The 70,545-nt window shown below is 49.9% G+C and overlaps 1 protein-coding gene across 1 annotated transcript; it reads left to right on the plus strand.

Moving 5' to 3' along the window:
- The first annotated feature begins 862 nt into the window (after positions 1–862).
- On the plus strand, positions 863–58,475 carry HTRA1 (HtrA serine peptidase 1). Its single transcript, XM_060126118.1, has 9 exons — positions 863–1,421; positions 32,944–33,043; positions 33,457–33,661; positions 51,076–51,270; positions 52,307–52,339; positions 54,111–54,225; positions 54,789–54,846; positions 56,357–56,452; positions 57,763–58,475. Exons 1-9 carry the CDS (start codon positions 863–865, stop codon positions 57,929–57,931), a joined length of 1,530 nt encoding a protein of 509 aa, XP_059982101.1. The 3' UTR covers positions 57,932–58,475.
- Positions 58,476–70,545: the final 12,070 nt, after the last annotated feature.

A 70,545-nucleotide genomic window follows, 5' to 3' on the forward strand; every position in this document is an offset into this window, starting at 1 on the left:
CTGGCGTCTGTCCCAAATGGCTCACCGAAGACTCTCAAGTGGAAGATCAAAGGCGAGCTCTTTTATTTAATAACAACGTTTTGAGAGAATCACGCTTGTGGTGAAAAATTCAAACAGTACAAAGCCTCTCTCCCACCCAAGACTCCCCCCACCCCACGCGTTCGCAGCTTCTCGCTTCTCCTTCAGGAGCTCTTCTGTGCATGTACAAGCACGCATCCTGCCCATAACAACTTTTGAAAAGAATCTGACTCGAACGATTATATTCTAATTACTTATGCTCTTTGCTTTTTTCACTTAACCGTGGATCTGGGCGCTGGCTTTCTGCCAGCCCCGCGGGCCCCGCCTTCTTCGTAGGGCTGCACAGGGTCCACGGTTCCGGTCGCGCGTGCCGAGTACAGGGGTCAGTTCCAGAGTGGTGCTCGTCCTCCTCCTCTAGAGCGCGTGACCGGGGCAGGCGGTGCCACCGCCCGGGGTCTGGGCAACGGCCCCTCCCGAGGCCGGGCGGGTCCCCAACTCTGCAATTTGCGGGAACTTTCCCGGGCGCTCGCGCGCCGGCCAACCGCAGGTTCCCCCGTGCAGAGCCTCTTTTTAGTTTTAAGGTCGCGAATCGCGGCGAGGGAAGCCGCAAGAGGCGGATACATGGGAAGCGGAGACCGGGAAACGAGGCCCCGCGAGCCGGCGGGCCCACCCGCGAGCCGCCCCGCCCGCGCCCACGAGCCCCGCCGAGCCCCGGCGCGCCCGCCCTGCCCCCGCCGCGGGCGGTCCCCGGTCCAGCAGCCCGCCCGCCCTCCCGCCATCCGGCCGGCCCCCCTCCCGGGCGCAGTGCCCGTCCCCAAGGCAGCTCGTCACCGCCGCGAGGCCAATGGGCTGGGCCGCGCGGCCGCGCGCGCTCGCGCCCGCTGGCCCCGAGTCCCTCCCGCTCTCTCCCCGGCGCCGCACTCCTGCCCTCGCTCAACCGGCCGCCGCCGTCGGAGCCGCCATGCAGCCCCCGCGCGCCCCGTTCTTCCCGCCGCTGCTGCTGCTGCTGCTGCTGCTCGCGGCGCCAGGCGCAGCCGGGTGTCCCGAGCGCTGCGAGCCCGCGCGCTGCGCTCCGCCGCCGGCACACTGCGAGGGCGGCCGCGTCCGCGACGCGTGCGGCTGCTGCGAGGTGTGCGGCGCGCCCGAGGGGGCCGAGTGCGGCCTGCAGGAGGGCCCGTGCGGCGAAGGGCTGCAGTGCGTGGTGCCCTTCGGCGTGCCCGCCTCGGCCACGGTGCGGCGGCGCGCGCAGGCCGGCCTCTGCGTGTGCACCAGCAGCGAGCCGGTGTGCGGCAGCGACGCCACTACCTACGCCAACCTGTGCCGGCTGCGCGCCGCCAGCCGCCGCTCTGAGAGGCTGCACCGGCCGCCGGTCATCGTCCTGCAGCGCGGCGCCTGCGGCCAAGGTACCTGCGCTCCGGGGAGCTCCTCGCTCTCCGCCTCCCGGCCCCGACCTGCCCCCGCGGGACGGACGGGCCGGCAGAGGGGCAGCGAAGCTTGGCGGGGTATTCCGGGCGCCCACTGGCCGGGAGAGGCGGGCACCCGCCCCGGCGGGGGCAGCGTTGCGCGGGCTCTGTCGGAACCGAGCTTTGCGCCTAGCCCAGGGTCTGTTCCGCGCGCGGCGGGTCCTGGACGTGCTCTGTCCAGAAGCCCGGAGCCAGGGTGACGGGGCATCCCGCCCGCTGGCCGGCTGCTGGGTGCCCCGCGGGGAGCCGCACCGCGCCAGGGCCTGGGGGACAAACAAGACAGGAATGTGGGCATAAAGAGAGTTGAGAAGTTCGGGGCTGAAAAAAGTGCCGTGTGCTGCGTGAGTCTGAGGCTTTGGGACCGGGTCTAATTTCCGTAGCTTTCCCTTCTTTCTCTGCATCTGCCCCCCCGCCCTTTAAAATTAACCATGCATTCATTTTTATTTCGGATACTGTCGTTGAAAACATTGCCTTTTTATTTGAAAGGGACGGTGTTGCCCGTCAGGCTCCCCAGTTTCCCCAGGTGACCTCCCCGCCCCCTCCCCCCCCACTCGCCGCCCTGGCCAGGCACCAGTTTAGGCGGTGCAGCGGCGTTGCTGCCGCCTTGCTTCCCGTGTTTTGAGCCAACCCTACAAAAATGAAAGTGATTCTTTTTGAACAAGCTGAATGTAGTTTTGGATCACAAAATATGCAGACGCAGGGGTGAGGGGAGAGGGTTAGGGATGAGGGAGAAGGATATCCTCTCCCTCCTTAAGCATCTTTTCTCTATCAGCGAGACCCATCCTGGCAGGGGAGGTGATGGTGATGGGGCAAAGGGTGGAGCAATCGTCTAACTCTCTCGCGGGACCTTCCAGAGGGATGCTTCTCGTCTCCAGTCAGAGAGACCATGTGGAAAAACAATACGGAGTTCAGCTACGACCAATCCAGCGGTGTGGGGACGGGCCAGCTCTGCCTGGCAGTGCACTTGGTTGCAGCCACGCGGTGCCTCTTCGCCGCGGGCAGTGCGTGGAAAGGGAAAGAGGGGAGCCCAGCGCAAGGGGCTGCTCTAGGTTTTCTTTGTAGGAAAACCGTCCAGCACTAGGGCCTGGCACAGGTTGGCCGACACAGAGAGGAAGGTGCTAGAGCAGTGTAGGTGAAACGGAGATTGTGTGTTCTGCCAGCACGGGAGCAGGGAGCCAGCCCCCGCGCTCAGGACACAGCCTAATTAGAGGGTGGAGGAGCGATATTCCCGAGAGAAGTGAACCTGCTGAGTCTGAGGTATGGGCATGACAACGCGTGCGTATTGAGTGCCCACTCTGTGCCCCAGTCCGTGTGCCTGGTGTGTTACACGTGTGACTGCACTCGGCCTTCACAGCCTCGAGAGGAGGGAGCCTTTGCTGTCATTCCCATTTTACAGGTGGGGGAACTGAGGTGGAACTACTTGCCCAAGGCCACTCAGCTGGAATTTGAACCGGGACAGCCTTACTCAGAAGCAGCCCAGTGTTTAACCCCAAGCCTGGGGAAGGGAGGTCAGGCTGGGTAAAGGAAGTTTGCGGAGGGCCCGAAGTGCATCCCACGTGGAGTGCGGGGGTCAGGCTGAGCCAGGTATTGCTTGGTGAATAGATTGGTGTGGCTGGGGCTGCTTGGGGTGGGGGGCATCAGGGGTGACCCAGGCTGGTGGTGCAGAGCCCCAGGGCCAAAGTGTTCTCAGATGTTCTTGAGCCAGGGCAGCGCAAAACAAAAAAACCAAACAATAACCAAAAATACCTGGGTAGGACAAAGCTAGCAGTAGAATGCCAAACACGCCAGGGCACGGAGTTCGGGCTAGTGCAATCAGTAGTTTGGGTGTGAGGTGATGACTATAAAAAAAGCACGTTGTGTGTTTTTGTCAAAAACAAGCTAGCTGTTACTGTTTGTAGTCGAGCTGCACGGGGTCCTGAGTAACTGGCAGTATTCAAGCACCGAATTTATTGCCAGTGAGGTGGAGTCACTGAGTAAGTTTCAGGTCATTAATAGTCACCGTGTGTGTGGAGGGAAACAGGTCCTCTCCCACTGGCTGTCAGGCCCACAGCGGGCTCCCAGGAGAACCAGCGAGGGGACAGCCACGGAAGGATGAGCGTGGTGGCCCAGAAAGGAGGGAGAGACAGAGGGTGCAGAGCTGTTCTCCTCTGTCCTTCTTTCTTTCTGCAAATATTTACTGAGCTCTACGGTGCATCCGGCACTGTGTGTGTGTGTGTGTGTGTGTGTGTGTGTGTGTGTGTGTGTATCTGCCTGGCACATAGGAGGCACCTGGCAGATGCGTGGGGGGACGTTGAATGAATAAATGAACGAAGGAAGAAACCAGAGGTGCTGGAGATACACGGCCACCCAGTCTTTCCTCAACGGAAGGTTTCACTTTTGCCGCCCTTCTCCCCCCATCTAGCATTCCGCCCTTGACTTCCTGGAGGTACCTCTGAGGACAGGAGCCTGGGAGCCAAGACTTCATTCAGTCGAAGCCCTACCCACAAGCAGGTCACCTGACGTCATTGTTAAATGCTGTGCATTGGCCGCCTGCTCCAGCTGTGAGCCTTGGCAGGAGCACTGTTAGCTGGAGTGCCCCTGCGAGACCTTTTGGAGGAGGCGGGAGTACGGGAGGCCTGGAGTTGGAGCGAGCGTGCGAGGACGAGGGGAAGGATCGGCTCCCCGATTCACGAGATCGCGAAGAGGGTTTGTCCGGAGCGGAGAGCGAGGGCCAGGGAGGTAGGACAGGCTGGCGAGCAGCGTTTGGGAGCCACAGTGGATCTTTGGATGGCGGAATGAGCCACCATTCGAAAGAAAGCACTTTTATTTGTAAGCTGTTTCACAAAGACTTCAGAGGGGGTGTCTAATCATCGTTCTGGAAATGAAGGCAAATCATCTATTTCAGAAATCAATGTTGCACTCAGGGTTTGGATGGGAAAGTGTCCAGTTATACCAGAGATCAAAAGAACTGTCGTCTTCCACCAGGGGCAGTTTGGATTAGCTTCAAGCAAAAACTCTATACTGGTCAGGGGATTACGAAAAAAGAAAGGAATTGCAATTACTAATAGTCTGATAATAAGGACTAACATATACTTCGTGCTTATTCTGTGCCAGGCCTGCGTTAACCCATTTGATCCTCCTAGCAACCCTATAAGGGGCGTGCTGTAATCTCCCCAGGTTACAGCTGGGAGACAGAGGCACAGAACAGTGCCTTGCCCAGGACTTGAACCCGTGCATCTGGTCCACAGCCCATTCATAAGCACTCTGTGCTGTTGACAGAGAAACCGAAATTATAAGCCAACCCCAGCTAAGCCGAAGCTAGTAGCTGGAATAAACAGAGCTCCAGATGGCCATGGCCTTGAGCTGAAACGGAAGCAAAGGACGCGTCACAGTGCTCGCTCCGCAGGCACAGGAGTCTGAGGACATGGTTGCCCCCAGTTGCCATCAAGGCAGCCCTTGCTGGAAAAAAAGCCAAAAAGCAGAAGCAGCTGTAGCAGAGATGCATCCAAACCAGAGCCCCAGGCCCCAGACTGCTCTTGGGCAGAGAAAGGCTCCTCCGGATTCCCAGACGCTGCAAAAAACTAGCCAGGATGTGTAGCAGATTTCTGCCAAAAAAAGGACAGGAAGCCAGAAAAGAGGCCTGAAAAAGACTCCTCAAGCATCCGAAGTCTAGTCCTTTTCTCCTCCTAGTACACTCTCCAGGAAAGCGACCCGCCCCACCCAAAAAAACCCCAGCAGCCCCGAGCCCAGAGGTCTCCAAGCCCAGGAACTCCTCGTCCTGGTCTCACCCCAGGCCTGACAAGGGAGGGCTTCTGAAGGTGCAGGCCGGCCCTGCATTCCTGGTGAAGAACCACCACTGGCTTAGATGCCTTTTGAATAGTTTATAAGGCTTTGCTCACTCTGGTTGGTTATCTTCTTTTGTTCTCAGTTGGTTTTGCTAAAGAGTTAAAATATTAAGGTTTCATAAAATTAGTAAGCCAAGTGTATAGAAGCCAAGCGTCTGAGTAACTCCGTTCCATCCGGAGAGCTGTAAATAGATTGCATTAGCACTTAAAATAACTGCATTCAGTAAGTGATTATGGCGGGGACCATGAGCTAACTGTGGTCAGACGGCCGACGGCCTCGGGACTGCAGGGCTGGATCCTGAGTCCATTTGGAGTTGTGTGATCCTGGACGCCGTTCCGTGCCTTGGATTGAGAAATCAGACTTTCCATGAGCTTATATTTCAAGTGAATAAATAGTGATGGTAAGGCTTAATTTGAAGAAGAAATCAAGCTTGGCAGTGGGTGAGGCCAGCTGGGGTGGAGGGACTGACAGGCTGAGACTGCCTCTGACCCTGCCTAGGCTGTTACCTGACCAGGTGACCGGCCCCCGAACCTTCAGAGCCTCAACAGTGAGGGGATTGGACCAGGTGATCTCTGAGGGCTCTTCCAGCTGGAATGGTGTGTGATTCTTGTAAGAAAGCTAGTCTCTGAAGAATTGTGGTAACCTCATCCTTGTTTTAAAGCCTGGGCTGGCTTCTTTAAGAGTTATTTCTTTTTCTTAAGTTATCGATGGTTAAAGCCAGGGTTCGGGTTGAATGCCTGTGGCCCACTTGGGTCTGGTTGCCTCGTACTGCAGCTTTGTGCTGTCTGCTGCAGGTCCCCAGGTGACCACTGCGGTGGCATGTCCAGCCCCAGGAGGTGAGCTCCACTGAACCCGGTGACCCTTGCTGTTTCTCAGGGGCTCTGAGGCCGGGCTGCATGTGTCCTCTGGAGTGAGATCCCTCCTGAGCCCTTTCTCCTTCCTTCCCCATCTTCTCTGCTGTTAACAAAAAGAGAGAAAATTAATGTCAGCAGAGAAAATGAGAAGAGTGTAGCCATCCCAAATGGTTCCCGTTGAAGAGGCATGTCTGTTGCCGCTGGAAGGGCAGAGTTCAGCTTTTGGAATTAGTGCCATGAGTTCTATTTCTAAGTTCATTCAGAGCATTTATTGAACACCTTCTGTGTACTTAGAAGGTCCAGATAGAAGGAATCAGAGGTGAGAAAGGCTGGGTAGCCCGTGATCTCAAGAAGTTTGTAGTAGGTCATATCACACCCGGCTTAAGGAGTCAGATCACCACTTTGTAAAGGGATGACTTCTCGTATGTGACTTAAACTCTCTAAGTTTCAGTTTCCTCATCAGTAAAATCATTATAAAAATAATGGTGCATGCATACCTATGTCATAGGATTGTTGAAAGATGGAAACACCTCATTATATGAACTTAGTGCTTAGAACTGTGCCCAGTGCATTACTAGAACTGGATCAGTGTTAGCTGTAATAATAATTATCATCATCATCATCATCATCATCGTCAAGGAGTCCGCTCAGTAGAGGAAGCACTATAATGATGTCTCCCTGGGGATAAGGTGCGTGAGTGGCTTAAAGAAGGCGTCACAGAGAAGGAGGGTGATGCGGGACCTGTGTCCTGGAGGCTGACTTGGGGTTTGCCAACAAATATGTTAGAAAAGCTTCTCTGGGCAGAGAGACTCAGACACCACGTTGCCTGTCGTCACCCTCTGAAACCCCCAGGCGTTGTCCGTACCATCTGAGAAGTGTGGGACTTCTCTTGAATGAAGAGCTGCATGCCTGGAATGCCTGGGATTTCACAAATGTCATCTCATTAACCTTCCTTAGAGTATGTGACGCCCAGGAGAGAGCAGTGTATAGCAGCCCCAAGACCTTCCTGATTGACGCTTAGTTTGTTTTCCATGTTTTGGGAATTCCTCACAAGGAAAGACTTGTCACATCTTAAGGAAAAAAAAAAAGTTTGGGAGCCCACAGATAGCCTATTATTTTCGATTCCTAGGACGAATTGTCAAGTCGGTGTGTTCTGTAATAGCAGTCCTCCACAGCGTCATGTGGCAGCATCCGGTCCCTCACCAGGAGATCATCGTGCCTCCTCGGGCACATGGTGGTTTCAGAGGGCGTATTGTTGTGGCTGGAATTTTCAATAATTTTCAAATTTGAATAAGCTCGGTCTTAATGAGTCAGAGCCTTGTGCAATATTTTCAAACCTCAGGAAACATCTTTTTCATTAGTTGTGCAATCAGATCTCAAGGAGAAGACGGCAGGCCTGTCCGCCTGATAAACTGTTTTATTTTTTCATTTTTTTCTGAGAGTTTGGTGCGGTTCGTGGTAGACTTCCCTTCCACATAGGCTCGGGCGAGATTTTACTAGATCGTCCAACAGTTGAGCCATCTCACACCCCAGGGCTAGGAGCGCTGTCTCTTCGGTACCAGTATTCCAAGCGGCATCCCTGCTCGGTGGGGATGGACGGACACAGAGGGTTCTGCCAGTTGGGGTTGTCCCGGCCGATGGCTGCCAACTGGATACAGAGGAGGGAAGGCTCAACGTTCAGCAGTCACGTCTGCTTTTCTCTGGCAGAGGGTGAGCTAGCCTGGGGGACGGGGGGACAGGGACAGTGTTCTCCAGGACAGCCAGGTGGTAGGAAACATCAGTGGGCAGAACAGTGACCAGAAGAGCTACCACCACTGGGTGCTTTCTGGGAGCTGGGCACTGTGCTCTTTGTGTTATGGGCCAAACTCGTGCTTCCCTCACCGTCACCCAGGGAGGGAGGGGCATCGTTCCATTCTCCAGCTGGGAAGAGATGAGGCTCCAGGAAGTGACTGATAATTGTCCAAGGCTGCCCAGTAGAGGGGATAGAGCCAGGATTTGAACCCAAGTCTGCCTCACTCCAAGATTATTCTTGAGATGTCTTTGACCCAGGTGTTACTTAGAAACGTGTTCCTTAATCTCCAAATACTTGTGGGTTTTCCAGCTCGCCTTCTGTTATTGATTTCTAGTTCAGTTTCACTGTGGTCTAGGATCATGCTTTGTATTTCTCTTCTTCTTTCTTTTTTTTTTTTTTTTGTCTTTTAAATTTGTTAGGATGTGTTTTCTGGTCAAGGATGCGGTCTCTCTTGGTGAATGTTCCATGTGAACAGCAGAATCTTCTGCTGTTGTTGGGTGGCGTGTTTCATAAACATCAATTAGGTCTAGTGGATTGATAAGGTCAACTATATCCTACTGATTTTCCGCCTGCTTGGTCCATCAGTTCCCGGAAGATGGATGTTGATGTCTCTGGAGTCTACTCTGGAGCCCTGAACTGCTGTCTCCTTTACGGCCTCCCAGTTTGTGGAAACCTGGGTTCTGACCACACAACCATCTCTGTGTCTCCACCACAGAGAGCGTGTGCTCTTTACCAGGGAGCCTGTGGTCTGCATGCTGAGTTTTCAGGCTAAGTTTCTATTGAACATTTACTGGTCAAGAAATGGCCTGAGTTGGGGTTTCTTAGGTCCTAGTTTGACATTTCTCCACCAATTTGACCTTTTTGGCTCTGGAAAATGTAGCCCAATGAGGTTCAGCCCTCATTGGAAAAAACCCAGGAGGAGAAGTCTGATAATAGCACAGAAGGTATAGGAGGAAGGGCAAGAGTTTGAGACCATCTAGAAAGGCCCCATGTGCACTGATCCCTTTCTGTCTGTGGGGTCCTAGAACACTCTCATCCAAGGCTCTTCTCTTGGAACGCTCACCGTTGGTCAGCCATATAGTTCTTCATCCTCGGAAAAATACAGCTGTGCCCTCACCTTCCACAACCCATCTCTAACCACATCAACTCTCCATTTTCATGTTTTCTGGGATTTTGTGGACAAGGACACTTCTGCCCTCGCAGAGACGCTGTTGACTGGCCAAAGACACCAGTTGGCTGTGGACAGAATCCCAGTGCACAAAATCTGAGTGTGGAAGGTTCTCGCAGGTCCCATAACCCAACCCTTCACTTCAGAGAGAGCCACCCAAAGGGAACACGACTCTCACAAGCTGCTTAGCTCATCGGGGCAGGAGGATGATGGGTCAGCATGGGCTCCATCCTGAGGCCCAAGGCAGAGCCCTTGAGCCCTTCCCTCCTCAGCTGTACTTTCCTGCTAAAGCAGGGGGTTATTTGGGAGAGGCTGGGGTCCATGCACACGATTCCCATGAGGCAGAAACAGTGGGTGCTTTCACTTAGTCTCCCATTACAAAATGATGCTAAAGAAAACTCCTCCCCCACCCCCGCCAAAAATAAGCTCCTTGGGTTGGAAGATGACAAAAAGCTATCCGTATAATGACTGACTTCTCCTCTCAAGAGTTCTAAGCACCTATTAATGCCCTTGAACCATAATTACAGTGCTCTTGCTAAAAAGAAAAAAATTAGTATAAATATAGTGGTGGGCACACCAGATAAACCAGGGCTGAGATGCTTCAATGTCTTTTAAGCTGTGGTCTGATTTTCCTCTCTCAGCATAAAGACTCTTGAATCTCTTTTCACCGTACTGTTTAGACGTCATGGGAAATGCATTTATACATTTGATGGCATACTGCACTATGCCAGTGTTTGAAAGTTATAAATACACTTCAATCACATCAAAAATAAAAGAAGAAAAAAGATTCAGAATTCCACCATTATTCCAGCAGCTTCATCATTTCTGTCCCCAGCATTACCACCATTTGGTTAACTAGTCCTTCTTGGTGTCCATTTGGGCCACGTTTGCCCCAAAACAAACATTTTTGTGTTCATGGTTATTTCTGAATCTAGGGTTATTCTTTTGGGATAGATACTAAGAAGTGCAATGACTGGATGGAAGGTTAAATTTCTTTTATGGCCCTTGGTGTATGCCAAGGGCCATACATTTTTTTCCAGGGGGTTGCCAAATTATTTTCCAGGGGGTTGTACCCATATCCGTTGCCGTCAGCTATAGAATTACCCACCTCCTAAGTCACTGACAGCTGGGGCAGAAGAAGCCAAGAAGAAATTCTCCTGAAAGAAATCCTTCAGGATACATGGAATAGGATGGTACCAAAACGGTCATTCTGCTCAGTCAGTAAATGACCTGGTCTGTCTTGAAGTGATTTTTATTCCCAGATTGACTGCTTTTAGGAGATATGCAATGTTTGGGGTAGAATGACAACTTTTAAAGTTTGATTTTACTTGCGGATGGAGTTGTGATTACAGACTGGAAGGGGGATTGTGTGGTCGTCAGATCATCTGGTCCAACACTTGTGTTTTCATTGAGGGGCCAGGACCATTGAGGGGCTGTGAAAGCCCGAGGTCACAAGCCAGGCTGTGACAGAGACTCTGAGTTTCTGGACGCCCAGCCCACGGCTCTCTGCACTGAGCCTCCCGGATGCCAGCTCTGTCCAGGATGCAGGAGGAGGCCAGACTGTTTGTGCTTGTTTGGAAAAGTGAGCAATATGTTTATTCGATTGTTTGGTTACACATGGACCGAAATACAACTGGAGCGTCATACATAAAATGCAATTCTCTAGTAGCCACATTAAAGAAGTAAAAAGAAACAGTGACTTTTTTCTTTTTTTTTTAATGCCGTTCTATTGAGATATTATTCACATACCATAAAATTCACCCTTTTAAAGCGAATAGATCAGAGTTTTTATATACTTACAGAGTAGTGCAACTATCATCACTGTGCAATTCTAGAATACTTTCCTCCAGAAAGCAGCCCGGCACCGGTTAGCAGTCACCGCATACTTCCTTTCTGCCCTAGGCAACCACTAATCTCTTTCTGTCTCTATGAAGTTCCCTATTCATGGTCATGTTTCATAGAAATGGAATCATACATTTGTGGTCCTTTGTAACTGGCTTCTTTCACTGACCGTAATGTTTTCAAGGTTCATCCACGTTGCGTGTGTCCATGCTTCATTCCGTTTTATGATCGAATAATATTCTGTTGTGTGAATGTAGTAAGGCCAGGCTTTTATTTTATCTCCTCTTCCTGTTGGGGAAATCCTAATCCCAGCCCCAGAAGTCACCTTGACAGTGACTAGACGGCTCAGATGGCTCAGAAGAAACTGGAGCACAGGATGCAGGAAGCCAGCCTGGAAAATAAGAATATTCCATAAGGATGGGAATTACATACTGAAAGGAAAAGATCAGGAAGTGCACTTTTCAGATTTATTAGATCATATGATATTTTTTTGGAGCTGGAAATGATGTTGGAAATGGTCTAGTCTGCCCCTCGTCTTACTGATGAGGTAACTGAGACCCAGAGAGGGGAAGTGGCTTGTCTTGGGTCTTAAGACCCGCTATTCACTTCTCGCTTGAGCCAAAGATTCCTTCTGACTTTTGTCTCAGTTTTACAAGTTACCCTCCTCACACCTCGAAGACAACGCTCATCAGCAAACGGGCAGGGGGTACCTCTCAGGAAGAACTGTGCCCTTCCTGGACGGAGGGTCTTGCTTCACCATCACATCCCCGCTTCTACTTTCCCAGCCCCAGGCCCACCCTCCCGGACCAGGGGCTACAGGAGGGTGGCTGCTGACAGCTCAGGAGTGTGTCCCAGACCCTTAATAAATGGACCCGTCACCGCCCAGCCCGCTGCTCGCAGCTGGAGGCTTCGGGAGCCTGCGCTGGCTTGGCCACTTCAGACACAACAACCAGGAGGAAGGAGCTGGAGCGGGGAGGGAACCCAGCTGAGAAATCTGGGGCGGTCAGGACGGGAGCCAGGTGCTTATCAGGAGGAAAGTTAATGGTGTTTTTGTGAGCGGAGCAGTCAGCTGTTTCCCCAAAGATGATAACAGACGCATCATTCGGGTGTTCAGACTTCCGAAAAAGGAAATCGTGCGGTGGAGCTGATGGGAAACTTCTTTTTCTGACTATTTTCCTAACATCCGACAGGTCAGAAAAAAACGATTAAAGGGGGCTTCCCTGGTGGCGCGGTGGTTGAGAGTCCGCCTGCTGATGCGGGGGACGCGGGTTCGTGCCCCGGTCCGGGAGGATCCCACATGCCGCGGGGCGGCTGGGCCCGTGGGCCATGGCCGCTGAGCCTGCGCGTCCTGAGCCTGCGCGTCCGGAGCCTGTGCTCCGCAACGGGAGAGGCAGCAGCGGTGAGAGCCCCACGTACCTCAAAAAAAAAAAAAAACGATTAAAGGCAACAATACCCAGCAAACCCAAGCATTCACCATGAGGATGCAAGCCAGGACTTTTTTTTTTTTTGCCAGCGAGACTGAAAAGTGGTTATCGATGACAGGCACCTTTAGACATAGACGCATTGTTCTGGAAAAGGCATCTTTTACCAGTAGAGCCGAAGCTGCAGAGAACTGGGCCGTGCACATGACTGACGGCCAGCTGGCCGGGTGCCCCCCGAAAGCTGTTCCTCCTCCAGAGAGGCTGCTTAGACGTGTTCGGGTCGCCTTTCCCCCCCTTCACTTCACCTGCCGAGTCTTTTCCAGCATCACCGGCAGCAGCCTGGTCCCAGCCCCTGCAAACAGTCACTCGCTCAGGGCCCATGGATATGGGGGACGGGTTTGCAGTCTGAGGTCTGGCGTCAGGCGAGCTTTTCCCGCTCTGAGCCGTCTGAGAGACCGCGCCGGAAAGCCAGGGGCTGCAGGGCCTTGGAAGTGCCGGTGTGGGCTGGAAATTGAGGCCAGGCTCCCGGGCTCCTCCCCCCTCTGCCTCCTTTATTCATTAGGAGCAGAGAAATGGGTCACACGTAACTCTCCTGAATTTTACTTCTTCATTTGTCTGCAAAAGACAGAGTGTAGTGGTCCATCATCCAATTATGCATCTTAAAAACAAATAACAGTTGCTACCTGCGAATTCAGTTTCTTTTGACAAAAATGGGGCTGAGGGCCCTTGGCCATGGGAAGCTTGATTCCAAAGCTGTGTCTTTTCTGTTTCGATCTGTCTCACTTAGATTTGCGGACGGTGGCCCTGAGAAGTGCAGGACTTTAAGGTGATTGTAGACATCAGCCGGCTGCCTTGGCCACAGCCAAGTGATGCCTCTCTCTTCTGAGCGTTTTCCCTGCAGGGTTCAGAGAAACCTAGCTGCACGGGCCCCTCTGCCCTGGAATCTGCAGCCGCAGCACCGATTAGAATGGGGGTCTGGTTTCCTGGAATGTGCAAGGTCTCGCTTCTGTTTCTGCTGTCTCCACGCTCCAGACCAGCGTTGGGCCAGACTCTGGGTTGGAGCCGTGGCTGACAGGTTTTCCTTGGAATTTAATGGAGGGGGACGGACAGAATCCAGTCACTCAAACTGAAAGCATGGAGAAGATGAGTCTTGCAGGGCATCTCTGCTGCGGTCACTGAGTTACGCTTTTTTTTTTTTCTCCCCCAGGCAACCACTCTTGCAAAAAGGAGGCCCCGTCCCCTTTGCACTTCATGCATCCTTAGCCATTAGGGACCTGTTTAAATTGATTTGTCTCCTGACCCTCAGGGAGAAAGCAGTCAAAGTTCGGCAGAAGAGGAAGCATTCTGGGTTTCTCTGCTGTCCCGGCTCCTTTAACTGCAGCCCGCCTGATCTCTGTCTCCCCCTCAGCTGGTCTGGCCTCCTCCTCCTGTGCCCCTCAAGGTGATTCTCGAATTCATCATGCAACCTCACAAAGGAGCCTTTCTTAGTGAAAAGGCATCCTGCTGCCTTCCCTGGATGTGGACCAGCCCCCCTTCTAGCTGCGAGGTGTCGGGTTACTGAAACGCCCGCTTCCTGGCCCTGTCTCCATGCGCCTACACACCTGGCACAGGTGTCTTACTCGGGCCTCGGGTGCCCGCGCTTGGCCAGAGTTGTGGAGGCCACCTTCCAATCCTGCCATCAAAAGTCGTGGCAGGGCCCGCTGTTCAGGGTGAAGCTCAGTCTTCCAGCATCTCTCTTTCCGTGGTGCCCGCGGCTGGCCTCCCCATCCGCTGGCCTTGGCCTGCAGCCCTCATTCTCTCTGCTGTTTCATCCCCAGCAGAAGGAGAGGGACCTTTGGCTCAGGGCAGTGTGGTGCCCAGCGTTCCCATCCCCCTACTCCCACACCCCAGCCTCACCAGGCTCCACTTGGCCTCTAGGTAAAGGTGCCGAACAGTGAGTGGAATGGGCCCGGTGAGAACAGACCCCTGGGCCCACGCGGATGATGTGCCGGACGTGTAATCATTTCCTCCTGGGGGGGGGGAGTCCCCTCCGGATTTGGGCCTGGATTTATTTACCAGGCAAGTAGCCTCTTTGTAGTTACTTTTAATCTCGCCATACTAGGGACAGAGAAATACTCAGATGTGACCCTGGGACCCTCTCAAGGTGAAGAAGAGGACAGCCTCCGGCATACACCCCCATGGCAGTGCATTCTGAGGCATCACTGGTTTCTAGGCCTGAATCTAGGCTGGTCCTTGGAGGATGGGGTTCCAGAGACTGGACCTCACATGGGGAGCCCCTGCTCGGGGTGCTTTGGCTGTGGGAGGGTGGCTGATGACAGGTGAGGAGTGCGTCCCAGACCCCTTACTCAACTGAGCCATTCCCGAAGGCTATTTTAAGTTTCCATGACACCCCACTGGAAGCCTGCTGTGTTTGCTCCTTTATTTACAGTTTCTGAGCCTGTGGGAGACTGGCTGGCTGTGTCTGCCGGAGGCCAAGAGAAATTTCCCAAGGCTTTTGGGTAGGACTTTGAGTTCAGAGCAGTTGCGGGTCCAAGCTGGCATCTCAGGGGTCATTACTTCTTCTGGTCCTTCAAATGAAAATGCGAATATGTTTTCCATTGGCTTTCACTTCCAACCTCTGTACAATGCATATGTGCCCTTGCCTTCAAAAGAACGTTATTTCTTTTGTCACTTATGCCCAGGTCCACACACGGAAGGAAGAGAGGGCTGGACCGGAAGTGTCGGGGGGCTGGGGCCGAGCAGGAGGGAGGCTGCCCTGACCAGCCTGCCACAGTCCTTTGGCAAGTAGACCCTGGATGAATCCAGCCATCATTCTGGCTGAGGTGCTTTCTTCCCGTTTTGTCCTCTCCCCTGCATCTTGTCGACTTGCTACGATTAGTAGTCTTTAAAGTATGACTGACTTTGCTGGCGTTTAAAGTTGAAGAAATTAGGTGAAAAATCACAAGTGAGTTCTTCCCTTTCTCTGTGGAGCCGAGAGGGACCTTGGAAGCCACCCGATTAAGCCTCCTTATTTTAAAGAGAGGAACCTTCGGCACGAGGGGCTTGCCGCGGTCGCACGGGTTGCCTCACGGAGTGTGAGCTGTACCAGGCATCTTAGATCACAGGAGGGGGGTGTCTGCCCGCTAGCGTATGGGACGTTTCCTCGGCTCCTATAGACTGACTGCCTGTGGGCTCCTGGGCTCAGCCAGATTAGGGCAGCATCTCCATCAGGTCCTGAGCACGTGTGGTGCTTCTCAGTACTTCATGTGCACTCTGGGTTTTAAAACAGATGAGTTTGGAAAGTAGGCAGGGCCAGCCTCATGGGTGTGCCACCCCCTCAGGAGGAGCCCACCCCTGGCTTAATGCCCTGCTGTGACCAGCTTGGAATTCTTAATAATTTTGGAACAAGGGCCCTCCACGTTTTCCTTTTGCGCTGGGCTCTGCAAATTATCTAGCTGGTCCTAAATGTGGGACGGTTTTTGAGAACATGCTGTTCCCGTTGAATAAAGGAGGATTTATTTCTTTTCCCTCGAATATACTGTGTTTTGTTTTCCCAATTAGCCCTGCTCACCAACTCTGTTGAGAATTTGGAGAGCGCGATTGTTCTTGCTGGAAGGGGAGGTTGCGTTGTTCATCTTGAATCCTGGCTCTGAGCTCTCGGGCCTGGAAGTGGGAAGTGTGTCCTCACAACTGCAAGAGCTGCGGGGGACTGGAGGCTCGGTGAAAGGGCTGGGACCTGGAAGGGAGGCCACAGAGGCAGAGCAAAGAGTCCAGCTGGGGAGCCAGACAGATGGCCGCTCGCCAGCTCTGAAGCTTTGAGCATCGTGCTTGACTTCTCTGATCCTCCGTTTGTTTCCCCATCTCTGTAGACTGGAGGTAAGATCCTCCCTGCAGGTTTGCAGGAGTGGAGAGTGTGCATTAAGGAATCTTGGGAGATAGAGCTGGGGACTCAAAGCCACGTGATGGAGGGAGTTGTGGATGAGACAGGAGATGGGGATGTCCTTGGGGGTCCTGCAGTAAGTTCATGCACCCCAAGTGGCAATTACTCAGGGAAGACACCGAAAATGGGCCAGACCTGCCCGAATTAGAATGTAGAAGTGGGATTCTTAGAAGTTTCAGAAGTGTGGGAGGAGCCTTTTGGAGGTGTTGAGATGCACCGGGGAGTGCAGGGCTGAGAACTGGGAGGTGAGAACCCAGCTCGTGGCCTCGAGACGGGCACGGGGTTTAGTGCTTTTTGTGCTTTTCTCGTTCAGGACTCCCAGCTCCCAGAAGTAGTGGTATTATCTCCATGTTGTAGGAGGGGAGAATGAGGCTTGGACAGGCAGAGCCGCTGCCTGAAGCGACACAGCTGTGAGGGGCAGAGAATCGGGACTGGAGGCCAGGTCTGCTCTGGGGTCACTCTGGCATTAACAAGGAGCCTTGCGACCTTACCCAGCCTTGCTGACCCTGCTAAGAATGTGCTGAGGTTGGAGTCCAGCTTGGCCTTCCTGTCTCCCTCGGACACTCTGGGTTTGTGAACCTGAGCTGCTAAGCTGGGGTGGGAGAGGGTGGGCAGCTCCGCATGGAGAAGGGACAAGGGACCAAGGGACGGGGCCGAGGGACAGAGCGTCCAGATCCAATTCTAGGACAACTGTAGCCAGATGTGGAGCGGGGGCCACCCTGGAGGGCCGCCTTGGTCCTCCTACAGTGGAAACAAACTTATGGTTACCAAAGGGGAAAGGTTGGCGGGAGGGATACATGAGGAATTTGGGAGTAACATATACACACTACTATGTATAAAATAGATAAACAACAAGAACCTACTGTAGAGCCCAGGGAACTACACTCAATATTCAGTAATACCCTATAAGGGAAAAGAATCTGAAAAAGAACAGATATATATAGATTTAGATGTAGGTTGATATGTATAGATATGTATAACTGAATCACTTTGCTGTACACCTGAAACTAACACGACGTTGTAAATCAACTCTACTCCAATATAAAAACAATTAAAAATAAAGTGTATCCATGGCACACTGGCCATGGTGACTTGTCGGTCACTGAGAGTCCTGGCTGGCAGAGGCGGTGTGTCCTGTAGGTGTAGCTCAGGTGTCCTGCTGGCCTGGCTCGGGCATCCCCCTCTTAACACTGTGAGCCAGCCACGTGCTCTGGGGGGTCAGGGAGCCACGAGGGTGGGACCCAGGCCTGGCCCCTGGCAAGATTTGGTACTCCCACCTACACCTGGCAGGTCCAGTGTTATGGGATCTGAAAGGGGCACCCTCTTAAGAAAAAGAATTCACAATATGAATACAGCAGTAGGCATGGAAAGGATTCCTTATTTAGACAGAAAACAAACTGCCACAAATTAAAATTTTTTAAAGTGGACAAATTCTACAAACTCCACAAAACCCAGAAAACTGTCATGATGTTAGTAACTACCGGATCCACTTTCACCTTTAAAATACTCCTCCCCGCCGCCCCCCCGTATTTTTTGGCTGTAGATTCTTTGATCGCCTTTTCATGTGACATATTTTGTAATGTTTCCTCTGAAGAGAATAGAATTATTTCTTATTATTATTACTACTATTATTGTTAGTTTAGTCTTTCCTCTGGCATATTTCTCCACTACCCACATACTTCCAGGCCAGATCACCGTACTCTATATAACCTGTGGCCTGCAGTAGGGGCGCTGGCAGCGTGGCATTAGCAGTGCCCCTGGAAACCATTTCTGTCCCAGGATAGATAACTAGAACCAGAAGTGACTTCAAAGCACATAAATTAAACGCAAAGCAAAATGATCCCTCTAGTTTTACTTTCCTCTTAGCCACATCCCCAAATGCCCACAGCACTCCGACAGGACAGGAGATGTGTGACAGAGGGAAGGAGACAATGGTTTCAACCAGCTGCAGTTTAAATATTTCATTTCTACAGATTTTCCAAAAGCGTTTGCTTTGGAAAGCTGAATGCTTTGCTAGAGCCCTCGCAGGGCAAATGCGGGCCGGCTCTAGGGCAAAGCCTTGTTTACCTTCACTCTAAATCCACTTATGCTTTGGATTATTGTAGCTGTGCTGGGATTCAGGATTATCCACTGGAGAGAGCCCAGGAGACCTGGCCAAGGTTCCCAAAGCTTCATGGTTTGTGGGCACCCTTGATGTCTCAGTAATTTTTCATGGCACCTAGGCCAAAAGAAGGATCTGACAGTTCCATTTATCAAGTATTATAATTAGGTCCCAACACCTTAATAAGTTTTTGTGTCCTTGTAACCTATTAGTCATTTGACAAAAAAAGAAAAAAGAAAAGAAAAATGATATTTTAATTTCATTATTCAATAACCACAATTACTTACAAAATTAATACAAATGATCTTTGCACACCTGTTGGGAGCCACACAGCCTCTCAGATCTTGGAATCAGATTGGACACTGCCAACCCATTTCCAGTTCAACATTGATTTTTGTACAGTACTTTCTTTTAATCACAGAGACCACCAGAAATCCAAATTCGCAAAATATGGAATCATCAAAAGAATGTAGTGCAATCTGATTTTGAAACCGTGAATGGCCTAGAGCTCGTTCTCAAGGTGTCCAACAGATATCAAGTATCGCTGTGTTTCCCCAGAAGACGTGAAATATCCTGTGAGTTTGCTATGGCACTCAGGGGTGGTTCAGGGCAGAGTGAGAACAAATGCATTAGGACCGGCAAGACTTCTTTCTTCTTGCTTCACCTCTCATCTTTACCTGATACTTTTGCCTTAAAGATGAATGAAACACACATTTTGATGTATTTAAAGCACATGTGCAATTGTGTGCTAAATCTTTTGAGAGAAACACAGGTAAAAGTCTGTCCTTTGATTCGTAGTCCCCTTGTGATTTTCATTTTCACTGCAACAAATTTTCTTCAGTGTGATCATGTATGTCCAGTACTTAACTTACTGTCTGGCTTTTTTTCAGTAAACACTTAATAATGGAAGTGTCTGTTAATTCTGATTCTGATAATAATCACTGAAACTTTTCAACACTGTGTCTCTCTTTCCTCATGTAAGTAAGTTGTTGAAAGTAGTTAAGAAGTATCATCTGTAAAACTCCAGAGATGATGGTTCCAAGGAAGCAGCATTTGTGGAGTTTTGCGCATGACTAGTAGTTTATAAAGGGGAAAGATGAATCATTATTATCTTTGGATGGGAATCTGGCAATTGTAAAACTCATAAAATTATAGTAAATGGCTACTCTTAATGGGTCATTTGTTGTGTTTAAAATTATGAATAAATATTTATTAGGGAAGTGGAAAGACCTGTCTTTGTAAAATGTTGTGACATCATTCTACTAATCCTAGTTATTCACAATTTTTCTGTTTAAAATCACGTAGTACGTCATTCAATTTTCTCTTTTTGAGAATTATTTTGATATCCTAGGTTCTTTGCTTTCCACATAAATTTTAGAAATAGCTTATCAATTTCTACAAAAACTCCTGCTGGGGTTTTCACTGGGAGTATGTTGAATCTGTAGATCAATTTTGGGAAAATTGATAGCTTAATAATAGGGAGTCTTCTGACCCACATGTATGATGTCTCTCTCCATTTATTTAGGTTTTCTTTAATTTATTTCAGCAGTCTTGTAGCTTCCAGTGAACAGGTCTTGCACATATTTTATTCAACATTTTCCTAAGTATTTAATATTTTTGATGGTGTGTTATAATTGGTATTTTTAAAAATTTCAGTTTCCAATTGTTTACTGCTAATACATAGAAATACAATTGATTGTGCATATTGACCTGTTACCATGTGATGTTGATAAACTCACTTATTCTACGTAATATATTTATAGATTCTTTTTCTGTGTGGACCCTTATGTCATCTGCAAATAAAGACAGCTTTATGTCTCCTTTCCAATCTCTATGCCTTTAAACTTCTTTTTCTAATTAATTATTCTGTCTAGGACTTCAATAAAATATTGAATAGAAGTGGTAAGAATAGATGTCCTTGCCTTGTTCTCATTTTTAGAGGGAAAGCATGTAATCTTTCACTGTTAAGTATGATGTTAGTTTTAGGTTTTTTGTTGATTCCTTTTATCAAACTGAGGAAATTCTCTTCTATTTCTAGTGTGCTGAGTATTTTTTTATAATGAATTTTGTCAGATCTTTTTTTGCGTCTATTGAGATGATCGCTTGGGTTTTCTTTTTTAGTATGTTAATTTGGTGAATTACGCTATTTAGTTTTCAGATGTTACACCAACCTTATTTATCCTTTCCTGGGATAAACCCCACCTGGTCATGATATAGTATCCTTTTTCTTATATTGCTGAATTCTATTTGTTAAAAAATTTAAGCACATTTAGTCTGTGTTCATGCTGGATATTAGTCTATAATTTTCTTTTATTTATTTATTTATTTGAATTTTATTTTATTTATTTTTTTATTAGTCATCGGTTTTATACACATCAGTGTATACATGTCAATCCCAATCTCCCAATTCATCCCACACCACCCCCTCCCCCCCGCCACTTTCCCCCCTTGGTGTCCATACATTTATTCTCTACATCTGTGTCTCTATTTCTGCCCTGCAAACCAGTTCATCTGTACCATTTTTCTAGCTCCCACATATATGCATTAATATATGATATTTGTTTTTCTCTTTCTGACTTACTTCACTCTGTATGACAGTCTCTAGATCCATCCAGGTCTCTACAAATGACCCAATTTCGTTCCTTTTTATGGCTGAGTAATATTCCATTGTATATATGTACCACAACTTCTTTATCCATTCTCCTGTCGATGGGCATTTAGGTTGCTTCCATGACCTGGCTATTGCAAATAGTGCTGCAATGAACTTTGGGGTGCATGTGTCTTTTTGAATTATGATTTTCTCTGGGTATATAGTGGGATTGCTGGGTCATGTGGTAATTCTATTTTTAGTTTTTTAAGGAACCTCCATATTGTTCTCCATAGTGGCTGTATCAATTTACATTCCCACCAACAGTGCAAGAGGGTTCCCTTTTCTCCACACCCTCTCCAGCATTTGTTGTTTGTAGATTTTCTGATGATGGCCATTCTGACTGGTGTGAGGTGATACCTCATTGTACTTTTGATTCGTATTTCTCTAATAATTAGTGATGTTGAGCAGCTTTTCATGTGCCTCTTGGCCATCTGTATGTCTTCTTTGGAGAAATGTCTATTTAGGTCTTCTGCCCATTTTTGGATTGGGTTGTTTCTTTTTTTAATATTGAGCTGCATGAGCTGTTTATATATTTTGGAGATTAATCCTTTGTTGATTGATTCGTTTGCAAATACTTTCTCCCATTCTGAGGGTTGTCCTTTCGTCCTGTTTGTAGTTTCCTTTGCTGTGCAAAAACTTTTAAGTTTCATTAGGTCCCATTTGTTTATTTTTGTTTTTATTTCCATTACTCTAGGAGGTGGGTCAAAAAATATCTTGCTGTGATTTATGTCAAAGAGTGTTCTGTGTTTTCCTCTAAGAGTTTTATAGTGTCTGGTCTTACATTTAGGTCTCTAATCCATTTTGAGTTTATTTTTGTGTATGGTGCTAGGGAGTGTTCTAATTTCATTCTTTTACATGTAGCTGTCCAGTTTTCCCAGCACCATTTATTGAAGAGACTGTCTTTTCTCCATTGTATATCCTTGCCTCCTTTGTCATAGATTAGTTGACCATAAGTGCGTGGGTTTATCTCTGGGCTTTCTATCCTGTTCCATTGATCTATATTTCTGTTTTTGTGCCAGTACCATACTGTCTTGATTACTGTAGCTTTGTAGTATAGTCTGAAGTCAGGGAGTCTGATTCCTCCAGCTCTGTTTTTTTCCCTCAAGACTGCTTTGGCTATTCAGGGTCTTTTGTGTCTCCATACAAATTTTAAGATTTTTTGTTCTAGTTCTGTAAAAAACGCCATTGGTAATTTGACACGGATTGCATTGAATCTGTAGATTACTTTGGGTAGTATAGTCATTTTCACAATATTGATTCTTCCAAATCAAGAACATGGTGTACCTCTCCATCTGTTTGTATCATCTTTAATTTCTTTCATCAGTGTCTTATAGTTTTCTGGATACAGGTCTTTTGTCTCCCTAGGTAGGTTTATTCCTAGGTATTTTCTTCTTTTTGTTGCAGTGGTAAATGGGAGTGTTTCCTTAATTTCTCTTTCAGATTTTTCATCATTTGTGTATAAGAATGTAAGAGATTTCTGTGCATTAATTTTGTATCCTGCAACTTTCCCAAATTCATTGATTAGCTCTAGTAGTTTTCTGGTGGCATCTTTAGGATTCTCTATGTATAGTATCATGTCATCTGCAAACAGTGACACTTTTACTTCTTCTTTTCCAATTTGTATTCCTTTTACTTCTTTTTCTTCTCTGATTGCCATGACTAGGACTTCCAAAACTATGTTGAATAACAGTGGCGAGAGTGGCCATCCTTGTCTTGTTCCTGATCTTAGAGGAAATGCTTTCAGTTTTTCACCATTGAGAATGATGTTTGCTGTGGATTTGTCATATATGGCCTTTATTATGTTGAGGTAGGTTCCCTCTATGCCCACTTTCTGGAGAGTTTTTATCATAAATTAGTGTTGAATTTTGTCAAAAGCTTTTTCTGCATCTATTGAGACGGTCATATGGTTTTTCTTCTTCAGTTTGTTAATATGGTGTATCACATTGATTGATTTGCATATATTGAAGAATCCTTGCATCCCTGGGATAAATCCCACTTAATCATGGTGTATGATCCTTTTAATGTGTTGTTGGATTCTGTTTGCTAGTATTTTGTTGAGGATTTTTGCATCTATATTCATCAGTGATATTGGTCTTTAATTTTTGTTTTTTTAATTTTCTCTGTCTGGTTTTGGTATCAGGGTGACGGTGGCCTCATAAAATGAGTTCGGGAGTGTCCCTCCTTCTGCAATTTTTTGGAAGAGTGTGAGAAGGATGGGCGTTAGCTATTCTCTAAATGTTTGATAGAATTCACCTGTGAAGCCATCTGGTGCTGGACTTCAGTTTGTTGGAAGATTTTAAATCACAGTTTCAATTTCATTACTTGTGATTGGTCTGTTCATATTTTCTATTTCTTCCTGGTTCAGTCTTGGAAGGTTATACTTTTCTAAGAATCTGGCCATTTCTTCCAGGTTTCCATTTTATCAGCATAGAGTTGCTTGTAGTAGTCTCTTAGGATGCTATGTATTTCTCAGGTGTGTGTTGTAACTTTTCTCTTTTCATTTCTAAAGTTATTGATTTGAGTCCTCTCCCTCTTTTTCTTGATGAGTCTGGCTAATGGTTTATCAGTTTTGTTTATCTTCTCAAAGAACCATCTTTTACTTTTATTGATCTTTGCTATTGTTTTCTTTGTTTATATTTCATTTATTTCTGCTCTGATCTTTATGATTTCTTTCCTTCTACTAACTTTGGGTTTTGTTTGTTCTTTCTCTAGCTGCTTTAGGTGTAAGGTTAGATTGTTTATTTGAGATGTTTGTTGTTTCTTGAGGTAGGATTGTATTGCTATAAAGTTCCCTCTTATAACTGCTTTTGCTGCATCCCATAGGTTTTGGATCATCGTGTTTTCATTGTCATTTGTCTCTAGGTAGTTTTTGATTTCCTCTTTGATTTCCTCAGTGATCTCTTGGTTATTTAGTAGCATATTGTTTAGCCTCCATGTGTTTGTGTTTTTTACGTTTTTTCCCTGTAATTGATTTCTAATCTCATAGTGTTGTGGTCAGAAAACATGCTTGATATGATTTCAGTTTTCTTAAATTTACTGAGGCTTGATTTGTGACCCAAGATGTGATCTATCCTGGAGAATGTTCCATGCACACTTAAGAAGAAAGTGTAATCTGCTGGTTTTGGATGGAATGTCCTAGAAATATCAATTAAATCTATCTGGTCTATTGTGTCATTTAAAGCTTGTGGTTCCTTATTAATTTTCTGTTTGGATGATCTGTCCATTGGTGTAAGTGAGGTGTTAAAGTCCCCCACTATTATTGTGTTAACTGTCGATTTCCTCTTTTATAGCTGTTAGCAGTTGCCGTATGTATTGAGGTGCTCCTATGCTGGGTGCATATATATTTATAATTGTCATATCTTCTTCTTGGATTGATCCCTTGATCATTATGTAGTGTCCTTCCTTGTCTCTTGTAACATTCTTTATTTTAAAGTCTATTTTATCTGATATGAGTTTTGCTACTCCAGCTTTCTTTTGATTTACATTTGCATGGAATATCTTTTTCCATCCCCTCACTTTCAGTCTGTATGTGTCCCTAGGTCTGAAGTGGGTCTCTTGTAGACAGCATATATATGGGTCTTGTTTCTGTATCCATTCAGCTAGCCTGTGTCTTTTAGTTGGAGCATTTAATCCATTCACTTTTAAGGTAATTATCGATATGTATGTTCCTATTACCATTTTCTTAATTGTTTTTGTAGGTCCTTTACTTCTCTTGTGTTTCCCACTTAGAGAAGTTCCTTTAGCATTTGCTGTAGAGCTGGTTTGGTGGTGCTGAATTCTCTTAGCTTTTGTTTGTCTGTAAAGCTTTTGATTTCTCCATTGAATCTGAATGAGATCCTTGCTGGGTGGAGTAATCTTGGTTGTAGGTTCTTCCCTTTCATCACTTTAAAAATGTCATGCCACTCCCTTCTGGCTTGTAGAGTTTCTGCTGAGAAATCAGCTGTTAACCTTATGGGAGTTCCCTTGTATGTTATTTGTTGTTTTTCCCTTGCCACTTTCAGTAATTTTTCTTTGTCTTTAATTTTTGTCAGTTTGATTACTATGTGTCTTGGCATGTTTCTCCTTGGGTTTATCTTGTATGGGACTCTCTGCACTTCCTGGACTTGGGTGGCTATTTCCTTTCCCATGTTAGGGAAGTTTTCGACTATAATCTCTTCAAATATTTTCTTGGATCCTTTCTCTCTTTCTTCTCCTTCTGGGACCCCTGTAATGCAAATGTTGTTGTTTAATGTTGTCCCAGAGGTCTCTTAGGCTGTCTTCGTTTCTTTTCATTCTTTTTTCTTTATTCTGTTCTGCAGCAGTGAATTCCACCATTCTGTCTTCCAGGTCACTTATCCGTTCTTCTGCCTTGATTATTCTGCTATTGATTCCTTCTAGTGTATTTTTCATTTCAGCTATTGTATTGTTCATCTCTGTTTGTTTGTTCTTTAAATCTTCTAGGTCTTTGTTAAACATTTCTTACATCTTCTCAATCTTTGCCTTCATTCTTTTTCCGAGGTCCTGGATCATCTTCACTACCATCATTCTGAATTTTTTTTCTGGAAGATTGTCTATCTCCAGTTCATTTAGTTGTTTTTCTGGGCTTTTGTCTTGTTCCTTCATCTGGTACATAGCCCTCTGCTTTTTCATCTTGTTTGTCTTTCTGTGAATGTGGTTTTTGTTCCACAGGCTGCAGGGTTGTAGTTCTTCTTGCTTCTGCTGTCTGCCCTCTGGTGGATGAGGCTATCTAAGAGGCTTGTGCAAGTTTCCTGATGGGAGGGACTGGTGATGGGTAGAGCTGGCTGTTGCTCTGGTGGGCTTGTCTGCTGATGGATGGGGCTGGGTTCCCTCCCTGTTAGTTGTTTGGCCTGAGGCGACCCAGCACTGGAGCCTACCTGGTCTTTGGTGGGGCTAATGGTGGACTCTGGGAGGGCTCACGCCAAGGAGTACTTCCCAGAACTTCTGTTGCTAGTGTCCTTGTCCTCGTGGTGAGCCACAGCCACCCCCCGCCTCTGCACAGGACCCTCCAACACTAGCAGGTAGGTCTGGTTCAGTCTCCTATGGGGTCACTGCTTCTTCCCCTGGGTCCCGATGCGCACACTACTTTGTGTGTGCCCTCCATGAGTGGAGTCTCTGTTTCCCCCAGTCCTGTTGAAGTCCTGCAATCAACTCCCGCTAGCCTTCAAAGTCTGATTCTCTGGGAATTCCTCCTCCTGTTGCCAGACCCCCAGTTTGGGAAGCCTGACGTGGGGCTCAGAACCTTCAGTCCAATGGGTGGACTTCTGTGGTATAAGTGTTATCCAGTTTGTGAGTCACCCACCCAGCAGTTATGGGACTTGATGTTATTGTGATTGTGCCCCTCTACCATCTCATTGTGGCTTCTCCTTTGTCTTTGGATGTGGGGTATCTTTTTTGGTGAGTTCCAGTGTCTTCCTGTCGATGATTGTTCAGCCGTTAGTTGTGATTCCGCTGCTCTCACAAGAGGGAGTGAGAGTACGTCCTTCTACCCTGCCATCTTGAACCAAATCCTCTTTTTTTTAAAATTAGAAAAGACAATTCTTTTGGCCACATGGCATGTGGGATCTTAGTTCCCCGACCAGGGGTTGAACCTGCGTTCCCTGCATGGGAAGCATGAAGTCTTAACCACTGGACCACCAGTGAATTCCAGTCTATAATTTTCTTATAATATCTTTGTCTGGCTTTTATATTAAGGTAACGCTGAGTTCATAAAATAAGTTGCGCAGTGTTTACCTTCTTTTTTTTTTGTGGTACACGGGCCTCTCACTGTTGTGGCCTCTCCTGTGGCGGAGCACAGGCTCCGGACGCGCAGGCTCAGCGGCCATGGCTCACGGGCCTAGCAGCTCTGCGGCATGTGGGATCTTCCCGGACCGGGGCACGAACCCGCGTCCGCTGCATCGGCAGGCAGACTCTCAACCACTGCGCCACCAGGGAAGCCCTACCTTCTTTTTTGAAGAAAGTTTGTGAAGTGTTAATATTGTTTCTTTCTTAAGTGTTTGGTAGAATTCGCCAGTGAAGCTGTATGGGCCTGACATTTTCTTTCTGGGAAGGTTGTTAACTACAAATACAACTTCTTTAATAGCTATAGGATTATTTGGGTTATCAATATCTTCTTCAGTGAGTTTTGATAAACTATGTCTTAAAAGAAATCTGTCCACTTTTTCTAAGCTGTAGAATTTATGTGCATAAATTTGTTCACGATACTTCTCTATCATGCTTTTATTGTCTGTAGGATCTGTATTGATGCTCCCTCTTTGACTCCCTGTTTGCCATTTTTGTCTTTTCTCTTTTTTTCATTCATCGGGAATGTAGGAAATACCTTACTTTCATGTTTCTGAATTACCAGCTTTCCGTAAATGGCAGCTGTTACCGAATGCCAGCCAGTTCCAGCTTTCTGTATGATAATGGAGTAGCTAGAAGGGCCAGGTCCCAACCTGGCTTGAGACGTCCCATCCTCATTACCTTCTGCTGCCTCGGTTCTGGCATGATTAAACACGGCCCTCACTTCATAGAGGGAGTTATATTTGTCTTCTTCTGGTGAGGTTGGTTACTCCATGGGAATTTGAGGGAGTGCAGCTGGGCTTCAGTTCAGGCTAGACTACCCTGCTGACACAGTCCCTGTCTCCCAGTGGCTACAGGTTGCCCTTGTAAGCTGGGGAACAGAGTACATGTCAAAGCCAGAAAAACCAGCTTACTGCACACCTTCCCCTTGACCTCTGCCTCTGCACTTGTGGCCACGATGGCCCTGTTAGGAGGAGCCTCTAAGACGTACACAAATTTGCCAAGGTGAGGAGAGTGGTTCTCTGGACACTTTCACCTCTCTCTTTACTTCTCTGCTGTGCCACTGAGGTAAGTGGTGCTCACACCTGTCCAGAGCTGCCTACTGAGCAGCACCTCCACCAGTTCTTTTGTTTTTTTATTTTTAAACTATGCCATAACTTGGCCAAGCACTTCATCATATACAGGAGCTCATAAAATCAGCATCAAAAACACATGGAGGTAGGGCTTCCCTGGTGGCGCAGTGGTTGAGAGTCCGTCTGCTGATGCAGGGGACACGGGTTCGTGCCCCAGCCCGGGAAGATCCCACATGCCGCGGAGCGGCTGGACCCGTGAGCCATGGCCGCTGAGCCTGCATGTCCGGAGCCTGTGCTCCGCAGCGGGAGAGGCCACAGCAGTAAGAGGCCTGCATACCGCAAAACAACAACAACAACAACAAAAAAAAACAAAAAAAGAAAACACATGGAGGTAGATATTATTATCATCACATTTTATGGACAAGGGGAGAAGACATGGAGGAGTAAGGTGACATACTAAGGTCACATAGCCAATAAGTCCCATACCAGGTGTCACACTCTGATCTTTCTGAGACCAGAGCCTGTGCTCTTACCTATCCTCCCCATGCTGAGTGGCCTGGATGCCCCAGCCCTCCATCTGTCTGCATCACTTGGAGAGTGAGTTGTGGCAGAGCCAGCCCAGGTCCATCTCTGGAATTCTCCACCTGAGTTGACCCCTCTGGAAGGAAGATAGTTGACCCGCAGTTGAAATCACAGCAGATGGGGCCAGCCAGGGTTTCTAAAGACCACAAGGCAGCAGCAGCTTCCTTTAGCTCGGTGGACAACCTTTTACATGGAGCAGGACCCTAGCATTGAGCCAAGCTGCTCTTAGCAACACTTTTATTCCTCATTCTGAAATTGCATTTGGAGAAGACAAACACTTCTTTGGTTTGACGTTTTGCCCATCTTTGGACTATTAGTTGATAGTTCCTTCAGTTCAGTTGTTTCTGCTCTATTTATTTCTCCCATTAACACAGATCCACCAATGATAATAGAGGTCACCCATTGCTTTTTTTTTTTTTTTTCGGTACGCAGGCCTCACTGTTGTGGCCTCTCCCGTTGCGGAGCACAGGCTCCGGACGTGCAGGCTCAGCGGCCATGGCTCACGGGCCCAGCAGCTCTGCGGCATGTGGGATCTTCCCGGACCGGGGCACGAACCCGTGTCCCCTGCATCGGCAGGCGGACTCTCAACCACTGCGCCACCAGGGAAATCCACCCATTGCTTTTTCATCTCAGCTGCACAATTAAGGCTTGTCACTGTGGCTTTTCAGTGAGGTCTGTGCACCCACTGTTCCTCCTTTCTGTTTATACATCTGCAGAATTAGGGGAGTCCTGTGCCCAATCTCAGATTCCACAGTCTCCTTATTTTGCTGTAGCATGTTGGAGTGAGGGGGAGAGACAGGGATTAGATCATAGAATGTTGAAGGTGGAATAGACTTCACAGCTCATTCTAGAGGTAGTTGGCCCCATTTTACAGATGGGGAAATGGGGACCACCCGGTAGACTGCGGATGGAACCTGGGCCTTCTGGTGTCCAGGCCAGCATCCTACTGCTCTCCCACATTGCCATCCCAGGTGGACAGACCCTGGAGCCACTTTCTCTAGTGTGTGTGAGGAAGCAACTGCTTCTTGTTTTAGCTGGAAAAACCCATTCTCACTTTCATCCCTGATGTGGGCAGATTCTCCCGGGCTTATGTGGGAAGTAGGAAGAGGAAGCGAGTGAATGACTTTTAGTGGCAAGACTCTAGTAATCGTCCTTCTTTTGAGGGTCTCAGAATCTCCACACTTCCCTGGGGGTTGCTGGCCTTGTTGGAGTTAAGCCTCCTTTTGGCCTTTCCCAGGGAGCTAGTCCGAGGAAGCCCAGATGCATTTGTTTACAGTTGTCTCTGGGTGATGCTCACGGGTTCTGTGTTGGGAAGGAATGTTCCTATCCCCTTGTTTATATCTCGTGTTGGAGAATGCAGGGAGACGCGCCAGTTAAATAACCACAGCTACCTGGGGTCCTGGGAGGGCAGCAGGTGTGTGATGTGGAGACGTTGTAGGTTTGCTCAGACTTTTCTGTTACTTATACACTCCGGGAAGAGTGTCTCTAGAGAAGTCATTTATAGTCTCTGAGCCTCAGTTTCTCTAAATATAACATGGGAGCAATATCTGATTTTCCTCTTCCACAGGAAGGGTACCATAAGGAAGGCCTTTCTTTTCTTTTTTTTAAAATACATTTATTTACTTATTTTTGGCTGTGTTGGGTCTTTGTCGCCGCGCGTGGGCTTTCTCTAGTTGTGGCGAGTGGGGGCTACTCTTTGCTGAGGTGCGCAGGCTTCTCATTGCGGTGGCTCCTGTTGTTGTGGAGCGCAGGCTCTAGGCACACGGGCTCTGTAGTTGTGGCGCACGGGCTTAGTTGCTCCGCGGCATGTGGGATCTTCCTGGACCAGGGCTCGAACCCGTGTACCCTGCATTGGCGGCGGATTCTTAACCACTGCGCCACCAGGGAAGCCCCAGGAAGGCTTTTCTTAAGTTTATTTATTTATTTTTGGCTGCAGTGGGTCTTCGTTGTTGTGCACAGGCTTTCTCTAGTCGTGGCGAGCTGGGCTACTCTTCATTGTGGTGTGCAGGCTTCTCATTGCAGTGGCTTCTCTTGTTGTGGAGCACGGGCTGTATGCGCGCAGGCTTCAGTAGTTGTGGCATGCGGGCTCAGTAGTTGTGGCTCGCAGGCTCTAGAGCACAGGCTCAGTAGTTGTGGCACATGGGCTTAGTTGCTCTGTGGCATGTGGGATCTTCCCGGACCAGGGCTCGAACCCATGTCCCCTGCACTGGCAGGTGGATTCTTAACCGCTGCACTGCCAGAGAAGCCCCAGGAAGGCTTTTCCGATGGTACCATATGAAAGGGTTCTGAAAGCAAAAATAATAAATATTATGCTACCATAAATTTGTTGAATTAGTTAATCTTGCTCAGTAGTTGCAGATCTTTTTCTGCACCTTACAAAAATCAAGCTATGCAAAAAGAGAGCAGATTCCAGCCCTGAAATAAAGCAGCTCAGAGCCCAGTAGCCGTGACAGACAGGGGCCCTTTGTTCATCGATGGCCTTTCACTTCCAAGAAGGAAACCTTGGGAGAGGCAGGCTGGTACCCGAGATGTCCCTGTGCCCAGCGGTATTGAGCTGGAGAACTGAGGTCCCTGGTGGGGACACACAGCCCAATCTGTACAGATGCTGTGGTGCCACTGGGGATGCCTGTGGACACACAGCTCTGAGAGCCACAGAAGACTTGAGAGTGTCACAGCTTTCACAGCCTGGCACCTGGAGAACGGCTGTACCCCTGGCACAGAGGGGTGTGTTTGTGTGTAGGAGTGTATGTATCTGTGTATACGAGTGTAGCTGTGTGAATGTATGTATGTGTGTGAGTGTAAGAGCGTGTGTGTATACAAATGTGTTTTGGTGAGAGTCAGAGTCTGTATGTAAGAGCGTGTGTGCATGCGTATGTGCGTATGTGTGCGGATGTGTTTATGTGTGTGTACATGTGAGTATATGTATATGTGTGTACGATCATGAGTGTGAGAGTGAGTGTGTGTGTGAGCATATATTCATGAGTGTGTAAGTGTAGGTGTGGGCGTGTGTGTGTATGTGTGTGTGTTGGGGGCACAGGCCCTTTGGTTAGCAAGGGGCAATTTTGCAGGCCTGTGGTTTCCTTTTAAACCTCAGCCTCCTTGCGAACCCCCGTGTGTGAACGGTGAGGGAGGGAGACCAGCTGTGGTGAAGGGTCAGGGTTCTTTTCCTTTTATTTCCTACTCATCATGGATCAGTACTTTTGTAAAATATGCTAAAAATGAATTACTACCAAAATATAGTTTAAAAAGACAGAAAATATCAGCCCCGATTTAAAATTTTTAGATGCAAGAGGCATAAGATTTCTCCGTCAAATTTCTATGAAGGTTTCTGGAAGCTCCCTGTGAGTTCCTGCATGGGGCCAGGCGGCAGCGGGGCTGGCAGAGCTGCTGGGTGCAGCCCTGTGCTCGACCCACGGGCCAAGGCGGAGAGGAGGGAAAGGAAGGGGTGCGGGAGTTCTTGGCTACAGACTGGCCTGGAGCCCCTCTGCTGTCTCTCTGCAGAGAGACTTGTTCAGGGGTGTCAGCAGGTGGCACGGGTTTGGGGTCAGAACAAGAGGCTCAGGCTGCCTCTGCCACCCGTGTGCCCGCAGAATGGGGGCTCCCAGCCCCTGAGTCTCCAGGAGCTCATTTCTGAGTCAGATGCCATGGGTGTGCACATCAGGCTGGTGGTATCTAACTTTTTGCCTCGCTGGGAGACCTACATCAGATTTGTGATTGACAGCTTTGTCTGAAAGGAGCTTTGCAAATGCCCACCATACGGGGGGTTCCCTAATTACAGTGCATATGTTTATAGAAAGAATTATGGTCATTCGATTTTCTCTTTTTTTTCCCCCCAACAGAATCAAGGCATCTCTTGTGTCTTTTGGCCTGGGATGTCCTGGGGTCGGGGAAATGGAGTGAGTGCTTAAGATGTGGTGGGAAGCTGCTCTGGGGACAGACAGCAGGAAAGACACCATCTGTGCCTTTGCCTTAATGCTTTTTCCTAGTAGTCTTTTAAATCTATAACACTTGATGGGCATCTTGTCAAAAACAGCCTCAACCCTCCCCTGGACAGCGGCGGTGTGCTGAGAAGGGCTGCTGTGTGGTGCTGCGGGAGTCGGGGAAGGGACACTGGTGGACGGTGTCATGTCAAGGTGGCCCTCGGGCGACCAACTCTTTGGAATCATGTAGGAGGCCCGGGTATCTGCTGGAGCCTCTGGTTCAACATTCTCGAGGTGAAACTAGTGAGAGCAAGGAAGCCAAGACAAGAGGTCATCTTTGGTGGGTTTTGCCGTCTTATCAGAGTGGATATTTCCTCAAGAACCAGAAAGGTCTTTGCACCTGAGCCCAGTTGCAACGGGCTCTTGTCCTCACCCTCCTTCAGGTTTTCTGGCTCTTCTAACCTCTGTCTTTCTCCAGGTGGCCACAGCACAGAGCACAGCACCTTTTAAGTGTCTCGTCTTTGTTTCTGTTCTCAGGGCAGGAAGATCCCAACAGTTTGCGCCATAAATACAACTTTATTGCCGATGTGGTGGAGAAGATTGCTCCTGCTGTGGTTCACATCGAACTGTTTCGCAAGTAAAGAGAGCCTTCCTTTTGTTCCGCGGCCTCTGACGCTCCCACCGAAACCGCTGCCATTAGCAAAACATCAGATCTATTTAAAGTGTCACTGAATATAGTCCTACAGGAAGATAAGCATTTCTCCATTGGGATGTTTTCCTGTTTGACTACTTAAATCTACATTCTTGACCCTTCTAGATATTTTAAGAACCTCTGGTTCTGAAGAGATTCCCTAAGAATATTTTCTAAGTGGAATGTTTGGATGCGTATAGAAGTCAGTCTAACGTTCTATTTTTTAAAATTAAATAAAGCCAGTGTGTCAGGTAACAATTGCTAGACGCGTGCTGCAGTTACAGAATCGGTTCATCAGTGTGTCTCAGAGCTGATCTGAAGATGTTTCAGCCTTAACCAGGTACTTTTTTTGGTTCTAGGCTTCCTTTTTCTAAGAGGGAGGTGCCTGTGGCCAGTGGGTCTGGGTTTATCGTGTCCGAAGATGGACTGATTGTGACAAACGCCCACGTGGTGACCAACAAGCACCGAGTCAAAGTTGAGCTGAAGAATGGTGCCACGTATGAGGCCAAAATCAAAGATGTGGATGAGAAGGCCGACATTGCACTTATTAAAATTGACCACGAGGTAAGTGTGTTCCCCACCTGCAGGACCAAGTTCTCAGGTGCCTTGACTGACATTTGGATAAATCTGGAGAGGTCAAAAGGCACCAGAACTCCCTGATCTCATGAGATTCTGAAGCGGGACCAAACCAGTCAAGTCTGGACCAAAGGAGAACATTTAGGACATGCTGAGTGTGACCTGGGGTGAGGGAGGGGAGGGAGCTCATGGAAGCTTCTTTAATAAGCAGGCTGTCAGGTGAGAGGTTTTTTGTTTGTTTTTTTACGGTACGCGGGCCTCTCACTGTTGTGGCCTCTCCCGTTGCGGAGCACAGGCTCCGGACGCGCAGGCCCAGCGGCCATGGCTCACGGGCCCAGCCGCTCCGCGGCATGTGGGATCTTCCCGGACCGGGGCACGAACCTGTGTCCCCTGCATCGGCAGGCGGACTCCCAACCACTGCGCCACCAGGGAAGCCCTCAGGTGAGAGTTTTCACAGTAGTGTTTTCAATTTTTATAAAAGAAAGCAATAGGTTTATAAAGAAATGAGTAGGTAAGCAGTGAAAATTGAGTTTCCCTTCCATTCTTAGCCCTGAGGCAACTGTGGCTGCAGGTTTCTGTCCTTTGTGCACTCATCACATACAGGGAATTTGCTGGGTTTTGAAGTTAGCCATCATTAGCATGTGAACAGCCACTCTGAAAACAAACCAGGTCTCCCAAATTGGGCTTTTGCAGAGTTACTAGGTGTGTTTTAAAACAATACTCCACACAAAAAAGTTTTGGAAACCGTGAATTAAAACAAAGCTAATGGATTTTGTCCTCATAGCACTTCTCAGAGCTTTTAATATGCTAACGTGCATATGACTCTCCTACGAAAGGGTGTGTACTCTAAACTACAATTTTCTGAGTGTAGACTTTTTTTTTTTTTAAACAGAGACACAAAGAGCTCAGTTTGGGAAAAGGTTTGCTTTCTTTTGAAATATTCTCCATGTAGGCATTTTTGTTCTGTTGATTTGTTTAGCAGTCTTCATACCTGAACTTAAATCCAATTTTTTTAGACCATCAACAATTCCCACTCTTTGGTACGTTAGTTATGGAGGGTTTTTTTGCTGTGTGGCAGGTGCCTAGAGAGATGGTGTTTTCTGGTTTCTCCACGCTCTTGTCGTTTTCCAGACTTCATCTGGAAAGAGGAATCAGGCTAGGCTGGAATCTTGTTTCTGGCCCAGGAATAAAGATCATAGACCTCGAGCCAGGAGGGATCTTCTTCTCCGGCTCTCTGTACATTTTACTTGATCCAAGCTGTGAAGTCAGACCCAGGTGGTACAGCACGGGCTGTTTATGTTTGTGTTGTTGATTGGGACAGAAACAGGCTCTGGGCCTGGTGTAGGTAACTAGGTAACTGGCCTTTAGCGATGTCTCAATTGCGTATTATTTCTGTTAGGTTACCGTGGAATTTCTGTAACAGCTAATCTTTCAAAATGTGTTTATCGGTCACAGTATAATCATAATAACTTCTACTTGATAAGCTCCAAAGCTGGACCAGGCTCTGCCTTCATTTGTAACTTTCACCTAATCTGCACGATAGCTGTATTATTGCCATTTTATAGAGGAAGAAACAGGGGTTCAGAGAGCTTAAGTCACCTGCCCGAGGCCACACATCTAATGCTGTGGTGAAGTTATAGCCTCCGAAGCCGGCCAGGCTCCCCAAGTGCCCAAGCCCGTGACCGTTATGGGAGGGACGCAGCCTGGCCTTTTGATGTGATGGGCTGACTCAACTTTAAATAGCCCACTGGGAGGCTGGCGCACCCCGGCTTAGGTTCACACTGCGTGAAAGGTGTCCAGGATGTGGTAGTCTCACCGGAAGGAGGTGACCAGAATAGCATAGCCTGTGGCCACACGCGGGACTTCTCAGCTCCACCGAGCCCTGGGGAAGCAGCCAACCTTGCGGGCTGTCTGCAGGCAGGGCTCTGGTCTGGACACTGCGTGAGCTGCCCCCGCGGGCTAATTTCATGTTTGGCACGCGTGGGTGCAGCCCATGCAGCTGCTCTGGCCGGGGGATATCCTTTTCAGCTTTTGAGCCAAGGTGGCGAGTGTATTCTCCTGCCATCCCTGGCATGTCCCGGCTGGCTGTGAACCATCTCCCATCTCGACAGACCAGCTTTGTAAGGTGTTTCTGACCTGGCTCCTACTGTCCCCGGGAGGCTAGCCTTCCTGCCAGCAGCGCGCTATTTGAGATGCGTTTCTAGCCCAAGAAAAAGGAGCTTGAAAATTTAGAGTCGAGCTAACGTGGCCTTTCAAAATGGAATCGGAAATGAGAGGATATTAAATTGCAGACGCCCACACAAGAGACTGGTTTCCACTGACTAAACTACTTTTTTTTTTGCTGATTGTGGTTGGAAGTGGAGAGAGTAAAAACATCTCTTCCAGCTCTTTCCATTTTGTTCCCTCAGTCTGATGATTGATTATTTAGGAAAGGGGGCCGCGGACTGCCTTGTAATGAGGCTCAGTTTGGAAGGAGCCTCTCACCTGAATACAGATGTGCCGAGCACATGACAAATGTGCCGGCAGCGCTGGGGGTTGAGGTGAGCTTGCCTCGCGCTCTGTCACCTCAGCAGCGAGAAACAGGGCAGGAAATCTCAGAGGAGGCAGAACAGAACCAACCAAAATTGGACTTGAGGGTCGAAGTCACTCCGAATGGCGCTTGCCGTGTGAGGTCAAGGCCCAGCCTCCCCAGGGCTATTTGCTAATAACCCAGTGGAACTGGTGTGACCGCCCCCCGCATACACGGGCCCAGTGGTTAAGTTGGTGCCTTATACTCTGGTCTCATTTCCTCCCCCCAGCACGAGGATTTCACTTGAAGGGCTCTCCATTACTTAAACAGCCATCCTCCTTCCTGAGCATGCGATTCTTGCCACTTTTAATGAATGAAAATTACCATGGACATCTGTTATCACTGCCCACTTTTCACCCACCCCGTCCCCCCTTCTTCTGGGAGCAGAGGCCAGCATCTCCTTCGGGGTCCATTTCTCCCCCACTGGAAAGTCTTGAAGGGACCACCAGTCATGACACCCCGCCCTCTGGGGCCAGGTGGACACGGGACCCATCAGACCGAGCAGATCCTCAGCTTGGAGCAGCGACTGAATGCCACCCACGGAAAAACAATATGGGGGAAGCTGGTGTAGCCTCTGCTGCTGGGACCCCGCTGCCCCCTGAGTTCCTGCCCTTTCTGAGCCTGATCTACCTACTTTCCCTTCCATTTTGCAAGCCCCACCTCACATCTTCCGTACACCTGCCTCGGCTTGAAGTTGCCAGAGACGTTTCTGGGCTAGCGACCAAAGGAATTTTTGCTTCTCACTGCCGAGCGGACACATGTGCGCTCACTTTCCCCGCTGAGTTTTGAGCCAGGAAGAACCTTTGGAAGAAAGCTCACTGGGCAGAGCAGCTGTCTTTCCCTGGTCTGCCGCTCCCACCAAGCTGGAGAAGGAGGATGTCCCCCAGCAGGCCCATCCCCTCCAACCACAGGCGGCCCGGATATCTCTTTCTGTGCTTCTGTCCTAGGATTTGCAGCTCCCCTTTCCTCAGGACCATGACTGGGACCAGCATTCATCAGGGGAGGGAATGCCAGCTGCAGGAAGGAAGGACAGTGTGCATGCAAACAGTTTAGTAGAAAGCAGCTTTGAGGGCAGACTAGTTCAGCCTTACATAAAAACGGTTTCCAGATGTGTTGAACATGACACTGGCTGTGTCTGCAGAACATTTAAAAATTTCCTCCAAAGGCAGCATTTTGTCTCTGCAGTTTTTTTGTTTTTTTTGGTGGTACGTGGGCCTCTCACTGTTGTGGCCTCTCCCATTGTGGAGCACAGGCTCTGGACGTGCAGGCTCAGCAGCCGTGGCTCACGGGCCCAGCCGCTCCGCGGCATATAGGATCTTCCCGGACCAGGGCACGAACCCGTGTCCCCTGCATCGGCAGGCGGACTCTCAACCACTGCGCCACCAGGGAAGCCCTGCCTCTGCAGTTTTTTTGCTGAGTAGTTCAGGGGAGAGAGAGAGAGAGAGAGAGAGAGAGAGAGAGAGAGAGAGAGAGAGAGAGAGAGAGAGAGAGAATATTTGGTTTGTTTAGGCCAGAGTGCAGGACAGAAATACTGGGGATGTACTGAAGAAGGTGAGAGAGGAAAGTTACTTTTGTCCCAGCTGCTTTTCCGCTGTGTTGATTAGAAAACAGGCAGGAGAAGGTCATCTGTCCTCCCGCCTTGATGATTGCAACTTTCAGATTGGGTCCTGTCTGCCCTGTGTAAACCCCTTCACACACTCTCTGTTCTTACAGAGAGATCGTAACTGCTTACAGGGCCTTGGAGGGGCGCCCCACTCTACCCCGCACTCCTCCCTCTGCCCCTCCCCCTCTCTGCTACCCCCCGCCCCCCATGCAGGGCTGTTCTCCTGGGGCCTTGGCCTTCCCTCCCTGGGGTGTCCCCATCCAGCTCCTCCACAGGTGACCTTCCTTGTCCTTCAGGCCTTGGGTTAAATTCTGCCTCTGCCCCAGACGGCCCTTCCCTGACCCCCTACCCCGGGGAACGCCCCACGTCCCAACCTCCCCTCGTCACTCAGGGGATGCGTAACCCCGGAGGTGATCACATTTCCTCATTCATTTGTCCCTTCTCGCCCCCTCATCGTAACTCACGATGGTCTTATTCACTTGTGGATATCAGTTTCCCTCTGCTGCTGGAGTGTGAGGGGCGCACCTGTCTTAGTCCCTTGTGAGGAGGTGGAGGCTCAACAGCAGTGTCCTGGGTGTGAACCGCGAGCCCTCCGCTCAACGGCAGGCAAGGCCGGCTGCCCTGAGGGCTCGGGGAGCGGGGAGGCACTGGGGCGCCTGCAGTGATCCGCTGACCCCTTTCTGGCGAGGAGGTGACCGCGCAGCAGGCTGACTGCAGGGCAGCAGCCCCCAGACTCTGAGGCCAGTTCTCATCTGATCCAACGGCTGCCTGGGGTTTGGACGGACGGCATGTTGCTTTGCTGGGGCCCCCGTGGCTCTGCGGTCTTTGGTAACTCAGAGCCCTGGTGAGGTGGTGAGGTTTCCTGTGGGCATTTTTACCCCGACGCCAACACCCAGGGGAATATTTGGAAGCAAGCTTGTCGAGGCTTGTGAAGTGGTTTTCTTCCCTCACTCCCGGACCTGCATCCGCCCTTGGCCACCTTTGGGCCAGATGCCACCTATGGCCCTGTTTGAAGTGGCTGAAGAGTGACAGCCCTGGGCACGGGGGCTGCTTTGTGGGCAGAGGGTCCTTCTCCTGCTGAGCGGGCTCTGGTCTCTCCAGGCCTGTCTCCTGGAACGTGGCCTGCTTGCAGTGGATCTGCCCCAACTTCTCTGAGTGAGGAGGGTCCAGGCGGCCTGGGGACGATGGTGGGGGAGGGGAGTGGCGGGTGCCAGGTGTGACTCGTGCCCCTCCACTCCCCCACCCTGCGCCCAGCCTTCAGCCAGTTCCCCTCAGACAACCTGATTGTCAGAAGGCGCTGACTCAGCCGCCTGAGCTCATCCAAAAGTGGATCAGATAACACAGAGCCTGTGCTGGACCGGCTCCCCATCTTCTGGAGTCTGTCACTCATGCTTGTAAAGTAACCAAGAGCTGGAATGCTGCTTGCCCTACCATAGTTACCCTTGTATTTTGTTTCTGTGTTTTTCCATTTGAATTCTTTTCCCCACTCCCTCCGTCCTGGTTGTTTTGTGGTCTCTCCTCTTTTTCTCCCTGAACTGAGAGGCCTGCATTGCATTCGTTAAAGAGGCCCCAGACCCTGTCGATGTAACGAGGCTTCTGTTACCGTATTGATTTTTACCATTTTTAGGGGGATGCAGATCAGTATCGCATTAGGTGATGTCAATCCAGACGCTGGCGTGGAAGCCGGCGTTTTTTGCTCTGGGCCAGCCTGTGTCCAGAGGCTCATGGGGACGAGGCTTCTCATTGGAGGCTTCTCATTGTTCTGACTGCAGCTTCTCGCGGAATGAAAATATTTCAGTTCCCCAGACTATCAGAGCTGGAGCCCTTGTGTGTTCTCTGGCCCCATTTCAAGAGCTTAGTTGATTGTTAAGGAAATTCTTTGGCTATGCTTTTCTCTTAATATGGTAATGCTTTTTTTCACTTTGGCAGACTCTCTTCAGGGTATTTGACCAAGACTCTTATTTATGGTTCTGACAAAGCAGCTGGGTTGTCGGGACTGAATTTGTAGATGCTTCATCGGGAATGTCCCCTTCAATGAGGAGGGAGGGCAAGCATTGTCAGTTTAGTGAGTGAGTAGCAGTGTGTTGGGGCCCAGGGTTGGCTAGCTGTGGCCTGCAGTCCAAATCCGGCCCTCCATCTGCTTTTGTAAATAAAGTTTTATTGAAACACAGCCATGCCCATTTGCTTATGTATCAGTAGAGTCTACAGCTGCTTTTGCTGGACGGCAGCAGAGTAGAGTAGTTGGGATGGAGACCACATGGCCCGTGAAGCCAAAAGTAGTTACTCTTTGGCCTTTCACAGAAAAAGTTTGCCAACCCCAGTGTGAGATGATTAACACCTTGTTCTAAAGGAGCAAAGTGTGTTTGGACCAAAATATACTCTTAAGACCCAAGTGAGGTGAAGCACGAGGTCACTACAGGGGAAAGGGCAGAGAAGCTGATCTCATTTGCTCTTGTGGGGACTGTGCTTCTTTGCTGAAGAAGATGCTTCGGTCTTGCTGGATTAAGCAGAGAGAGGCCTTAGTTTTGACCATTTCTCTGTAATATCGGTAGAGAGGAATTTTGTGAATTTGAAGATGTTTTCCAAATTATTATTCAATTTTAAATCCTAATGATCTTTTAAGGTCTTGTTGGTTCATTCTTTCAGTTATTCCTTATTCATTCACAGAGTCCATAAATATTTATTGAGCATCTATTTGACCAAACACTGTGTTAGGTGCTGAGGATGTAACAGCAATGGGCAAAAGCCATGGAGCTTATGGTCTAGTGTGGGAAACAGGTAAACTGGAATAAATAGGGTCGTTGGGACAATGAAAGAACAGATAGAAGAAGCAGGAGAAGGCACTGGAGCTGGGGAGACCCTGAAGGTAGTATAGGCAGAGAAGCTTATCTGAGGAGGTAACATCCAAGCTGAGACGTGGAGGACAGACAGAGCCAGCCAACGGAAGAGCGGGGTACCTCGGGTCGCTTAGATTTCCTTTCTGCCCATCCTGAGGACCTGGACCTTCGGCCCAGTGCAAACTTATTTCCCAGTGAGTTTTTTAGAGGCCTCCGGAACACAAGCCAGTGCTTCTGGTTAGCCGGTGTCTCTGCATATTGTCCATGTATCTTATTGGCCTTGGTTCTTTGGGGTTCCCGATCATACTCTGGAAAGCTCCAATTTCTTATGTAGTCAATCTCCTGAGAGTCTAGAAGTGCAAAGGGTTCAGAATGAGCTGGTCGCCTCTTATTCATGGCAGGATGCAGGCAGTTTCCCAAAACTGGTTTCCTAAAACCAACCACTTTCTATGGCAAGGCAGAAACAAGACATTCTGGTGAACTGAGGACTGATTATTCTAATAAATGTGCTAAGCAACAAGTCACTTTTGTTAAATAAGGCACCAGAATCTGATAACGAGAACATATGACTCAGGGTATTTCCCTTTTTGCTTTGGCTGCCAGGCAGCTCATAGAAACCATTGGCCCTGTGGCTAGAATACTTCCTATGCCACCATTTTATGTCATAAAGAGATATGAATTAACTCATTGTAGTAAGCCCTGTGTCATTGACCATCTCAAATTATTTTTATCTAGAGGAGGTTATACATCTTTAAGAATTTTTTACAATAAATTTTACAAGAATGATATATCCTGCATATGGAGCCACATGAGCTCTGTGTGGTCATGGGTAATGGTCACTGTGCCCTCAATTCAGTTCAGCAGTTACCGAGTGGCTGCTATGTGTTGAGCACTGAACCTACCAGAGTGAGACCACAGCCCTTCCCTTTGCGGAGCTGGTGGGTATAAGTTGTCCCTTTACCCACCTGAGCCCTGAGCCTACCACCGTATAGACGGCTGAAAACCAGGCTGCAACTGGAGTCCTTACCCAAACTGAAATGCCAGGCCCTGGCTAACCCCAGGGTTAGTCCAAATATTGGACTAATCCCAATTTTAAGATCCTAACGGATCTTTTAAGACCTGATTTGTTTATTTGTTCATATATTCACTTTCACATCCAATGATTTTCATAAATATTTATTGGCCAAACAACGCTGTAGCAGCAGTGGCTAACTTGAAGCCGCCAGATAAAAGTGGAGGGGTTGAGGGCTTCCCTGGTGGCGCAGTGGTTGGGAGTCCGCCTGCTGATGCGGGGGACGTGGGTTCGTGCCCTGGTCCGGGAGGATCCCGCATGCCGCGGAGCGGCTGGGCCCGTGGGCCATGGCCGCCGGGCCTGCGCGTCCGGAGCCTGTGCTCCATGGCGGGGGAGGCCACGGCAGTGAGAGGCCCGCCTACTGCAAAAAAAAAAAAAAAGTGGAGGGGTTGATAGATGAGAAGACAAAAGTTACACTTGATGAGATGGTGTTTCTCCTACTCTCCATGCCACAAACTATATACAGTCACTGGCTGTAGGGCTCCCGTATAGAAATGTTGACATTTCTATACGGGAATATTTGAAATGTCAGTGTTTCTTGATGTAGCCTAAAGGAGTCTAAATGTCACGGTGCTGTGCATAAACAGTGAGGGGGAAGTTTGCTTCATCAGCCCTTTCTCTATTTTGTTTTTTCGTAACCATCCTCTGTTCCTTTTCTCTCTTTCTCTCCATCTCCCCCACTTCTCTTGTCTGTCCCACCTGAACATCCCCCCACTCATCCCACCTCTTCCCCTCCTCCCCTCCCTGTATAGCAACTGTAATGTCAATCTGGGGAAACGGACAGGGGTAACTTGATTACACGGTTCTTCCGAGTTCAGCGCGTGTTGTGATCTCGGTGCTGTGTAGCAGATCCTTCCTGGCCTGGCCTCCCGGCTCACCTGCGCACTGCAGCCGCCCTCTCTTGGTGGTACCCTTGACCTTGTCGTCACTGATAACCTCTCCGCTCTCTAATCTGAATGCCAAGCATCTCAGTCTTGGTTCACCTCCTCCTCCCCCGGCACAGCTGCTTTATGGGCATGTGACCTGTGCCCTTACAGCCCCTATGCTCAGAACGGAACCCCGCTTGAGGGTTTAATGCTCTGAGGTCTTTGTTTTAATTTTATCTTTGAATTTTGTGCTTTGTACGTGAAGTCTGATGAGACAGCGGAGTATGTGCTGGGGCTTAGAGCCTTGGCCTCCGCCCTGTTTCTTTTCCTGTTGCCTTCCTACCTCCCCAGGATGGGTTCTTGGCTTCCCTACTCCTCTGGCCCCTGGGACCTCGGACCCCGCACAGCAATCACTGCCACCCTCCTTCCCCCAGGGAGTACAGGCATGGGGTACATACACCCCACAGCATCTTGGGCAGCGGGTGGATGATGCCACAGGTCATTCTGCTGGCAGCGAGGCAGGGCTAAGCCTTTTCCACCCCATCCGGGTACCTAGTGCCTCCTGGTGCCGAAGGAAGTTGCAGTGCCCTTGGGGGTGGTCCATCCTCTGTGGGTTGGGGCAGTGAGCTCTTGGGATGGGGAGAGGCCTGGCTCTACTACCCTGTCGCTGCTCGGGCACAGTGCATGGGTCTGTCCAGTAGCTGGTGAGCAGAGCACTGAGTCTGAGTCTCCTGGGTCTGCACTCACCCCATGAAAATCTTTGTGCCCCAGGGAGCATGACACTGAACAGCAAATAAAAACATCGGGACAGATGAAGAGAGAGAGAGACTATAGAAGGGAAAAAAAAGCTTTATATTTTAGTACCTTTAATGGGACTTTTTATGCACTTTATGAACAAGGCGTCTCCATGTTTATTTTGTCCTGGGCCCTGCAAATTATGTAGCAGATCTGTGGTTCATCTGGGTCCACCCATCTGCTCACATTCCCCTGTCCCTCAGCCCCTCGTGGGCTCACTTCCCTCCTTCCCCAGGCGGGATCCCTGTGTCTCAGGCAAGTCTTAGCTGCTAACATCCCCCTGAACTCTGTGGTCTAGTTTGCTGTTCCTTAGGAAGCATGCAAGTTCAGTGGCACTGCTTCTTGCTGTGTATGGGGGTCGCGCACGGGAGATGTGCTCTTTTCCCCCATTGCCTATTTTTTTAAAGAAAATGAAAGGTTAGCATAACTGTTTCCAGAAGACACACTGAATCACTTAGTTGAGTCTCAGCCAGTTGCTGCAACATTAACCTTTGAAGCAAACTTCATCCAACACACAACACCAGCCTGCAAACCCCAGCCTCTTGAAAACAGTGTGCTGGGCAGCTGGTGGATACAGTGGCTTCTGCAGATTCAGCAACAAAAATGTTTTTGTAACAGGAGCAGTTTATACTTTGCAAGGAAGAGAAAGAAGTAGTTGACTTGTCTCATGAGGTTAAAAGAAAGTTGCCAATTTTTCTTTTAGTTTTATTTGTTCATTTTATTGCTCTTCTCTCCAAGCTTTAGTGAATGAGGTTGCAACGAGAGGAGCGCTCAAGGGCTTTTAGGCCAAACCCAGGGTGGCCAGAAGCTGAAATGTTGATGGGTCATTGTTTTTAGGTCCGCTCTAGATGATTTCTGGCTGAGCCAGCGTCTGGAGAATTCCAGGAATCCCCTTTCCTCTTGCGGCTGTAAGAGTTTGCAGGGATCATCTGACCTCTTTGCGAAGCTGTATGAAAAGAGATTTATTAAGGACTCTGGTGCTTGTTCTTTTTCTTTTTCAAAAAATAAATAAATTTATTTATTTGGGGCTGTGTTGGGTCTTCGTTGCTGCGCACGGGCTTTCTCTAGTTGTGGCGAGCGGGCACTGCTCTTCGATGCAGTGCGTGGGCTTCTCATTGCGGTGGCTTCTCTTTGTTGCGGAGCACGGGCTCTAGGTGCACAGGCTTCAGTTGTTGTGGCGTGTTGGGCTTCAGTAGTTGTGGCGTGTTGGGCTTCAGTAGTTGTGGCTCGTGGGCTCTAGAGCTCAGGCTCAGTAGCTGTGGCGCATGGGCTTAGTTGCTTTGCGGCATGTGGGATCTTCCCAGACCAGGGCTCGAACCCATGTCTCCTGCATTGGCAGGCGGATTCTTAACCACCGCGCCACCAGGGAAGTACGTCTGGTGCTTGTTTTGATCTCACCAATTTAACCATTGTCTGCTAATAGGTTTTTTTTTTTTTTTGAAATCTACCAGGTCTTCTGGAAAGATCCCTAATTGTCAGAGCTGGGATGACTTTGGACATCACCAGGCTCAACTCCCTTATTTTAGAAGTGATAAAACTGAGACCCAGAGAAGTCTGTCACGTGGCCCAAGGTCAGAGTGAGTTAATACGGATGCCCTGCTCCCTGGGACTGTGTGCTCCCAGCGTACGTGGAGGCTGTGGTGGTGCTGTGTGTGTGTTTTGTCTGTGTCTTCACTCTGCACCACCCTTTGTGGATGCTGGAGGATAAGCCCATAGCAAGTCATCAGCCAGGGCCCTTACTCAGCACAGGCCTTTTCTTCCCTGTGGGAATCAGCAGTTGTGATGCCCCTTCAGGGGGATCCCAGGCCACACGGCGAGCCCGTGAAGCAGGCAGTGCCACACAGCGGGGGCTTGTCTGAGGGTACCACCGTGGCCTGGGCCCTCACCCCGAGGACGTGTGACCTCGGCTTCCTCTGGCTGTGGCCTCTGCTCTGCTTTCCTTCAGCTCCCTGGCCCTGTTGTGCGTCAGGTCTGCCCCCGTCTCCCGCCCTGCCCCGCGGCAAGGTCTGGCATGGAGAGGCTCTTCTTTGGTGGCTGGCTGTGCACCCTGAGCATCTGGGCGGTGAGCACTGCTGAGAACACCTGGGCTCTCGGTACCACCACCACCAGCTGCAGGACCGTCGGTCCCCTGGTGAGCGGAATGGGCACTATGCCCGTCCCATCTGCTCATGGGACAGAGCACAAGGCGTGTGGGGCATGCGAATAAGAGGGAGGCTTGTCTACACGGATGAGGCTCTGCTCGGACCACTTGTATTTCACGCTGACTGCCCTAGAAATGTGTGGCCATTGCTTTCCTCTGAAGCGGACTTCTCCTCTTTCTCCCCTCTGCCAAAAAAAGAAAGCTGCATGAAGGAATGTACACCTACAGATGTTTCCAGACACGTATGAGCATCACCACTGTAAAAGGAGCCAGCTTTGGTGGACTCTGATGGTGGCCCAGCCCTGAGTTTGTTTTAGGTCCCCTCCTGACCGCCCCCCGCATTCCTAACTCAGGCAAATCCTGAGAGGCTAAGGCAGTCACCAGGGCCATGATCCCCCCCCACCTAAGGGTGGTTGAGGATAACCTATGACCAGGCAGTGGCTGATGACCCACGAGGAAGAATGTGCTGGGCCCTTCTGGATTCTCAGCTCTTCTGAAGAGACACACAAGGGAGAAAAGAGTCTGTTACTTCCAGTGGGCATTGCTGCATCTTTATGTCATGCCTGGAATGATTGTGGCCCTCCTGTGACCATGGGCCCAGGCTGCCGTTGATCAGACGGAAGGAAGGCAGGAGCTTCTCCTTGACTGACGTTGTCCTTGAGCCTTTGAAGGGAGCAGCCCTCTGCCATCGCGCCCGTGAGCAGGTGGATGTTCACTCCACTTTGCATTGGGTTTTTTGTTACTTGCAGCTGAAAATAAAACCCAAAAAAACCCTAATTGATGCCTCCAAATCATTTTTAGTGTTGATCTATATTTAGCCTTTATGGAAGATTCTAGGCTGAGCTGCCCTTGGGAAGGGAGATGGATTTTATCTCTTTTTACTGCTGTGTGTTCTGCTGGCTTGTGTGTTTCCCCCCACCATCAGACAGTAAGCCTGGAGGGCACGGGTGGGTTTCATTGATCTTTCATGTTCCCTGTGCCAGGCCCGTCCTCAGTGAATGTTGTTGAGAAAGTTCTCTTTCATGTAGGCAGCGTTTTGTGGGAGCGGTGATGCCAGGCCTGCTGGTTGTTGTCTGTTTGTTTGTTGGCATCTAAACGAACAGTAAGAGCCTTCTTTAATCATGCTACTCACCAACCTCTTCCAGGTTTTAGCAGTAAGTCTATCACGCCATTAGTATCCTGCCTACGGCTTGTAGTTAGTGATTTAACTCGGACGTAGAGTCCACACGCAGGACTCTTGACACCCTCGTCTGGGCTGTCTCCATCGGCCTGGCTGGCATGGCCGACGACCCGGTTGTTCTCAGGATCTGTGTTCCCTTCCAGCCCCTCTTGTTGACTCTGCTGTGAGGCCGGCATGTAGCACAAGTGAGTCACTTGCAAACCGAGGATGCTGTGCCTTTCAACGCGGACGTCCCCCTTCCCCACTGGCCTCCCAGGTTCCTCCCTCTCATGAACAAGAGCATGACCTTGAGAACGGGCAGTGTGATGGCCACACGTTGGGATGCCCCTCGTCCTGGAGGGATTGGGACAACGTGAGCTGCGCGCTCTCCTGGTGGGACCCGAGGGCGTCTGCTCCGCTCTGATCCGGAGCTCGGGGTTGAGCTTTTGCCATGTTCAAGCTCCCCATCCCGGCTTTGCTGTGTACCCGACTTGCATTTCACCCTCCCTCCCCGCCAGTGGTTGGAGAATCTGGAGACAAGGAACGGGAGCCTCACGGCCCAGTCGTCCTCCTTCCCACTCTGCTCCTCCCGGCTGCCAAGTGGAGGATGGATGTCTGTGCCTTTACTTCGTAGGCGTGTTGCGAGGCTCCTGCGAGGTGCTGAGATGTGGGCTGTTAGGAGAGGGTCGGGCATCTCCAAGACGGCCTGTGGCTGGGCCACTTCCCAGGGGGGCTCAGACAGAGTGTCTGCTGCAGGGAGCCCGGAGCCGGCTTTGATGTGGGCGGCCTGGGAACCAGCCTGCGGACAGCAGCGCGGGGTTAAACCAGGAACGGGTGGCCCCAGGGTTTCCCATCCACAGGTCAAGGCCGAGGCGTGCCTTGGCGCTTCCAGCCGTATCTGCTTTTCGTCTCCCCCCGAGTCCCCCCGTGGAGCGTGTGTCTACACAGCTGTGGAATAAAACGCTCAATTGCCGAATAGGAATTTGGCCAGCAGAGGTATAGCTGCGCCGAGCAGACAGGCCCAAGGTGAGGAGGGAGGCCGAGGTGAGCCCCACTTGGGTCTGGAGCAGGCTGGAGAGCCTGGCGCCTGTGCGGCCCACTGGCACCTGCGGGAGACGGGAGCCAAATGGCCCCCAAAAGGCATTTTGACCTCATGAAGGCTGTAAATCTGGCCTGGCCACATCTCTGCCCCACGTCACTCTCTTGCAAAGATTTCTGCCTACAATTAGAATTCACATTAACACCTACAAGCAGTGAAGGTCTGGGAGGTGGGAGACCTGTTCTCTCGTTTAGCCAGGCTGCTCGTGAGCTGTGAGAAGTCACTCCCTCTCTGAGCCTCAGTTTCCACATCTGTAAGATGGGAGGAAACATGCCCTAACTGCCAAGGGGGTCATGAAAGTGCTTTGTCACCTGGGAGGTAAAATGTCACCTGTGTCATTCCTTTCGCATCAGTCCAAGCTTCATAGTCAAGGATCCCCCTTGATACGTGTCCACTTGCTTATTTCTGTCTTATGATTGTCCTTTAGAATCTAGGAGATGTTTGAGTGAATAAAAACTTAAACAAGGTGATACTTGGTGTTGCCATCGGTGCAGGTTTGGCTAAATGACCACTTGTGATCCGAATTTCTTCCCCTTGTGTTGAAGTGCGGATTGGTCCTCGGGGGAGACTCTGGGCTCCTATCACTGGTGTCCACTTGTCCAAGCCTGCATGGTCACTACAGTGTGGTGACTTCACTGCGCTGGACCCAAGCTCATCCACAGGCTTCCCTGGGCCCCGTTACTGGCCACAGGCCTGTTCCACCCCAGTGAGTGCAGCCAGCTGAGCGGCAGGCCCTGGGTGTTCTCCTTCCCTCCTGGGGGGTCTCTCCCCTCCGTCCTCACAGCTTCTGCTCCCCAAGAACATGTGCCTCCTTTTCCCATCCCCTGGGCCTGAGCTCTGACTTGGAAGAGGGGAGTTCCAGGGAGCGCTGTCTTTGGGCCCCTCTGCCTTCTCAACCCCCTGAGACGCAGGGGCCTGGGTCTGGCCCCCTTCCTAGGGGCTGGAGTTGGAGGAACGGGGGCGGGCGGTGAGCAAATGCTCATGAGGACCCTCCGCAGTGAGTCCTGCCCTGTAACTTTCTGATGTGGTTCTCGGCTTGTGGCTGAGCTGATGTGGGCTGGGCCCGCCTTTCTGTGTTTGAACCTGAACTCTTGCCTTGAAGCTGGTGAAAAGCAACTGTAATCTTGGGCAGCCTGGCAAACCCAGCCCAGGAGCCTTCGCCACTGTGTCCCCTTGCCCACCCCCCAAGCCCAGCCCTGAAAGCAGTCCCTGGGCCCTGAAGGAATGCTAGTGTCCCTGGCGGGCCTCCCCACAGTGGTCAGTGCTCATCACTGGCCCTGACTCCTGCCCACCCACCCGCTGTGGCTACTGGATGAAGTCATTCCTGGCAGGGGCGGCTGGCGCGGGCCCAGGGTAAACAGGCCACGCTGAGCTCATTGGCGTGCTTCTGGATGAGCTCGGGGAGTGGGGACTGCAGGCTGCCCCCTCCAGAGCAGTACCACACACGCCAGCCTCAGGTGACCGCAAGGGCAAAGTGTCACTGTCAGGGCAGGCCTGTGCCACCAGCCTCCTCCTAGTGGAGGGCTGGGTGACATGCGCTACTTTGTGGGAGTTTCGTTGGTGGGGTTTCCCGCATTGAGACTGCACAGACCCTGATACTAATAACAATAACCAACACCTCTGATGCTTACGTGTCCCAGTTATGTGGTGCTTAACTGAGCCAGGTGCTCTTCAAAGAGCCATTCTGGTCTCAAGTCACTTAATTCTGACAACACACCAAAGAGATATGTGTGCCGCGTTATTCCCGTTTTCCAGGTGAGAACACTGAGGACCAGAGTGGCTGTAAGCTTGAGCCAGGATCTAATCAGGCTGCCTGGTCCCAGGTCCGTGCTCTTCACTGGGGCACTCTTCTAGGCTTCTCAGTACCTGTGATCTGAGGGGCATCCCTTCTCATGCAGCCCCTTAAAGGTTTAGGTCTTGGATCCCTTCTTCAATATCCCTTCTTCCTCCTTGAGTTTTCTGACCCAGCTTGTTCCTGACCAGCATCTTCCTTATTTGGGGTCACAGGGGGTTCTTTGTGACTCGGTGCTTTGTGGTGGATGAGAGTCTGGGTTCGGGGTTGCACTTTTAAATCCCTGGCTGGTCTCAAGTCACCCAGTTGCTTGGAGTCTCAGTGTCTTCATCTGTCAAATGGGCTGAGTGATCTCCCCATCTCATCAGCTGGCGTCTGCTTCATCCCGGCGAAGGAAGTGCTAAGTAACCGCTGGTTTCCACCCCCTGCACCCTCCCAGCCTCCTCTCCTCTTTCCTTCTTTTTCGAGGTGGACGAACATGAGGACTCTTACCTCGCAATTAGCACTAGGCCTGGGCCAGCTCTTTGCTTTCTGGGCTGGTCCACACTGTTCAGAGTAGCTGCTCATTTTGTCTCAGAAAACAAAGGAGAAAGGAACTCGGAGGTTTGCCTGGCTCCAGGGAGGAAGGGAGGGAGGAGAGCTTAGAGCCTTCTCAGATGGAAGCCCAGCTCAGCCCTAGTGACGAGAGCTGGCTTTATTTTGTCCAGTTTTGGTTTGAAGAGTAGTTTGGGGCTTCTGACTCTGCCTGGCCCTCACAGGGCATCGGGGATCAACCAGCCTTTGTTGGGTTAATCAGCCCGCCAGGGACGGGAGCAGAGGTGGTTGATGCAAGACCTTTCCAGGCAAGGAGAGAGCCCACCTCTTGGGTCTTGGCATCTCGGGGCCCTGGATGCCCTGTTGCCCCCAGCCCCACCCCTGCCCCTCCCCAGGATTGCATGTGCTTAGCACAGAGATGCACCGGACGGAGTCAGGGCAGCTGCAAGCCCACAGAGCCCCTGATTCTTCAGAACCCAGGAGGGACGAGCCTATGATAAGTGGGGGGGGTGGGGTGGGGGGTGGGCTCTGGATCCTTCCCGGTGGCTCTCTAAGAGTGCTGCGGTCAGGCTTGCCCCCAGTCCTAAACCTGTCCCCTCTGTCTCCTGGCCTCCGGATTTCAGAGCAAGTCTGTGCTGATAGCTTCAAGATGTGCTGAGACCCTGAGCTGGCCTCCAGTGTCCGTCCCACGTCTTCCTTGGCGTGTGGCAGTGGCAGTGCGCACTTGACTTGCAGCAGCTTACGAGGAGGCACTGATTATCTTGGGTGGGAGGGAAGATAGTCCTCAGCCGGGAAGGGATGCTAGGCCTGACCTCGGTTTCCTGCAAGGCCTGGTGGGTATGAGCGGTGTCCCTTACCTGGCGCTCCACGACATCTGTGCGTTTATCCGTTCTGTTCGCTTAACCAAATGCAGCAACGCCAACCTTGTGTTTCCAGGGAAAGCTGCCCGTGCTACTGCTTGGCCGCTCCTCGGAGCTGCGGCCCGGAGAGTTCGTGGTTGCCATTGGAAGCCCGTTTTCCCTTCAGAACACTGTCACCACTGGCATTGTCAGCACCACCCAGCGAGGAGGCAAAGAGCTGGGGCTCCGGAACTCGGACATGGACTACATCCAGACAGACGCCATCATCAACGTGAGCCCTCTCCGCTGCAGGGTCGTGTGGGCTTTTGGAAAGCTGGGCTGGGCTTAGGAACCAGGGCTGGAGTCAGGATCCTCAAGGTGCTTTCAAGGATCTCCTAAAGCAGATGAGGCAGAGGGCTGGTCCTCAGCCTGTTGGCAGTCTCCGGGGACTCCTGTGACGGGAACTTGAGATTTGCCAAAGTTTGCAGCCCGCAGGAGCTCTCCATGCCCCCTGCCGCCCTGCCCCAGGGTCAGCCACCCCTGGCTGGAGCTGCTTGTTCAACTTCGTGGCAGGAGGGATGCTCACCTCAACACAGTCTCTGTAGCCCCGAGAGGAGTTTGCATTGCCTTGTGGGGGGAGCGGTCTGTGCATCAGGCCGACCCATTCGATGTCTAATGAGGTCAAGGATTATCACACACAATCTCATCAATGGGATCTTTTTTAAGTCACATTTTTCCACTTCAGCTGTTTCCCTATAGGATTAACGTTTCTAAAAAGCATTTCCCCCTACATCTATCTAATAAATAAGAAACACAGCGTGTCTTGTGCACTCGCTGCGTCTGGTAGGCTTTTTTCCCAAACTTTCTTGTGATCTTCATGAAGTAATGGAAATAGAGCAAGCCATGTGGATTTCCAGGCCAAGCAGCAAAGTAGGGGGTCACATAGATATAGGGGGGGCAGTTTTGAAGATTTGAAATACTGTGATACTGGAGCAAGTGGGCAGCCAGCCTATTGCCAAGACAAGGAAGATGTGTTGGGTGTTTTGGGAATTTGTAGTTGGCCTTTGGGAATTTGTAGTTGGCAAAAAAAAAAAAAAAAAATCCATCCATCTATCTACCTATCTATCTATATCTATCTATATCCCCTTTATGGCACGTCTAAAACTTTCTGAAAATTGTTTAAGGTCCTTTTTTTCCCAGCAAAATACTAGGTAGACAGGAACAAAACTCCGGCAAGAACTTGCACTCAGGGACCTGCCAGGCAGAGAACTAGATTGGACCATGTAATGACATAAACTCATAACCTTTTCGTTTTTGCTTAATTTCAGTATGGAAACTCCGGAGGCCCATTAGTAAACCTGGTAAGGCCTTTAAAAAATCTGCGTACATGTCTTTTTCTTCCTTTTGGTTTCTTTTCACACATGAACTTGCCAAAGCGCATTATCTAATTCTTTTAAAGTGAAATCTGTGACTGTACTGTACCTTGCAGATTACTCTTCTTATCTTTTCTGCAAAGAGTAAGGCATGATGGAGTTTGGATTGGAACTGCTATGCCAGCAGACATGCTTATGTTTCAAAGTTACAAGTAAAGGCATTGGAATTCAGGTCCAATCCAGGAGTGGTTAAAGGAGTGGGTCTTTATTTTGAAGGTGTCAGCAGTTCTGGCCTGTCCCTACGCTGCCTAAGGAGCTGGCATGGCTCATCCACAGGGTTTGTCTTGGCCAGGGGCCCTCCTCTAAGACCAGGCTGGAATGAGGAGTTACCCTGCTCACAAAGATGTCACCTAAGTTTATATTTTATTTAAGCAAAAAAGGGAAGCCTTAGAATCAGACAGTCAGAGCCAGGGTGCAGCTCAGGGTCACCCATCCCAACTCTCATTTACAGGTGATGAAATCGAGGCCTTGTTTAGCAAAGCGCAGGATGGCAGTGCCTTCTTGAGGTCCCTCTGAGTCGGGCTCAGCACTACGGGAAATGTGCAAGAAGTGACTTAAACTCTCCTGGCAGTTTTCTGTTCTAAGTCCGAGTTGAACGACCCTTTAACAATAGTGTTCAGAATAATGGTTGGATGGTGTGAGGCAAGACTGCTATACCAGGATTGTTCCCTATGGTGTGGCATTCACTGAACTGTGAATTTATCTTGAATTGAAGCACACCCTGTAGACTGGCTTCCTCCATGATTTAAAGCTAGTCTGTGACAAGCAGAGGCAGTGAGATGCGATTGTGAGCCCTCTGCCTCCCCGAAGTGCCCCGGAGTCAGCTTGGAAGTGAGACTTTGTTTTGCTGATGATGAAGTCCGTCCACCCTAAGCGCTAAGGTTGTTTCTCCCTGACGTCAGCAGAGGAATCTTTTTTTTTTTTAAATAAATTTATTTATTTATTATTTATTTTTGGCTGTGTTGGGTCTTCATTGCTGCACACTGGCTTTCTCTAGTTGTGGCGAGCGGGGGCTACTCTTCGTTGCAGTGTCCAGCTTCTCATTGCTGTGGCTTCTCTTGCTGCGGAGCACGGGCTCTAGGCACTCGGGCGTCAGTAGTTGTGGCACGCGGGCTCAGTAGTTGTGGCACTCGGGCTCAGTAGTTGTGGCTCGAGGGCTCTAGAACTCAGGCTCAGTAGTTGTGGCGCACGGGCTCAGTTGCTCCGCGGCATGCGGGATCTTCCCAGACCAGGGCTCGAACCCGTGTCCTCTGCATTGGCAGGCGGATTCTTAACCACTGCACCACCAAGGAAGTCCCAACAGAGGAATCTTAAGATCACTGGAAATGGGGGAAACAGGAAGGTGTGGACAGCCATCTAAAGGACTCTGGGGCTTTTGGAAGCATATTCCATGCCAAAGGAGCAAATGTGCATTTTGAAACTGTCTGTCGTGTCTGTTGCTGTGCTTTCGGCGTGGTGATCACTCAGCTCTGAGTCGAGTGGGTGTCGATTCTTCCGTTGCTGAGATTGGCTTACGCTGCCCAAGTCGGGCCTCTCCCTCTACGACCCAGGAGCCCCCTCCCTCCAGCTCCCCCCACCTCACACATTTCTCTGAAGAAGCTCCAAGCCTCCTTTCTTGCAAATTCTCCACTCTCTATCGGTGCATATCTTCAGGTGAACCTTCATGGATTCAGTAAGCTGTTTCCATCTTGCTTTTCAGGATGGTGAAGTGATTGGAATTAACACACTGAAAGTGACAGCTGGTATCTCCTTTGCAATTCCATCTGATAAGATTAAAAAGTTCCTAACGGAATCCCACGACCGACAAGCCAAAGGTAGAGCACGTGCCCCGCGGGGACTTGGGTCGGGGAAAATGACGCCCTGAAGGTCAGAAGGGAAAGGAACACACGCTATTAAGCCCATGGTATTAGGTCATAGGTGTTGGACTATTTTCAACCTATGATCATGAATGTGTCATATGGTTCAATCTGGCATGTACCGGGCATGATCCTGGGTGATTTCTGTACATCATTTCACTTCATTATTCATTATGTCATTTAATTCCTTTGCGTGAGCAGGTGGGAATTATTAGTCCCATCTTATGGATGAGAAAACTGAGATTCATGGAGCTCATTCCTTCCACAAATGTTTATTGAACCTTCTGCTCGAGTCAGGCTGGGGGTTTGAGGCTCAACAGGGTCCCTTGCAGGTGTGATGTTTACCTTCTACCTGGGGAAGAGAGGAGGCAGGTAGGACCCCAGTCAGGATTTGAACCACAAGCCGAGCGCATCCCGCTATGGTCCTGACTCTACACAGCAAACTGGGGGATTGGACCCCATGGCTCGTGGTGTACCCGGCACAGCCGCCAACTGGGCTGACCTTCTGTTGTCCTTTCCAGGCAAAGCCATCACCAAGAAGAAGTATATTGGCATCCGCATGATGTCACTGACATCCAGGTGGGTAACAGAATGTCTGTGTCTGTCTGTGTCTTAAATTTAAAACAAACCTGAACTTCAGAAGACTCTCACTGGTACCCCTAAAAGGGAAACCTTACTTTGCTTCAAGACAGCTCAGTTTCTGGTTACAGTTAAGTAACATTAGGAAAGAGAGGAGGACCGTTAGCCTTGGCCTCTTGTTTTATCCTTCATGTTTGTTTCTGGGTTCTGAGCAGGCCCTTCCTTCTGGAAGATTCCATTCTTCTTGGAAGGCAGGCCTGAAGAGCCGGGGTGTTCGTCACTCCCCCATGCCTTCCTTTCACCACTTGCTCTGTTGAAACTCACATTCCAGGAGTGCCCCGAACACCTCCCTCAGCCCCAGAGCGCCCTGCCTTCCCTCAGCCCCAGAGCGCCCTGCCTTTCCTCAGCTCTGCCGCCTGTGGCCTGAGGCTCCTGGAAACACCTCCCTCAGCCCCAGAGCGCCCTGCCTTTCCTCAGCTCTGCCGCCTGTGGCCTGAGGCTCCTGGAATGCCCGTCAGGCCCAGCATGACTGATGGGCTTGTTTTTCCCGAGCTGGTGGAAGTTGTGGTATGTGACTGCCAGACTCATAACGTACTGGTATTTTAACCTTGATGAAAACATCTGGTGTAATCGTAGGAGTCCTGGTACCTAAGGGCTCGCTTGAAACTCTTGTAGGTAAAGTTGGCAAGGAGCAGAACATACTGATATAAATATTAATGTATTAATTATTGTAGTTAATTAGCTATTAATTGTGAACACACGACAGTAGTTTAGACACATGTAATAAATGGTGGTACCTTTCTCAGCTGGCTTGCCAAGACTGAAACGTGCATCGGGTCTTGTTTGGGAACTCTGAGAGGTGAAGGCGTAAGGAAGGAATACGGGCCCTGGGGTCCAGCTTCCTGGGTTCTTGTCCCAGCTCTACTGTTTCCTGGCTTGTGACCTTGGGATGACTTGACCCCTGAGTGCCTCAATTTCCTCCTCTCCGGAATGAGGATAACTGTGCAGGCATGTTGGTATGTGGTGAGGACTGAGTGATTTCATGTGTATCAAAGCTTGGATGAATGGGTGGTGGCAGTGGTCACTAGCCACGGCGTCCCCGCCCACTATTTATCACGTGCTTGGCACTGGGCCAGGTGCTGGACCTAGATGGTCTCATCGGGTCCTCACGACAACCCCATGTCGTTATCCCTGTTTTACAGGTGAGAAAACTAAGGCACAGAGAGGTTAAGCACCGCCCAAGATCACACAGTCAGGAAGCGGCAGAGCTGGGGCTCCAAAGCAGGCCCACCACTATATTGTACTGACTCCTCAAGTGGTAGCTACTATCAATTAATAATAATAATGATAAAACACCTCCCTTGCTGTTATCCAGTAACTCTAGGAAATAGGCAATTTGAAGCAGAATCAAAATCCCTGGAGGAATTTTACGTTAGAATCAGGGAAGGAGAAGCGGGGCAGGAGCCCCGTTGTTACCTAACAGTAATACAGGTACGTTTGTCCTGAGCAGCAAAGCCAAGGAGCTGAAGGATCGCCACCGAGACTTCCCAGATGTGCTTTCAGGAGCGTATATCATCGAAGTCATTCCTGATACCCCCGCAGAAGCGTGAGTGAGAATTATTTTCCCTTTTCCTAATATCCTTGTGTTTCCTGAAGGTAGGGGGCAGGGGGCTGTTCTTTTCATATCAGCTCAGGTGATTGTGAGAATCCTTGACAAAATTGTCGGACGTCCCTGGTCGACTCTGCCAGTCAGGACTTCCAACCTGGTTCAGCTCAGGACTCGTCAGCAAAAGGTTGCTTCCTATCTTCAAAAGTCCTCTTGAGGAGGGGTATCAGATGGAAAGAGTGATGTCGGACTTGTTATGAGTCTCCAGAACAGGCCTGGCTGGGGAAAGAGGCTTGAAGGAGCAATGTCCCGGAGACCCCGAGCAGCGGTCCTGTCCTAGGCTGCTGGAGGCGTCTCCTCCTGAAGCCTTCGCTAATGATGTCTGTTATCAGTCAGGCCGTACTTATCCACACCTCTAGAAAAATAACCCAGGGGACGTCAAAATAACATGAAAAGAAGTAGGTCAACTAACAATCAGGGTCTGTTACCTGTATCGACGAAATATCCAGAGAGAGGTGCTAGACCAGGGAGGGGCCAGCACACTGTTTCCTGGGAACCAGCTCTGGAAGAATAGATTTTGCATTTTTAAGTGGTTGAAAAAATTTAAATGAGAACAGTATTTTAGGACACATGAAAGTGATGTGAAATTCAAATTCCAGTGTTATGTAAATGAAGTTTTACTGGGTCACGGCCATGCCCAATAGATTATATATTGTCTGTGGTGGCTTTTGGACTACCACGGCGGCGTTGAGTTGTTGTGATGGAGACCATCTGGCCTGCAAAGCCTAAAATATTTCCTATCTGGCCATGTACAGAAAAAGTTCGCTGACTCCTGTGCTAGGCCATTAAGAACCATAACCGCTTATTGGACACTGTCATATAGAAGAGCTACAGTCCCAGCAACAGCACAAAGCAGGTGTCTCACAGTAGAGCCATCAACCCATCCCCGTAGGAGCTGCTCTCTGAGTTGTAACACCCATTACAAGCAAGTTGGCCACGGTCCTGGTACATGGTAGATGGTACATCCTCATCTCCTTTGGAGTCCATCTATGATAAGATCATACAAGTGCTGGTAGGCATTTCTACAATGGACATGATTGATGGTGTGGCCTAAAAACCTCAAAAGGAAATAACGCAACCCATGGGTGGTTTAAGCCAGTCTCACATAAGTTAACTATTACCCCACCCTGTTTGCTCTGGGCTTTTAGGTCCTAAACTGTGCCTCTGTTGATGTACAGTTGATCACCTTTCGTGGCAGTTAGACCAGGAGGAATGGAAACATTACAATCGCATTTCCCTTTGTGTTGCAGTGGTGGGCTCAAGGAAAATGATGTCATCATTAGCATCAATGGACAGTCCGTGGTCTCCGCCAACGACGTCAGTGACGTCATTAAGAAGGAAAGCACCCTGAACATGGTTGTCCGCAGGGGCAATGAAGACATTATGATCACCGTGATTCCCGAAGAAATCGACCCGTAGGCAGAGGCATGAGCTGGACTTCATGTTTCCCTTAAAGACTCTCCAGTGGACGATGCATGATGCCTCTGGGCTGGTGGCACTGGATGCCCAAGACTTTTGTCCGCCATGTTGCTTGTTCAGCAGAAACACTGGCCAGCAGAATCCTTCTTGATAGGTCGTAGGCAAAGCCAGTGTAACGTTGTAAACCCGCAGGCAGAAGCTCGCCCTTCTGTATCGTATGTACGCAGCGTGCTTTTTCTTGCCAGCTTGGACTGCTCCTGCTTGGACAGTCGACGTTTGTCTCCTTCTTTAACCGAGTCATCATCTTAGTCTAGCTAAGCCTGTTGCTATAACGTGTAGGTAAGAGGAAGGTCCCACGGGAGCCAGAATGGTACCAGGCGTGCTTATGCTTTCCTCCTAGTCAGCATCCAGAGGAGGGAGTTGCCGAGACCACGGGAGGGTGAACACTGGCTTCCAAAATGGCCAAAGTTGCCTCTTTTAGGAACCTCTTCAGAACTGGGAGCACAGTGACTTGGAGTTTGAGCTATTAAAATACTTCTTCATACTTTGCTTTCTGGCGTCCTTCTTTGCTGGGAACGGCTGGTTGGAGTCTCTTTGAATTGAGTATAATGTCAACGGCCTGCTCGTTGCACCACGTTTTCCCTGCTGGTTGAGCTTGAGGTCGCACCAGTTATTTCAGAATCATCCCGGGGGTTTACCGGTGCTGTGAACACTGTGCCTGGCCACCCTGGCTTCATGAAAGCGGCCTGAGGTCAGTTGCCCTTGAACCTGGAGCTTTTCAAACTAAAGAGAGGCTGTTAACTCCACACACCGTGCAGTAAGTCCGCAAAGATTTTCTGGACCTCTGCTGTGTGCCAGGCAAGGCACAGGGCCGAGGGTAGAGGGGTGAATGCAGAGCGGGACCCCAGAGCTTCCGTTGAGGAACTAGGTCTCTTTCTGAAAGGGAGATGGTTCAGGAGACCAGGATGCGACCCGAGAACAGTCCTGAGTCTTCAGAAGGCGCAAGTTGAAGCTGGTTCCAGCTGCCTGGGGCTCTGAAATAGATCTTAAACCTTGTGGGGCTCCCCTCGATGTGTCCTTGAACAGACGCGGCCTTAAGGGGCTGTGGGCACTTTTAGCTCCGTGAAAGCTTCCAGGAGTTTGGGAAGCTGGACCCATGAATATGGCGGCCAGACTTTAGCTTGGAACTTTGCACAGGCCTGAGTGCCTGCGGGGAAGCGCCCACCACAGAGGACCCTGCTTACGCCCAGAGCAGAGCCTAAAGGCTTTCTAAGTGTCAGCAGTCAAGAGGGGGGCCTCGGACAGGAGGGAGGTTCAGTTCCGTAGACTGAGAGCTTAATCCTTCCTCGACCACGAGATCTCTAGGAGCAATTCGTAACTGGAGAGGCTGTGGGAGGTGAAAGGCGGCAGCGGAAAGGAGGCGCAGCAAAGCCAAGCCCTCGTCAGTACTGACGCTCGGCAGGCGAGCCGCCTGTGCTCTGCTGAGCGCAGTGCGTCCCTCTGCTCTCTGCTTAGATGACCTTGTAGAGTCAGGAAGGAGCCCGTAAACGCTTTCCCTCCTGGCATGGGTTTTGCGTTCCCCTGCCTCCTCATTAAAGGTGGTGACTCAGAGGATGGCCTGTGGCTTCAGGGGTTCATCCTCAGCTGTTTTGCCCGTGGGCCTGCTCCTCTGGTGGTCCCCGGGGCCGAGATGCTGCCACAGGTGGGGAGGACGTGCTGGGTGGCATTGAGGTCAGAGCCCGCCCGGCCCCCAGCCCATCTATCTTCGGCCTGTCGTCCACTTGGGAGATCACAGAGGGTTCCTCTGGAAGGAATCGGCCTGGCGACCGATGGGCCTGAATTGTCTGTAAACACTCAGCAATATCTCCCAAAGATCCACAGGGCTCTGGGTGGGGTTGGAGTTTTGCCTGCATATGTTTGGTCTGTAGGCCTACATACAAGGCTGCAGAAAGGACCGCTTGGCACGCTGTAGGCACGTGATGTGTTTGGTCACAAGGCTGCACTGGCCTGTGGGGCCCTGTGTCCTGTGGGAGCTGCTCATCCTAGCACCCCTTACTCATCCTTTCAGCTTTCACAAGACTTCTCAGAACAGATATTTTTTTTCTTCCTTTGGGCTGTGATGGAGGTTTTTGCAGTCCGAGTCAGCCTTAAAACCTGGGAGGCAGAGCTGAGTTGAAAGAGCATGGCTTTCGAAGTTAGAGGGACTTGGGTTCACTCTACTGTCTACATTGTACTGGCTGTGTGACATTTGAAGAGTTACCTAACCTCTCTGTGCCTGTTTCCCATCTGTAAGATGGGGATAATAATAATACTTCCTATGGCTGTTGTGGGGATTAAATGAAGTAATACATGGCACACAGTAAGCACTCAATAAATACTAGCGACCTATATGTTAACTGTCTTTGAGCCTCAGTTTCCCCCTGTGTAAAATGTGGAACAATAATAATGTCCCCCTTGTACTGGAGCTGTGAGGGTTAACCATGATGGCACGTGCCGCTAGGTCAGTACAGCTGCTAGTGTTTTTGTTGGTATTAGCCTGCCACTGTGCTGGTCTTTAATGACACTCACAGTAGCAGACGTCTGTTGGATGCTTGCTGTGTAACAGACACCATGCTGAGCATCTTACATTTATTAGCTAGTAGTTCAATCCTCAGATCAGCCCTGAGGTGGATGCCACATTTATCCCCTTTGACAGGTAAAGAAATGGCTCTTCAGAGATTAGGCATCTTGACCAAGCCACAGAGCTAGTAAGCGGGAGCTGTGATTTAAGCCCAGGAGGTCTGAGTTCACGGCTTTTGTACGGTGCCACCCGGCCCGTCTTTACCTTCTTAGGACCAAGGCTTCTGGTCCTTTCATCTCTGTGTAGTCTAGGTCCATCACCACTTCTAGAAGGTGGTCATGGGGACGTGTGGACTCAGCCCCCTGCTGGGTTGGTGACTCATCCTGGCCCTTTCAGGTCTCTCAACAGCCCCATTGGCTGGTAGGTCAGCAGCTGCCGCTCCTCTCTGTCTCCTGCAAAGCTTCCTCCGCTCACCCACACATCTTCCCATCTCGGCCCCCCGGCTCCAGTCCTCTGCTTCCAGCTTTTGCGAAACGTCAAGCGACGCTGCCAATCACGGGGGCTGGATTTCGCCAGCACATTTGCGTCACTTGCCGGTCCCCATCCAGCCCTGCAGGATGCTTTACGAGATGCTCTGGCCAGGAGAGGCTCTGAGTGCAAGAGTTCCTTTGCTGTGCTTTCCGGGCCCAGCGGAGTGGGTGTCATGCCAGCAGCTCTGTACAGGGTCACGCTCTTTTCTGTGTGAAAATTTGGAAGAATGCCCATGTCTGGGGGACAGGGTGAAGGGCAGCATGTATTTACAAGAACCCGCTCAGTGCTTGTCTCCACCTGGTTAATGCTTTAGACAGGCCCAAGCCTCCGATGGTGGTGCTTTGATTGGCCGGCGAGGGTGCTGGGCCCATTTTGGTAAATGCCACTCAAGTCAGGGCCGGGCTCGCTGAGGTTGTGTGGAAGGGGGCCCGTGTCTGGGTGAGTGGGCCGGTGCGGGTTCCGGGTTATGACGAAAGCTGCCTTCTCCTCTGAAGGTGGTTATGGGTAGGTCAGGGGTATGGCAGCACCAGGGTGGCTTAGTGCCACGATGGCAAATAGGTTTCTACTGGGTCCTCCGGGCTGAGCTGGTTGTAAGACTCAGCGCAAAGGTGTTTTAAAACAAAGGTGTTTAAAAGCCATGTTCACATGCCACTGCCCACCTCTCCTGCAGGGACCCCACATGGTTCTAAAGAACTGTCACCAGAATTGGCCTATGGGATGTGACTGTTGGCCACCTGGATATGAGCGGACCATCAGGATACTCACTGAAAAGCCACCCCTGTCTTGAAACAAGTATTGTTGGTGACATTTCTGAGCATGTGTCCCCCGCACCCCCAAGATGCACTGAGCCACAGCTCACAGGAAGGAGTCGGTCTGGAATCAAACAGTGCCCGTTCCTGGAATCAAACAGTGCCCACGTGTTGGAAGCCCACATCAGAAGCGCCATGGTCTTGGCAGGAGACCTTGGGCCTAGCTACCCGGGCCTCCAAACCCATCTGTGTCCTGCTTCTGGGGCCCAGCTGGGCTGACTCGCTGCTGTCCGCACTGGCTCCCACCCGGAGCCAATGGTCCTCTGGTGTTTCCAGCAAAATATAGGTGGAGGGGCTTCCCTGGTGACGCAGTGGTTGAGAGTCCGCCTGCCGATGCAGGGGACGCGGGTTCGTGCCCCGGTCTGGGAAGATCCCACATGCCGCGGAGCGGCTGGGCCCGTAAGCCATGGCCGCTGAGCCTGTGCGTCCGGAGCCTGTGCTCCGCAACAGGAGAGGCCACAGCAGTGAGAGGCCCGCGTACCACACACAAAAAATATATATATATATGGGTGGAGCATGTAAAGAGCAGAAGCCTTCCTGCCGTTAGGCTGCTGTTTTATCTAGAACTTTAAAAGCTGCCTCCGTGTGGTGCCTGCCAAGAATCAGCAAACATCAAATGAAATAAACCCTAACAAATGCATTATTAGTTAAAAAACTAAAAATGAAAACTGGTTCAGATGCTTTATGAAAATAGTATTCTGTTACACGTGTCTCACTGGGTCAGGTAAGCTTTTGTACATGCACTGCCTGATCCTCTTTCACCCCATCTCCTCTTCCTCCTCCACCACCACTGTAGGATCCCCATTTTACTGATGAGGATAGTGAGGCACAGAGCCGTTGAGTAACCAGCCTGAAGTCACACAGCAAGAAGGAAGGTAAACCTGCTTCATTGGAACTCAAGTGCCTGGCTTCAAGCCCTCTCTCTTTTTTTTTTTTTTTTAACATCTTTATTGGAGTATAATTGCTTTACAATGGTGTGTTAGTTTCTGTTTTATAACAAAGTGAATCAGTTATACATATGCATATGTCCCCATATCTCTTCCCTCTTGCGTCTCCCTCCCTCCCACCCTCCCTATCCTACCCCTCTAGGTGGTCACAAAGCACCGAGCTGATCTCCCTCCCATTCTCTAGTAGGTCTGCATCTTTATTCCCGTCTTGCCCCGAGGTTCTTCATGACCATTTTTTTTTTTTTTTTTTTAGATTCCATATCTATGTGTTAGCATACGGTATTTGTTTTTCTCTTTCTGGCTTACTTCACTCTGTATGACAGACTCTAGGTCCATCCACCTCACTACAAATAACTCAATTTCATTTCTTTTTATGGCTGAGTAATATTCCATTGTATATATGTGCCACATCTTCTTTATCCATTCATCTGTCGAAGCAACTTAGGTTGCTTCCATGTCCTGGCTATTGTAAATAGAGCTGCAATGAACATTTTGGTACATGACACTTTTTGAATTATGGTTTTCTCAGGGTATATGCCCAGTAGTGGGATTGCTGGGTCATATGGTGGTTCTATTTGTAGTTTTTTAAGGAACCTCCATACTGTTCTCCATAGTGGCTGTATCAATTTACATTCCCACCAACAGTGCAGGAGGGTTCCCTTTTCTCCACACCCTCTCCAGCATTTATTGTTTGTAGATTTTTTGATGATGGCCATTCTGACTGGTATGAGGTGATACCTCATTGTAGTTTTGATTTGCATTTCTCTAATGATGTTGAGCATTCTTTCATGTGTTTGTTGGCAATCTGTATATCTTCTTTGGAGAAATGTCTATTTAGGTCTTCTGCCCAATTTTGGATTGGTGTTTTTTTTTTTTTTTTTTTTTGCGGTACGCTGGCCTCTCACTGTTGTAACCTCTCCCGTTGCGGAGCACAGGCTCCGGACGTGCAGGCTTAGCAACCATGGCTCACGGGCCCAGCCGCTCCGCGGCATGTGGGATCCTACCGGACCGGGTCACAAACCCGTGTCCCCTGCATCGGCAGGCGGACTTTCAACCACTGCGCCACCAGGGAAGCCCGGTTGTTTGTTGTTTTGATATTGGGCTGCGTGAGCTTCAAGCCCTCCCTTAAGCACTCGGCCGTTATCCCCTTTGCCTGATGCTACCCAGTGACATTTGTAACTGAAGACCCATATTTCCAGGGTGGTATAATTTTCACTTGACCCATCTCTGAAGCAGTAATGATGTTAGTGGCTGTTTTGTGAGAATGAATTTGCAAAACAGGAAAGCTCACATGGTTTCATGGGCATCGCCCCCCAGAAAGGGTCATAAATGCTGTGGGCAGTAAGGGACAGCCCGAGGCACACCCGTCTCGCGTTCGTTCACAGATAATCGGGCATCATCTCCCAGCTGCCTGTCTGCCTTCGTGCCTTTTCCATTGTGCTGTCTTCTGATGAGTCATTAGATCTGGAACACAAAGTCTGAAACCATACCCAGGGTAAGCAGTGTGCTTCATCTTTGAAAGCCTGGCACTGATGCTGAGCCCAAAGAACACATCCTAAAACCTCCAGGAAGAGAAGATCAGCAAAACACTTGCACTGACCTCAAACTTCATCAAAAATCCTGACAACCAAGAATCCTCAACATTTAAAAAAAAAAAAAATTTATTGAAGTAGAGTTGATTTACAGTGTTGGGTTAAATTCTGCGGTACAGCAAAGTGAGTCAGTGATATGTATATATACATTCTTTTTCATTAGAATCCTCAACATTTTTAGCTGTTTTCTGGTTTATCATCCTTGCCCTTTCCCTCATAAGTTAATTGCACTGACATTTAATGACTGAAATTGAGAAAGGTGGAGTGGGTATGAAAGAGTCTGAGCTGCTCTCCTGTACTAATGAAAGTAGATCAAAGTGAATGGGGGTTTCGAGGGAGTGTCCTCTCAAGACAGGGCAGCTGAGGTAGGGGCTTACCACATCAGTCTCTCCTTTTAATCTTGGTCACGCACCCATTCCTGCGACCTTTTATGCAGTGCTGTTTCTATGCCCTGCGTTGTCCCAGGGAATTCTGATGGCGCCCTAGTCAACCTTGCTGCCTCCCTTTTGACGGGAGGAAACTGAAGCTCAGAGGGGCAGCGTTCCTCACTGGATGACACACTAAAGTCAGAGCAGCAGGTCGAAACCAGGCTTTTTGCCTCCTGAACCCGTGTGCTGGCTCCCATGGCGGCAGCCCCAGAGCATCTTCCGTACTGGCTGGCTTAGTGGTCTGGAGGCCCACACCCAGTCCCTATCCTGGATTTGGGTGGGACAAGGGGTAAACATTTGTCAGCACAGCTTTCTCACCAGTCAAATTCCTTTAAGCTGAAAAGCCACAAAGAGTGAAAGCAAAAGCATCGAGAAAGAAAAAATGACGTCCATGAAAACCGGCACATGGAGATTTTAGCAGCTTTATTCATAATTGCCAAGACTTAGAAGCAACCAAGGTGTTCTTCGGTAGTTGAATGAATAAGTAAACATCCAGGCAATGGAATATGACCCAATGCTAAAAAGAAATGAGCTATCAGACCCTGAAAAGACACGGGGGAACTTTAAATGCTTATTACTGAGTGAAAGAAGCCCATTTGCAAAGGCTACTTACCGCATGATTTCAACCATGTGACATTCTGGGAAAGGCAAAACAATGGAGACAGTAAAAATAAAAATCAGTGGCTTCCAGGAGTTAGGGGGGAGACGGATGAATGGGTGAAGCACAGAGCATTTTTAGGGCAATGAAACTATTCTGTATGATGCTATAATGATGGACACATACATTTGTCCAAACTCATAGAGTGTACGACACAGAGTAAACCCTAGTGCCGACTGAGAACTCTGGGTGATAAGGATGTGTCTTGTAGGTTCACCAGCTGTAACGAACGTACCATCCCGGGGGCGGGGGGATGGTGATGGAGGGAGCCTGTGGGTGGGGTGGGGCAGGGGGTGTAGGCGAATTTCACTTCCTCCTTGATTTTGCTGCCAACCTAAAACTGCTCTCAAAAATAGTCTATTAATTAAAGTTTAAAAACAAACATCTGAACGAGATGCACTCACCATCAAGCCCTAGAGCTAAACGAGGCACCTGCCTGACCCAGAAAGTGACTTCAGATTCTGCTCCCCCCCACCGGCTTCCAGCAGTGGCCCCGTTCTGCTTCCTTTTTGTTTTTTGTTTGTTTGTTTGTTTTTTGCGGTACGCGGGCCTCTCACTGTTGTGGCCTCTCCCGTTGCGGAGCACAGGCTCCGGACGCGCAGGCTCAGCGGCCATGGCTCACGGGCCCAGCCGCTCCGCGGCATGTGGGATCTTCCCGGACCGGGGCACGAACCTGTGTCTGCTGCATCGGCAGGCGGACTCCCAACCACTGCGCCACCAGGGAAGCCCGCGTTCTGCTTCCTTTGGCCCAGACTGCAGATCCAAGACAGGCGTTCTGGGCAGAGGTGAGAGGAGGGTGCCTTTTAGAGCCTTCCAAGGAAGAGATTCCCCAGCTGGCTCAAGCCTGCTGAGTTATCCCTGAAAATAAAAGTGAAAACCCCAGTCGCAGGTGCTGGGAGTGTCGCTGCTGGCCCCCACGTGGCTCCCACGTAGCTCCAAGCCCGGTTGGAGCAACCTGCTCTGCCAGGCAACCTGCTCTGCCAGGGCTTCCCGACGCGTCCTTTGTCTGCGACAGAAACACATGTTCTGATGGGAGAAAATCTGTTCTTGACTAATGAGGCCGGGGGCAGGGGGGACGCTGTGCCTCGCGCTGGGAGCTCTGTGAGGTGCGCCAGGCAGACCGCTTCTGTGTGCGTTTCTACCCCCTGGGTGCCACCCCTCTCCTGTGGCAGTCACCTGTCCTGTGACAAAACCCCTCAGAGCCCAATCAGGACCGAGGAGGCTTTTGATGACCACGGCTGCCTCTACTCCATGAAGCCACCAGCACCTCCCTCCTGGGCTCTCGGGCAGTGCCTATGGCCTCTTGCATTGTCTACCTGCCCCAGGTGCCCCTGCCCGGCTACTGTGCTCTCTTCCCTCCATGAATGCCCCCGCCAAGCCCCTTTAGGTGTGTTGGGCTACTAGGTCTGGGACCACCTGGTCCCTGCTCACACAGGGCTCCTCTCCTCCTCCCGGATCATTTTATAACCTCCTCTCTACCTATGAAGCAGGCATATCACATCTGAGCTCCAGACCCCTAAACTCTTCATTCCTCCGCTGGGAGAGGAGAAAAGGTCCCATTCAACATCACGGCTGGGATGACGGGGTAGGTGTGTCCACTAGGGGGTGAACTGACCTCATGAAAGTCCCGGGAGGTGTCAGAGGACTTGGCTGTGAAAGGGAAGGGTGCCTGGAGGAAGCAACTGGGAGGACCAGCCGGCGAGCCTGGGGGCAGGAGTGGGCAGCTTCCCCCAGCCATGACTGGGCAGCATCGCCCGGCCTAGGGGGGCAGCTCTGACGCCCCCGGTTCCCTTCTGTGATCCAGACACAGCAGCCCCCTTCTCTTCTGTGTGCGCACACACCGATCTCATTTACTTGTCTGCTTGTTTATTATTTGTTTCTCCTGCTAAAATATTAATACCAGCCCCCTGACAGCAAGGACCTTACGTACAGCCTCTCCAGTGGGGCCAGGAGTAGGAAAGGAACAGCTGAGGAATAACGAAACAATGAGCTGCAGTAGAGAAATGTCCGCCACACCCTCAGGCATTTGCTGTGTCCCTCCTGGCCAATGGGAAGCATCCTGCTGCCTCTGGCTTCCCGTACTTTGAAATTTGGGACATTTAGACCTAAGGGGCAGGTGAGTACCGCTGGGAACGCCTCTCTGATCTTCAGTTTGCGTAGCTGGTTTCCTCTCCTGCTGTATTTATCTCCTCTGGTCATAGCTCTCCTTACTTCTAAGCATCTCTCCCATTTTTGAAGATCAGCTGGACTTAGTGTCCCCAGTGGCACTGGGCTGTGACCTGGTGTAACCTGCTGTGTATCTGTTCACAGGGACACACCTGGTCTGAGGATCCCCTCCACCCTGGGTTCCTGGCCCCCAGACCCACCCAGAGCTGAGCCTGGGAACCTGCATGCTAACAGGCCCTGTAGCTGAGAAACCCTGCCTGGGAGATCAGATCTGTTTCCACCTCATGCTGGCCCCTCTTCCTCCCAGCAAGAAATACTGGGAACGGAGGTGATAAGTTGGTCTTCTCCAGGGAGGCAAATTGTCAGGCTGAGGACACTTATTTACAGCCGTTTCTGCCCTCCTCTGTCCCCGCACCCACTGGGCCTCCAGGCCTCTCCCATCACTCATGTTTTCTCAGGCTCTGATGTGAGTTACTTACTCCTTGCAGAGATGCTGAGCGAGTGATTCACACTCTGGACCTTTTGAGGCTTCCCTATTGTTAAAGGTTGAGGCTGCTGGGGTTCCGGACAGTGAATAGCGGGGAGACAGGGGGGCTGTCAAGCATGATGGTTCCAGCCCAACGTGAGGCAGAGGCGGGAACTGAGCAGAACTGGGTCAGAATCCACCCGCTGCTGGGCGCACAGCCTGGAAAGTGCGTTTCAGGCCATGTCCCAGGCGATGCTGGAAGTTATTTAGTCTCTTGGGGCCTCAGTTTGTTCCTGTCTCTGTCTCTCAGTATAGCAAGCACCCATCTTCCATTGAACCAGGTTTAATAACTGCTCCCACTTTGCTATATTTGCTTTTTTACAAATAAAAAGGAAATGCCTTACAAACACATTGGATCTTCCCTTTGACCACCTTTGCCCAACCCCATCCTTCCTGCCTCCTCACCCCAGGGGCAGCTGTTGTTATTAATTTGATGTGTCACTTTTTCACACATTTGTATATTGCATATATATCTATGGGCAATATGTACTGTTTCATACAGGCTTTTAGAATTTCATTAACGGTATCGTAGTGTGTATTTTTCTATAACTGTTTTTATACAACGTTGTTTTTTGAGATTTATCCTGTCGTGATAGGTCTATATCTATATCTGTATCTGCATCTATTCCTCCATTGTAGTACTCCATCGTATGAATATGCCAGGATTAACTTTTCTATTTCCTGATTGATGGACCTTTATGGTGAAAAGGTTCAGTGTCTTGATCTGTAAAGTGGGAATCATTATTCCTTTCTCACACATTGTGGAGCCTATGTGAGGGGACACAGGTGAAGGCATCTCACATGGTCCCTGGCCACAGAATCTTCTTAAGACCTACAGGGAGTGGTTTTCCAGCCCCCAGGATGAGTCCTGTTGCAGGACACTCTGTGTCCAGTATCTTCCCCAATGTCCAGCGAAGGCAACCTTTCTGGTTGGCCTCATAAAAGGAGGGCTTGTGGCCCAGTGAACAGGGTCAGCCCTGGGGGCTCCTCTCTAAGACCAGAAAGAATTTTATGAGTCCTCTAACCCAGTTTCCTTCACAAGTTACCACCATGAGCTGGCCATTCCTTCCGAACCCTAAAGGGCAGCTCTATCGTAAATCGGGTCAAATATCTGTGTCTTGCTAAGTTCTACTTTTTTGCCCCAGTTCTGCCTGAAGGGGTCATACAGGCCATCCCAGCCCTCCGTGAACCCCAGCACATTGCACCTTTAAGGGCAGCAGCTATGCCCATCCTTGCTTCTTTCATCATCTAGGCTAACCACCCAGAATTTCAGAAGGAGAGGCAGCCTTCCTGGGATGCATTCTTCCATCCCTTCGTCATCCTGCTCATCCTCTGAACGTGTTCCTCTTTCCAGTCTCAGAGGAGCGATTCCTGGTGAGCTGAGTTTCTGCTGAAATGTTAGGGACTGCAGTGTATGCCAGGAACGAGTATGGCGTACACTCTCTGGATGCTTTTTGCCTTAAGTATAAACAACTTTGTACGGAGCATCTATTGTTTTTTCTGCTCAGGGCCCTCCCCATCCACAACTTTTCTCGGAGCTATCTCTTCACCCAATTCACATGGAAAGTGCAATTGGCATCCAAGCAGCCTCCTGGCACAGAGAAGGGACCAGGGCCCTGGAAGCTCTGAGAAGTGGTTAAGCCTTCCACAACCCTCCCTCCCAAGTCCCCTGATGTTCATTGCTGAGGACACCCATTCTATTTTTTGTTTGTTTGTTTGTTTGGTTTTTTTTTTTGGCTGTACGCGGGCCTCTCACTGTTGTGGCCTCTCCCGTTGTGGAGCACAGGCTCCGGACGCACAGGCTCAGCGGCCATGGCTCACGGGCCCAGTGGCTCCACAGCATGTGGGATCTTCCCGGACCGGGGCACGAACCCGTGCCCCCTGCATCGGCAGGCGGACTCTCAACCACTGCGCCACCAGGGAAGACGCACAGTTCTTTATTTTAGGTGATTGATTCAGCCTTCTATAAATTGTCATACAAATGCAGTGTCAAGCCCTGCTTTCCAATTTGTTGGCTTTTTAAGTTGAAACTAAGAGATTCTGCGTTAAGTTTGTGGTCTCTTTAAAGGAGCAGATGCAAATTAGAGAGTTGCTGGCAGCCAGAGGTTTCCTCAGTAAGCAGAGAAAATCCAAGGAGAGAGAGGGGGAGGATGGAATGAAGCAAGAGGCCAGTGAGAGAGCTCTGATGGAGCAGTGATGAGGGAAGGAGAGAGTCCCAAGCAGCCTGAGCCCCTGCTTCCCATCCCCTCCTGGGGACCTGCTGTGTCCTGGACCTTGGAGACCATTAAGACCCCCCGGATGCCTAAAGAATCTTCCTTTCTGTGTGAGCTGCTTCCAGTTACTTCCTGTTTCTGGCAAGCAAGAGACTTGATTCATGCAAATTGGAAGCCAAGTTGA

This window comes from Lagenorhynchus albirostris, chromosome 16, assembly GCF_949774975.1.
Source record: "Lagenorhynchus albirostris chromosome 16, mLagAlb1.1, whole genome shotgun sequence".
Taxonomy (NCBI): Eukaryota; Metazoa; Chordata; class Mammalia; order Artiodactyla; family Delphinidae; genus Lagenorhynchus; species Lagenorhynchus albirostris.

Excerpts from the sequence above, each read along its gene's own strand:
- HTRA1 (XM_060126118.1), top strand. The coding sequence starts at position 863 with ATGGGCTGGGCCGCGCGGCCGCGCGCGCTCGCGCCCGCTGGCCCCGAG. Across the intron at positions 52,340-54,110 it reads GAGGCCCATTAGTAAACCTG|GATGGTGAAGTGATTGGAAT; the intron begins GTAAGGCCTTTA and ends CTTGCTTTTCAG. Across the intron at positions 56,453-57,762 it reads CCTGATACCCCCGCAGAAGC|TGGTGGGCTCAAGGAAAATG; the intron begins GTGAGTGAGAAT and ends TTTGTGTTGCAG.